The sequence below is a fragment of the Vanessa cardui genome, chromosome W (genome assembly GCF_905220365.1).
Source record: "Vanessa cardui chromosome W, ilVanCard2.1, whole genome shotgun sequence".
Classification (NCBI taxonomy): Eukaryota; Metazoa; Arthropoda; class Insecta; order Lepidoptera; family Nymphalidae; genus Vanessa; species Vanessa cardui.
The window spans coordinates 11945691-12017779 of record NC_061153.1 but is presented as its reverse complement, the minus strand read 5'-3'; the positions used below and the strand labels follow the sequence as shown (position 1 = coordinate 12017779).

Genomic DNA, 72089 nt, shown 5'->3' with positions numbered 1-72089 from the left:
TAACCATTCCAGGCGGTTCTTCAAAAGATGTTCAGTAATCTTTGCCAAAGTTGACGATAAAGCTATGGGTCTATATTTTTTTATTTTATTTTTATTTTTATTTATTTATTAACACCAACAAGATATACATTAACAAAAGCGAGTAGAACATAATAAAACAAATAATATTAAAATCTAAATGTTATCTTAATAATTACGTAGGGCTGCCGTTGAGGATGCAGAATGAAACCGAACGAATTTAACTTATACGTTTATTTAAGTAATTCAATTTAACAATTAATTATTTCCAATTTATAATACGTGACAGTCTGTTCGATGTCAGAACAAAAAGTGAAGTTCTGTAGTCTGAATTACATATTTATAACGAAATAGGTAAATCACTGAATGGTCCCCACGGTATGGTGATTCTTGGTAGCGCTCGATGTTCGGGAGGTCTTGCGAATCAAAGCAGCGACGCTGGCAACAGGTGGTAGCTTCAAGGAATGCATGGTGTGATTATTTCTCACGGTATGGTAATTCTTGGTAGCGCTCGATGTTCGGGAGGTCTTGCGATTATTTCTTAAAACAACTCTCTCCGCAGGATCAGCAGCTACATATTTGGAGACTTTTGTCGAAAATAGTGCTGATAGAGACATAGGATCTCTGGGGCTGTCCTGGACTTCTTGTGTTCTGGTTGCCTCATTTTCCTTCTGGTTGGTATTTTTTGAATGCATACATTTGCGACGAATGAGGATGATGCTAATAGTGAGTACTGATGCACCGATGAGTAGGTAGACAGGTATAGTCGTGTGATAGAGCGTGTCTAAGTTCGACAATTCCAAAATCACTGGTTCTTGAGAGGCAATCCTGGTATTGGTTGAATGTAAGTGAGTCAAATCTATACTGTTCAATTTCAAGATGTTCTTCGCTGTCGCTTTGTATGGATCTTCATTACTATATTCTATATTCAACATTTTCAAAACTTGTCCTTTTACTTGATCATGGTGGTTAGTGATGGTGAAGATGGACGTTTGTAGAGCACACCCTTTAGGTATTTCAGCTAGATAGCTTCCGAGAAGGTTTTTGTATTGATCTTGAGAACAGGTTAAATGAACTTTCGTTAAGTTGGGAAAGCTCAGAACATAGTGACGATCATCCAATTGTTCCATGGCTTGAGAAGATAAGATTACTGGAGTAACCCGACAGGTTTCATGGATATGTTGCTGGAGTATAAGATGTTGAATGCAGCTCGTTTGCTCTCCATAGTGTCGGTTTAAGTTGTCCTCGCAAAGATGACCGTGACTGTACTTCGGACATTCTGTCTCTATATACAGTAGATCTTTCTTGTGAATTGCTACGTATGGATAGGTAGGGATTATAATTTTATCATTACTATTAGGGGCTAAGGACAATTTGTAAAGGATGTAGTTATTGGGATTCATGATTGGAAACTTAATTACCAAGATTATATCATTATCTTTATAATAATATCCTAATCTTAATAGATCTAAATATTCCCTAAAATTAATATCTAGCACTACATTTGAATTGTATAAACCTTTTAGTTTATTTAACATAACTATATAAGTGTCGTAATCGAGAACGGAATAATGGATGCTCTTAGCTCTTATGAATGCCAATAGATTCTGTAGTTTTGACAACTCTTGTGACAAATTGTCTATGTCATCACCTAGTATTGTAAGTAGCTGGGCTAAACGAAAATATTTAATTGCATCTTCTTCTTTCCTAACATCATTATCTAAGATGGTTTTAATAATGTTCTCTATTTTCCTCTGGTTTTCTACTATCCTATCTGTAACATTTGAACTCTGAGATGCCCACTGCTTGCTTAAACTTTTTTGATGATTTATTTCAATGGCTAAGTTATTTTCGTTCTTTTGTAGAATAGCAATGGCATTTTCGTACTTTAGTGCGTCCGTATAATCTAAATTTCCGGAGATACTTTTGATTATGGAACCAAGACCGTTAACGAGGCCCCTTTTTGAACGTTTTCCTTGAAAGGTTAACAGTTGCTCTGACATGTCATTTAATTTCGTTGCAAGATATTTGATATGCGGGGCGTAAAGTAACGACGTTTTATTATTTAAGTCAGGTGCTAGGTTGCTTAACTTCTCTCGAACGGATTGTAACCTATTTCGCACATTATTTAAATTTATAATTTGAACAAAAGAATGGAAATGGGAAATTATTCTAGTGGGTCCTAGGTTGAAGGGGAGAATACCCGGTCCATTTTTTAACCTTTCAAGTGTTATCACGTCTGCTTGTCCCAGCTTCAGGACCTGAGCCAGCATTAACGCGAGTAGTGTTTTCTGTATCCTGTAACAAACGAGCACTATTAGGTACCCGTTTCAGGCGCGACTTGGGTACGGGTCCTCTCTTTCTCTTTGTATAAATATGTATAGGTAAATCTGTTACAACCGTATCGTTCGTATAGCGGGCAGCTAATTTCTGTCTATTAGCTAGGGGATTTCTGACATAGATTCGTTGATCAGGTGCATATGTTTGCTCAGGCTCGCGATTTCTATTAATGTTCTCGGTTATTTCAGTACGACGCTGAAGGGCGGTTTCATTAATGATTTCGTATACCTTTAACATTCGCTTACGGTGATCTAGTATATATTCCTGCAATAGGTGCTCTGTTATATTCATGTCTAAAGGATCTCGCGGATCTAAATGACCAGTAATTATTTCTATTGGGCGACATTTCGTGAAAGAATGGATTGAACTATTATATGCCATTACAGCGTACGTCATAAGGTTGGTAACGGATTCATTGCGGTGTTCTAATTTTAAGATACGCAAGTGTTCGAGTAGGGTATTATGAAAGCGTTCTATCATTCCATTTTCATTGGGTGTATTGGGGCATATTCTATGATGTTCAATTTTGTGTAATTTAGTGAATTCAGAAAATAGTTGATTTGTGAATTCAGGGCCATTATCCGTAATGTATTTAAGAGCCATACCATGATGGGAAGAGAACCTTAATAAAGCCTGAACTACACTAACGGCTGTAGCATCTCTCAAAGAATATGCTTGTGCATATTTCGAGAATGCATCGATAATTGTTAGGTACTTGTTACTATCTACGCTGAATAAATCCAAGTGTACTTCCATAGGCTTGGTAGGTGGTGGTACAATTTCATATCTAGGTCTTACAGGATTTCGGTCATATTTTGCCTGACCGCAAATAAGACACTCATTAATGAATTTTGTCACTTGGTTTTTCATTTTTGGCCAGAAATAACGTTTAGACAGAGCTAAACAACATTCATTAATGCCTCTATGGTTCGTCTTGCCTTCATGATAGTTCTTAATAATTTCTTGTTGCTTTAGGTAATCCTTAACGTTTTTAACTTCTAATTTGGAAAGAACTAGGTTCATTGCGGAATTTTTGAAATACTTTTGTATAACCGGTATAATTTTGTACATTTCAAGCGGGGGATTAATTAAGATTCCTGTTTTTATACGTGGTGTAACGTATTCTTTTATGGCATCTATTACATCTTGTTCTAGGTTTGATTTGGAGATTTGTATGCAAGTTTTTGTATAAGTTTCAAAAGGGTGAGTTATGTGAGGTCTACTTTTAATATCGCCAACAACGTTAAATACGATTTGTCTGCTAAATCTGTTAAGGGGATCATCAGTAATAGGGACTTCTAGTATAGGGCTTTCTGCATCGCTATGAATACTGTCGGTTCTTGAGTCGATACTTCTGGTTCTTTCTGAATCAGATTTGTCTGAGATGTTAACGACAATAGAACTAGACTCTTCATTATGGATTTCTATTCGTGATAGGGCGTCGGCGTTGGAATTAATTTTCCCTGGTTTATAAATGACTGTGTAATCATATTCACTTAGGCGTAGTCTCCAACGTGTTAAGCGCGAATTGGACTCTTTCATGTTCATTACCCATTGCAAAGGCCGATGGTCTGTCATAATTTTAAACTTCCTACCAAAAAGATAGGGTCGAAAGTACTTCGTTGCCCACACAATGGCGAGTAATTCCTTTTCTATCGTACTGTAGTTTATTTCGCTTGAATTAAGCGTTCTCGATGCGTATGCTATTGGTTTATCTGATCCAATGGGGCCTTGAGAAAGAACGGCTCCAATTGATAAATTCGAAGCATCTGTTGTGTAAATTCGTTTGAAAAGTCCGGATATTGAAGGATCGGATCATTGACAAGTAGAGTTTTACACTTTTCAAAGCATTGGATATAATTTTGATCTTGGACAATTTTGGAACCTTTCTTCAAGCATTGGGTCAGAGGCTTGGTTATTTTAGCAAAGTCTGGTATGAATTTTCTATAATAACCAAGTAATCCTAAAAAGCGTTTTATTTCTGTACGGGTATTAGGTAAGGGGTAATTCTTAATTGCCGATATTTTGTCAGGGTTAGGTTTTATACCATCCTTGCTAATAACATGCCCAAGGTACGCCGTTTCTAGTTTTAGGAATTCTGATTTGTCCATCTGTATTTTAAAATTTGACTCACGTAATTTCTTAAATACTTTTTCTAGGTTAATTATGTGCTCCTGAAGGGATGTACTAAATACTATTATATCATCTAGGTATACTAGACAAATAGTATTCTGTAGCTCTCTCAACACATTGTCCATGACTCTCTGAAAAGTGGATTGACTATTTTTAAGGCCCATAGGCATGCGTAAGAATTCAAAATGGCCGTGTTCAACATTAAAAGCTGTTTTAGGTATATCTTGGGGGTTCATTTCTACTTGATAGAAGCCACTAGCAAGGTCTAAGGTTGTGAAATATTGGCAATTACCTAATTTATCTAATACGTCGGCTATATTAGGAATGGGATACTTGTCGTCTACGGTCTTTTCATTGAGTTTTCGGAAATCAACTACTATACGCCATTTAGCTTTCCCTGACGCGTCTGCTTTCTTAGCTACAACCCAAATTGGGGAGCTCCACGCTGAATTCGAAGGCCTAATGATTCCCTGTTCTAGCATCTTACCTATCTGTTCCTGTACTTCCTGTCTGTGGACATAGGGATACCGATAACTTTTTGTGTAAACCGGAACCTCATCAATTGTTTTAATCGAGTGCTTTATTTTGTTGGTGAAAGTTAAAGGCTCTCCTTCTAAGTAGAAAACATCGGCATACTGCGCACAAAGCAGCTCTAAGTTCGTACGTTCTTCGATATTTAAGTGATCAGTGCGTAGACGCGAAATTACTTCTTTTATGCGATCTTGCTGTTTATTGGCAGGTGTACACTGTACGTTATACATTTCTGCAGAGATTGCTCGGTCCATAGAGAATATGACGTCGCTTCGACTTGGATTGGTTACTTCAACTATTCCCCTATTATTCGAAACGGTAGTTAAGCATTCGCCAATAATACAATTTGAAACGGTTTGTTCTTCTATAAATGTATGTCCGTCATGAATATTTATCGGAATCCTAATTAATTTCGAAGTATTCGCTGGTATAATGTCCTCATACAAATTCGCGTTGCGGGAATCATATACCTTAATAGGATTTGAAGCGGTTTTAGTTTTTAGCAATTTGTTCTTATAATCTATTACAGCCTCCCACTTATCTAATAGGTCTGTACCAATAAGCCCATCGAAATAATCATGGAACTTATAAATGTAAAATGTCGTATTATCCGAATCATTAAATTCTTTAAAGCTAGGTAACGTAATTGAATAGTAATTTCTAGAGGTGGCGTGAATATTCTTAACTTCAAAAGGATCGTAATTTACTGGTAAGTTACTATAGTATCTTTCCACTACCTCGGGACACAGAAATGATTGATTTGCTCCTGTATCTATTAATAGTTTCATAGGAGGTGATGCGATTTGAATGTACGGAAGCTGACGTTGGGTTTGAAGATTAATTTCTATTTTAAGGTGTCGGACTTCCGGTCCTTCGAAAAATCCTGCTCGTTTCGTCGCTATCGGCTTCCACTTGGGGTGTTTCTGTATAATTTTCTAAAGGTTCCTGTACGGAATATTCATAGGGTTGCTGGTATTCTACGTACTCGCTAATATCGTTATAAGGATCGTAATAATCGGCATCATCGTATATAGAATTGTCAATGAAACTATTGTAATTTACTTCTTTAGATTTAAAGTAGTTCGTAGGGGGTGGGTTCCCAGATTTTGCCCAGTTATGTCCTGTAATTGCTGGTTGTGTAGGCGGCAATGGTCTTGTAACATAATGGCTTACTCCACTCATAGGACGTGGTTGGTTAACAGCTTGGTGGTTAAGACGTGAACCTATTTGAAAGTTATTTTGTTGAGGGTTATAATTTGGCGGTGACGATCTAAAAATTTGTTGCGTATGTGTTGGACAGATTCTGTCTCCATTGCGGTGTAGATGGTGGAACGAAATGAGGGCGTGAAGGGCCAGGTATATTAAAGTTAAAAGGTTTAGGCGCGGGCATTGAAAACTGTTGGTTAGGCATTTTATAGGCACTTACAAAATGATTTGGTACGGACATAGAATTTATAGATTTTTTGTCAGGTAATCTTTGGTTCCGATTTTGTAGGTACATAGTATTCATCTCCTCGTGTACGAATTCTAATGCCTTTTCGATGGTCTCAGGGCGCATGCAACGTATGCGCGATCCTAAGGGATCGTTCAAACCTCGCAAATACGCTTGAACCGTTAATTTACGATAAAGATCTCGTTTAGCATTAATGGTGGTCTCAAGGGTATCATGCAGGCTTACATAGGTCATTATAGTACTGTATAGATTCTGGCAACGCTCATAATACTCCTGCGCGGTGCTAGAACCTTGCGATAAAATAGCTAAATCGTTATATAGAGCGGTCTCATCTCATTGGTCCGCGAAGTTGTACACTAAAGCAGTTCGAATGCTTTGCCAGTCGGATGGAATCCCATTAGAATTAATTAAGCGAGCAGCAGAGCCTGTTACTTTGTTAAGAATTCCGTTGAGAAGAGCACACCTACTTAATTCGCTACTACTATCACTACAAAACTGTCCTACCAATTGATCACATAATTTTAAAAATCTAGTAAGTACATTTGGGTACCCGTCGAACTCGGGTACCAACCTTAATGCTTTATAAATGGTGTCTAACTCAGACATTTCCGTTTGTTCTTCTATACTACTTAAACTAATATCTCTTCTATTATTTACGAAAGTTTGCCTACTACTAATAACTATCCTAGGTTCCTTCGATTTTCTTAAATGAAAAATCTTGGCAAATTTTATCAACACAGGTTAGTTAGGCTAGGATTGAGCAACCACTAAAAAGAATCTAGTGTACTCACATGAACATGTTTCGGTCTCTCTGCGTTATCGATGTCTGGATACCTCTCGTGCAGCACTACTCGTAGATTCGGATGCTCTGGATGCAGCAGCTAGACAAGCTACGGCGGGGCTTCACGCGATTACGGAAATCTTCTACGCGAAACGTTCCGCGAGCATCCTACCGACTGCGCCAATTACGTAAGGCTGCCGTTGAGGATGCAGAATGAAACCGAACGAATTTAACTTATACGTTTATTTAAGTAATTCAATTTAACAATTAATTATTTCCAATTTATAATACGTGACAGTCTGTTCGATGTCAGAACAAAAAGTGAAGTTCTGTAGTCTGAATTACATATTTATAACGAAATCGGTAAATCACTGAATGGTCCCCACGGTATGGTGATTCTTGGTAGCGCTTGATGTTCGGGAGGTCTTGCGAAACAAAGCAGCGACGCTGGCAACAGGTGGTAGCTTCAAGGAATGCATGGTGTGATTATTTCTCACGGTATGGTAATTCGTGGTAGCGCTCGATGTTCGGGAGGTCTTGCGATTATTTCTTAACATAATTATAGGTGTTACACACATTTCAAAGCAAAATAGACACAACATGCAGGTAAAATTACAAATTGATAGAAACAAAATTAGGAAAGAAAATCATCAACATAAACATTAAAATAATAAATAATAACATATCCTAACAAATTAGATAAAATTGAGCATATTTATAAATTTGTACTTTAATATCATTAATAAATATTAAAATAAAGAATTACAATGTCCAATTAAATAAAATATAAAACAAATCAATTGAAGAATAATTGAGTAACAAGGTTTTCCGATATTAGGCAATAACAAATTAATAAGTTAATGCATCACAACCATCATAATTATTAGATTACTCTAAATTAGAATTATATGATGAATAAAAATTTAATAAATTACATTTAAATTTCACAAGGTTATCACAAAATATGTCAATATCCATCTTTCTATCTAAATTCTTTTTATCTATAGTGGGTGACGTAGTAGAAAGAGTACAATTATTTTTTGTTAATTTATAGATGGCATTGTAACTCAACATTAATCTATTAATTGGAGAGTGGCGTCTTTGACGTGAGCGTGTAGGTTTTTTAACAAATGGAGTATAAGACGACGGTCTTAGTGTCCTCACCGGTGCACGAATATTTAATTGTTTCAATAAACAGGGACTGTCAATGACACCATTCACCAATTTATACAGGAAAGTGAGATCATGGAGCCGTCTTCGATCCGAAAGTGAATGAAGTTTAAAGAACTTAAGTCTTCGTATGTCCTAAGAGTTTTGACTAGGTAAGATCAAAGCACAAATGCCAAAGAAATCGTTTTTGAATACTTTCTATTCTTTGTGAATAAATATTGAAGTGAGGATTCCACACAACACTGCAATATTCTAAAATGCTACGTACCAAGGCTGAATAAATAATTAATTTAGAGCGTGAATTCTTAAATTGCTTGCAGTTACGTAAAAAGAAGCCAAGAGTCTTAAAACCTTTGTTTGCAATATTGTCAATGTGGATATTATACCGAAGTTTATTATCGAGTATAACTCCTAAATCACGTATGTGAGGAACTTCGGACAGAGCTGTACCATCAATTAAATATGTTCTCGCAAAAGAAGTCTTTTTCCTGGAAAATTTTATTACATGACACTTCTCAGCATTCAAAGTCATGCCATTATTTCGACACCATAAGGATAGCTTATTCAAGTCCTCCTGTAGGAGTTCTCTGTCGGTATCTGTAGAGATAGGTCTAAAAATCTTCAGATCATCAGCGAACAAGTAGCATTTACAGTATTTAAAGCAACTACTGATATCGTTGATGAATATGTTAAACAGCAAAGGACCCAGGTGAGAACCTTGTGGTACGCCGGTTTGCGCAAAAAATGGTTCCGAAGCATAACCATCAACGATAACAATTGAAGACCGGTCGACAAGATAAGACCGAAACCATTCCAGTAATGGGCCTGAAATACCTATAATTTCTAGTTTAGTAATTAAAACACCATGATCAACTTTATCGAAGGCCTTACTGAAATCTGTGTAAATTGTATCAACGCACATGCCAGTATCAAGAACTTCAGTAATGTCTTCAACAAAGGACACAAGATTAGTTGCTGTGGATCGGGCTTTCACAAACCCATGTTGTTCAGGTGCAACGAATTGTTGGAAGTGCCAAGAAACAACAGGATATAAAAGTACCTCAAATACCTTCGCAAAAACAGACATAATTGATATAGGTCTATAATTCCTAGCATCCTCTCTATCACCAGTTTTGAACAAAGGCAATACAAGGGCCTTTTTCCACAAGGTAGGATAAGTGCTAGTTGACAGAGAAGTATTGACAATTAGTGTCAGTGGTAAAGCCAATGTTCTAGCGCAAGTATGGACAAAAATTGATGGAATCTCGTCAGCTACCGCTCCCTTATTAGAATCCAGTCTTTTTAAAATATTGTAAACCTGATCTACAGTAAAAGATATTTGACTAAGGTTCGTAATATTACATAAATTTACAGAAATGTCTCCATTATTGGTAGCATGGTAACCATCATTCTTATTATAAACTGACGAAAATTGCTTAACAAAAACCTTGCAGATGTCCGTTCCGCTGGACGCAATTATGTTGTCGCCCTTAATTTTTGATGGATAAGAACTCTTCCCCTTTTTTGTTTTAAAAATGACCAAATTAACTTAGGATTAGACCTTAACGATAACTCAAGACGATCTATATATTTAGAATAAGAATATGACAAAAGTTTTTCGCACCTTTTTTTCAATAAGTCAAAAGTTAGTTTATCGCGAGGATTGTTGTATTTTCGAATCTTTATTCTATATTTATATTTTTCTTTAATGCACTTAATCAGACACGAAGTAAACCAAATAGGATATTTATGACTGCGGGGTTTCTTTTTTGGTACATATTTTAATATCAATTTACGAATTTGGGCATAAAATAATGAGACCATATCATCAACACAGGAGCACTTACTCAAAATTTCCTTTCAATCAATTTCGCTTAGTTCTTTCTTTATATTCACGTAATCTGCCTCGTGAAAACAAAATTTGGTAATGTTGCTATTAGGGATGAGCGACGTAGAATTTGTTAAATCGAAAGAAAGAACTAAAGGCGGATGAAGGGGATCGACACATGTTAGAGGATCAAGGCATGAAGTAATATGAATTTCAATGTTCGATAAAACAAGATCAAGAATTTTATTTTTATTGTTCTTTATATAGTTGAATTGATACAACTCATTGCATGAGAGAAAGTCTGTTAAAAGGTTTTGTAAATAACTGTTGGAGGGTTCTGCACAAAGATGACTATGTGGATCCAATGACCATGTAATGCTACTGAGATTAAAATCGCCAGCGATAAGTATATTATCGGTAACGGACTCTAGTACTCGATTCGAGTTATCGACGAAATGATTAAATATATGCTTTTGTACAGGAGGTGGAATGTACACAGCGCAGATGTAAAGTTTTTCAATCTTTTCTTGGGCGTTTAATACATCTACACAAACCCAAAGATCCTCGCACTCGGACTCGAAACTGAACATTCGCGAAGAATTGTATTGATTAGATACAGCTATGAGTACACCACCTCCATTTTTCGAAGCGTGGAATCCACTACTCTCCCGATCACGTCTATAAACAACATAACGACTATCGAAGATTTCAGAATCAAAAACACTCCCATTCAACCACGTCTCCGTCATAATTACAACATCGTATGAGTTACAGATTACGTTATTAAATAAATCAATTGTCTTTGATCTTAACCCCCTGACATTTTGATAGTATAGAGAAATATTATTTTGTAAAGGGCCCTTAAGTAAAAGTAAATACAATAATCAAACTTAGCGTTATTTTATGACAAATTACTGACAGTGTCATGATTTCGTATATATACATAGTTTGAACCTTCAGATTTACGCACAAAAATTTTTCCATCACGAACCCAGACAAAACGGAAACCCAGCTCCTTTGCTTTACGGCGAGCTGCAGCATGCAGAAGTTTTCCTTCTGGTGTAAGATTTTCTACCACATATATTGGAGTTTTCTTGGTATTAGCGATTCCCAAGTGGCTAGTGTTAAGTTTATCCGTACTATTATTTTTGTTGTATTTAATAGTAGCTGCTAAAAATTCATCACGCAACCTAGGACTGCTGAACTTAACCAATATCGATCTCGGTCGTGGACTTTTAGCATTCATCTTCGCAAGTCTTGCACAAAAATGTATGTTTTCTTCTGCTACCGAACATTTTATGATTTTACCTAACTGTTGAACAGTGTTTATTAAATTTTCTTGTCTATGTTCTGGAACACATTGGATCTCAATATTTGCCGCTCGTGTATGCTGCTCAAGTTGCATAAGGCGATTTGTGACAGTTTGGTTTGTAGCACGCAAATTTTCATTCTCCTTAATTAAATTATTCAACTGTACAGATTGGGTGGACTGTTCCGATTTAAGTTTTTCAATATCGTAATTGATAGATGTCAAAGCAACTTCAAATGAGGCAACAGTGTTTTTTAATTCTTGAATTTTTGGACACAGGTCGTTAGTTAGAATATTGCGCAATTCATCTCTAATTATTTCGCGAACATTAGTAGCCGACAAACAAGAGCAAGTAGTAGTACGGCTCTTAACGCGCTGAGTGACAAATTCCATTTCAACCGGAGTATTGCGTACGGGAGTGTTGGAATGATCACCTTTCCTAGGCTGTTTGCATCTGCATGCATCGCAAGTCCATAGACTTTTCATTTCCAAACTCATCTCTATAAAATCCTGGTTCGATATTCGTGTGCATATGACATGATATCTGTCTTTACATTTGTGACATTGTAATGCCTAAGAGTCATCAAGTTCATCAGGGCACCCAGCACACATAAAATTAGCCATGGTTAATGAGTAAAAAGAAAAATAAGAAAAATAATATTAACGCTGAGCTCGGATTTTTAACCCAGGATATAACTAATAATAAGCGCGGTTTCTATGGCTGCGCCACGAACCCTATGTATATATATCGCAAAAAAGTCCCTCGTATTTGTGTTTGGAGCAAACAGTGTTACGAGAGGTCAGTGAACTTATATTTTTTATATATGAAGTTCATTAACATTGCCACACTCCGATCACTAAAGAACGTTAAAGATGTCCTTTAAATGCACTGATTTTAAAAAGTTTTTGCCTAATATCTTCAAATATACAACACAAAATGTTATCAAATTTGCATGTAAAATATGAATTGCAATCTGAAGGGTTCTAACCCGGTTTAAGAATAGGGACAACAATTTGCGACTTCCAAGATTGCGGGATGATTCCTTTGATAAAAACCGAGTTAATTATATTTAAAAAACAATTTTTCGCTTTATCGTTCAATTTAGAGATAAAAGAGTAAGGAACGCCATCTTCCCCAGGAGTAGAGTCAGATAAACCATTTAAAGCACAATCAAGTTCAGAAAAAGAAAAGGGGGCATCCATTTCATCCAAAGTAGATGCTGGCGTAGAATTTAGAAAACTGTCCTCATAAGGGACAAATGTGGGGGCAAGCTTGTCAGCGAAATTGTTAAGCCACTCAGAAGGAGTATTTGAAGAAAGATTGACAGAATTAAGGCAACGGCGGATTTTTTTAAGTTGGGACCAGACTACAGAGGAAGGGGAACGAGGACTCAGGGATTCACAAAAATGAATCCAACTGACTTTTTTCTTTTTAGAAATTAGCTGTTTGAATTTTGCGTCGATTCTCCTATATATATCTCCTATATGTTCCTTGACCCTGGTACCGATACTTCTCTTTGTTTGGCCTATGTAAGATAAACCACACTCACATTCGAGTTTATATACTCCTGCAGTTTGTAAAGGAATATTACTCTTGATAGGTCTCGATACGCGACCTATTAGTCTACCCGTGACCACGAACGCTATAAAGTGCTCGAAACGTCGGGATGTCCAAAATAATTAATATACGCGATTAAAATCCGTTATAACTAGTTTTAATACAAAATTCCCCTGAACATGCACCACCACCTTCAAACTCCTCGACCGATACTGTACATTCTGATAAAGAAAATCCTAAATTAAATATACTCATTACAGACGACCCTCTTAACAGATTTAGTAGGCACATATGTTTTACAATAGTTAATGACGTTAAACGAAAACCAACAGTGACGAAACCATTCGATAACCACACGCGAACCTCCATACAATTATTAGAATTCAACTTAGAAGAAGATGTAGTTAACGCCATAAAAGAATTCGTTAATTCTAAAAATTAAAACCGGTATACTTATAAATCCGCCTCTCTGAATATGATTCCTATAATTTAAGAAAAGTTTAAAAGTTCATCGACGAACCTCGTTTTGACGAAATTTGAAATTGAAAATATAAAAAAATATTTACGACAACAGGAAATAATTTCTCAGTATCATAATGGAAAGACAAACCATCGTGGAGTAAATGAATGCTACCTTGCCCTATCTCGAAAATACTATTGGCCAAATATGAAGGAATATATTTCAAAATTCATAAATGAATGCACAATATGCGAACAAGCTAAATATGACAGAAATCCAATCAGACATCAATTCAACGTAGTACCCCCAGCGAGTAAACCTTTTGAAATTATGCACATAGGCTTATTCACTGTACATAACGAAAAATATATAACCTTCGTAGACGTTTTTACCAAATATGGTTAAGCGTACCATTTACGTGATGGAACAGCCATAAGCATTTTACAAGCTTTATTAAAGTTTTGTACCGTCATGGTGTACCTATAACTATAGTTACCGATAACGGAACAGAATTTGCTAATCAATTATTTTCAGAATTTACACGATTACACTCGATCATCATAAAATTTTAGCTCACTCTCCTAACGATAATGGTAACATTGAACGGTTTCATTCGATAATATTAGAACACCTTCGTATCCTGAAGTTAAAACATAAAGATGAGCTCATAATCAACCTCATGCCATATGCCATTATTGTTTATAATGGTTCCATTCATAGCTTTACTAAATGTAGACCCTTTGACTTACTAAACGGATATTTTGACCCAAGATACTGCATTGACATAGATTTCACTCAACACTTATTGCAACAATACTCATTAAATCATAAAGAAAGAATAAAATAAGTGTATAACATTATAAAATGTACTTCTCTTCAGAACCGTAGAGCCTTAATTAAAAATATAAATAGGACTCGAGAGCCAGAAGTTAAAATGTTGTTGGGCAACAAGTCTTCATTAGGAATCCTCTTGCTAGCCGTCAGAAAACAGCATCACAATTTACACAAGATATAGTTCTAGCTGACTTGCCTATCCACATCTATACCTCTAAAAAACGTGGTCCTGTAGCAAAATCTAGATTAAAACGAATCCCTAAAGGAGCTAACTTGTTACAGGATAGATCTACTCCTGCTGAATATTCACCGCCCGTCTGGGTAGGTACCACCCACTCATCCGTTATTCTACCGCCAAATAACAGTACTCAGTATTGTTGTGTTCCGGTTTGAAGGGTGAGTGGGCCAGTGTAACGGCAGGCACAAGGGACATAACAACTTAGTTCCCAAGGAATAGTTAATATTTCTTACAGCGTCATTGTCTATGGGTGATGGTGACCACTTACCATCAGGTGGCCCATCTGCTCGTTCACCAACCTATACCATATAAAAAAAAAAGATAAAACTTGAAAACTTGGACGATGGACCTGGATTATTACGTATGAACTTGGACCGATAAGACTTACTATACTATCCACCACCATACATTTCTACAGTATATTAAGTAAGACAATATAGAAATAAAATAGAGCTTTTAACGACTCAATTAAATAATCTTCAAACCTTCTTAGTAATGATACGTACTTACTCTACGAACTCCAAATAAATTATCTTACTGCAAAGCTTCAAAAAGTCTCTGATCAATTAAGGTCTTTGGAACCAAATCGCGTTAAAAGAGGTCTTGTAGACAGCTTAGGTTCCTTAATTAAAAGTATTACAGGCAACCTAGATTATCAAGACGCATTAAATTATATTAATGCTGTTAAATTATTAGAAAGTAATCAAGATAGAATAGTATCCGAGTTTAATAATCATGTTAGTTTAAGTAAGGAATGGATGCTGAAACATAATGATGTACTTAACGAACTAGTTGAAAACCAAATTGAAATTAACAATACTTTACAGCTTATTTTAAATTCAAGGGTCTATAAAGAAAATAGTTTACTTAAGTATGCGAAACTTGCTCATTTTCTGGTAATAATAGGAGAAAATGTAGAAGACCTGATGACTTAATTAATTAGAATAGAAAATATGTTAGCTTTTATTCGTGTTTCTAGCACTCACCATTCTATGTGAGATATACATGTTTTAAAATTAATGATAGATAAGTTAACAAAGTTATATAATAAGAATCAAATTATAGACTTAGAATTAAAAGATTACTATAATATTATAGAACCGGGATATTATTATTATACGGAGAAGCAAATAGTAATAATTTTTAAATTTCCAAGTTTCCTCGGATATCTATGATCTTTATAAACTTTCCATTGAACCTAATAAAGTCCAAACTGCCCTTATACCTCCATATCCCTTCATAGCAATTAACGAGAAATCGTTCATGTACGTACGTCATAGAGACAGAATGTCCGAAGGTCAAAAACTGGTATATTTGTGAAAAGGAAGTAAATCAACGCATCCGTACAGAATCAGACTGCGTGCAACAACTCATTGTTCATCAGGTCCTAAAGGAATACTGTCGTTACAAAACCGTAACTCTAGCAAGAGAAGCAATGGAAAAGCTGGATGATCAACATTATGTACTTTCTTTTTCTCATCTTACGAAAGTACAGTTAGTCGGGAATAGAGAGGAATTCACTTCGCTCCAGGGCAGCTACCTAATTATCATCCCTGTGAATTGCCACATGAAAACAGAAGAATTCACCATCATGAACGACAACGATGAAATAAAAGGCCAGACGCTGAAGTTATTGCAAATAACATCCAGTGCAACCACTCAAGATGTTCAGACTCATTTCAACCTCAACTCAATAAATCTACAGCTCAGAGCTTCTCAGTGCTCAAGATATAATTATTCAAGAGGGAACATTACAACTCGATAAACCACAACTGGATACTCTCTATCATTCTACAATTCCCTTATACATCTTCATGTCAAGTACACGAGCATTTATCATAAAAATGATTTGCTATCGCTACAAGTTTGCAAAAAAGAAGAACCTTAGTGAAATAAAAATCTCCACTTCGAAAGATAACGTTAGTGAGCAATTAAGATGGAACGTCAGAGTCGATCAAGAAGATGCCAGCAACATTTTATCTCAATGTTCTAAAATAGTCGCTGATCTGAGGGTGGAGGAGTTACGTACGTAACTCATAATCAAGAGGACTGATGATGCAGCGATTTCTTCGTCGTGAGAACCAAACTAAGTGTAACATTGTTAATGTGATTTTATAATTTAATTATTCATTCCAATTACTTACATCGAGTAGGTGAGACATGTTAATTAGGAAATAAGTTTTATTGTAATTTATTTTAATTAAATAAGTTTAAATTAGTTTTTGGAATTTTTTTTGGACCTTGCGACTGTAGCTAACGTAACTCACATATGCTAGCCGTTTGGTTACGTCCCTTACCTCTTCATGGAACGGCTTCAGTGTCGAAAAAAATAGCTGTCGCAACAGTCTTAGCCCATGTTTCCAAATTTGACTCCCGCGCTCATCGCCTTGCATTCACTACTGAAGTCACTTCTAGAAATGAGCTACAGAAGGAACTAAATGTTTTCTCTCATCTAAACCGTTTTTTTCATATGACCATGCAGAGTTTGACGCAAAGCGTTTCAAGCAAACTATAGTTTGTCACTACTGCGGAGTGTTAGGGCACAAATCAATTAACTGTCGCAAGAAACTTGCAAAATCTAAACCAGTATCTGCCTACACCGGATCCTCATCGAAGCTGACATTATCGAAGATGACACCATCGAAGACCATCTGCTTCCGCTGCGGGGAGTCCGGTCACATCGGGCCGCGCTGCCCGACTGCAGCGAGCAGACGACCGCCGGGCTCGAGCAGCACCGCCGGGAGCCAGGCGTCGAGCGCCCACATGTCCAGCCCTCATCCAGCTGCTGTCAGGCGTGTTGATGCCTGTGAAGTACGACCTGTCATGGGTGTACTAACGCAATCCGGTGAGAAACTTTCATTCTGTTATGACTCTGGTGCGGAATGTTCTCTCATTCGTGAAAGTTGTTCGAGCAAATTGTCAGGCAAACTATTTTGAAATAGTTATTATAATATAATATAATAGAATATAATATTATCATATAATAATATAATAGAATATAATATTATCGTGAAGGTAAACTCACGAATCATGTAGACTTTCTTTCTAGAAATCCACTACCCGAACCCCCCGTATCTAGTCATTTAGATAACAAGACTGAACAAAAGCGCGTTGATATCACAACTCTGTCCGGTAACTGGCTTTTGGCTGAACAACAGCGTGATCCTGAAATAGAATTGATAATATCAAACTTGAAAAACAATTCTCTTTTTTCCTTCTTCCTTCTCTTGCTTTGGCTGTATTTCACTGGCTTATCTGTTTGCTTATTGTTTTAGATTATTTAGATTATGTGTAAATTATTTTAAGACTAATTGTTGTTTCTTAAAACGGGAGCCCGACCTCCTGAAAATCCGTCTAATACCGCCCTCGGTCCTATATATAAATTGTAAGTAAGTCATGTCAGCCACCTCCTGTTGATTCGGCTGAACACTTACCAGTAGAAGTTTCTCTAAACCAGACAAAAATTTTGCTTGGCGTTTTTTATAGTCCCTGTTTATTAACGAATTTCTTTTCCTCTTGTAGAAACATTGGTCCTTAATTATGGTCACACCATGGTTTACTTGGTGGTAGGGCTTTGTGCGAGCCCGTCTGGGTAGGTACCACCCACTCATCAGTTATTCTACCGCCAAATAACAGTAGTCAGTATTGTTGTGTTCCGGTTTGAAGGGTGAGTGAGCCAGTGTAACTACAGGCACAAGGGACATAACATCTTAGTTCCCAAGGTTGGTGGCGCAGTGACGATGTAAGGGATAGTTAATATTTCTCACAGCGTCATTGTCTATGGGTGATGGTGACCACTTACCATCAGGTGGCCCATATGCTCGTCCGCCAACCTATACCATAAAAAAAAAAAAAAAAAAAACACCATATTAATGGACGACTTCAACAGATGTCTACTGAAGGATGACAGTAGAGCTCATAAGTTTGTATTTACATGCGAAGCGTGTAACATGCATATTCTTCCCCTTACAACGACCCACAGATATCCAAATTCCACTTCTTCTCTTCTTGACCTTTTAATTGTGCCTTCTCCCGATTTCGTTTCCAAGCACGGTTAGTGTTCTGCCGATGCCTTTTCCTATCATGATTTTATTTTTCTTTCATATAAACAGCTCCCTCCTAATGTTAAACCTAAGATACTTCTGCGGCGTAATTTTGCTGGAATGGATGTTGAACAACTATGTGCTGATGCGCGAAATATTGATTGGTCAGCAATGGAATCGGCGTCTTGTATTGAGCAAGGGGTTGATATCTTTAGCTTGTTGCTCAATCAACTGTACGACGTTCATGCGCAAATTCACCAAGTAAAGCTGAAACACCTTCCTGCTCCCTGGTTAACTGAAGACATAAAAACTAGTATTCACAGGAAAAACGTTGTTAAAAGTAATTATAAATTAAATAATTCTGACGAAAATCGTAATAAGTATATTAAAGCTCGGAATCGTTGCAATACATTATGTAGAGATGCACAACGACGCCATATTCATGCTTCAATCGAGAATAGCGATTCGCATAGAGTTTGGAAATTTCTTGAGACGGTTGGAGGTGGCAAATCTTCTCATCATCCACCTGTTCTTAATATTGATACAGAATTCCTAAATCAATATTTTTCTAATCCTTCGAACTCATTTGATAGTTCAGCTAAATCACGTACTATTAACTCACTTTCTATGACTTCAACTCCTTGTTATCCTCCTTTCGTGTTAAGTCAGATCACTGAATGTGATGTTAAGAAAAGCGTGCTGTCTGTCTCATTTAATGCCATTGGTAGCGATAATATTAGCCGTACTATGATCATTTCTCTTCTTGATATTATCCGTTCCGTAATCACATATATTCTAAATGAATGTGTCTCATGCCGTGTATTTCCTGAAGCATGTAAGTGCGCTAATGTTATACCACTGCCGAAGAAAGCTAATCCTGTTTCCTTTCTGATTTTTATCCTATCTCTATATTACCCTTCCTGTCGAATGTTCTTGAAAAACTAATTCACTTTCAATTAAATCTCTTCCTAAACAAGAACAACTTGCTTAGTCCTTGCCAATCTGATTTTCCCCCAGGACATAGTACGGTTACTGCCCTAATAAAAGTTACCGATTTGAAATTCGATTAGGCATGGACAGTAAACAGCTAACCGTTATGACTTTGTTGGATTTCAGCAATGCTTTCAATAGTGTTGACTTTGATGTCCTACTTAGTCAGCTGCGCTCTCTTAACGTATCTCCTGCAGTCATTGACTTGTTTCACAGTTATCTTCGCGGTCGTCGGCAGCGTATTCGTACTGATGATACTTACACATCGTGGTGCGATATGTATGCTGGCGTACCACAGGGCAGCGTTTTGTCACCGTCACTTTTCTCTATTTTCATTAATTCTATTACTCACAACCTTTCTACTCTCTACCACATATATGCAGACGATGTCCAAATTTACACCCAGTCGATTGTGGAGAATCATCCGTTCTTAATCACAAGGATGACTAATGATCTCAATATCATCCTTGAGTGGAGTAAATCTTTTGGTCTTAATGTCAACCCTAGCAAATCAAAAGCTATAATTATTGGCAGCCGGAAACAAATATCAAAAGTCGACTGGTCCTCCTTGCTACTAATATAATGTTTGACAATACTGTCATTCCTTTTTGCGATTCTGTCAAAAACCCGGGAGTTTTACTTGATAACTCTTAGCTGGACTCGCCATGTAAATGAAATCAGCAGGAAGGTGTTCGTCACGCTGAGTTTTTTGCGTCGTCTTCGAAATTTTCTTCCCATTCCTACCAAAATTATGCTTGCACAAACTCTACTCTTTCCTATTTTGGATAATGCTGATACAAGTTTTGTGGATTTAAACGAAAACCAATTAAATGAACTTGAGAAACTTCAAAATACTTTTATTCGGTTTATATTTGGATTACGTAAATTCGCCCACGTATCACAATTTCGTTCTCGTCTCAATTGGCTACCCATTAGACTTCGCCGGAACATGCATGTCCTGTCTATTCTTTACTGTGTGTTGTTTCACCCTGTTACTCCCCTTTACCTGAAGGATACATTTAAATTCATAGGAAAATCTGGAGAACACCTTCGTTCTACGAAGAGATTGACTTTGAGGATACCCGAACATAAGTAAATTTTTTATAAAAAATCATTTACAATTCAGGCTATTAAGCTCTGGAACAACCTTCCTTTAAATATTCGGGTGGCCAAATCCATTGATATTTTTAAAAGACTCGTAAGAAATCACTTTTTGCCTCAAACGCCCTTACGTCAATTTCTTTTACTCGTTTTTTTTTCTGTTTTGAATTTTGTTTATTTATTTTTTATTTCTCATTATGTTTGAAGACATCGTATATATTCTTGCTCATCCTATATGGATTTATATGTATATTTAGATTATATACTTTTATTTCATATGCATTGATAATATAATTTACTAATTGATATATAATTTGTGTATTCTATATTTACATTTATTACATAGTTTTAATAATAAACTTATATTATTTTATTTATTATTACAGCACCACCCACCTCATATTCTATGAGCTATCCTAACCTACACCGTTGCCTTCCAGGAAGAGATCGCTATGTAGCGATAAGGTCGCCAAAATTGTACGCCTGTTCTATTAAGGCCAAATCTATGTATAATTTATGTTTGTTTTTCTGTGTGGTGTACAATAAAGTATACAAACAAACAAACTTATTACCATACAAGGGGCAATTAATCAAGTGAAAACTGAAGTCCAAAATGTGTCTATCGCGAATGACATTTTAACAATAGCTATGATCGCTTACAATTTAATATTCAGCCTAAAAATGTGCAGCAAACGCTTTTAACAACTGAGGTACGAACTAGGAGTAATCTCCGAGCAGCTTCCTAAAGACTTATCGCTACCGATTAAGAAGTCTGACGGTCTATCAGAAATATATAATTTATTGCAAGTCCAGACAAGCGTAACATCCAGATTTATAATTTTTGAAATAATGGTTCCGCTGATTGACGACAATGTGTATAAGATATTAAAAATTATCCCTATACCGCACCGAACAGAAAGCAGCAACCAGGTGATGGTGGTACCGGTGGCCGATTACGTGGCCGTGGCCAAACATGGCTGAAACGACCCTAAAAGAATCAATCGTTTCAGTGAGCAAGAACAGATGGGTAGAGTTAAACAACTACAATGAGTATTTTTTCTTTTGTTGTGAACCTTTTCTTATAAAACTAGTCTGCAATGATCGCATCATACCTCTTCAGTTGACTAACTCTGGGCTTTTTAGCACCGAGGAAGGCTGCATCGGACGTTTTGCGAACGAAGCGTCAGGCGGATGCATTTGCGAAAATGACGAGTAACACATTAAAGTGTAACAATTGTCATCTCGTTGTTGATGAGCTTTTAGCTTATATCCAAAATAAAGTTTCATTAGTGGATGAAGTGAGTTTGGTGAAAATATGTACGTCAGCTTTTTCTAGTAAACAAATTGAGAAAGTCAATAGCTTACTCTTAATTCATAATTTTAATTCATAATTCATTTATTTATTTGCAAGAATATGGTACACAATACAGGTGTTCATTAATATAAATTCTCATATTCTATCGATTTATCGGTGTGCAAAATATTAAACATGCAATAAATAATAATTTATATAACATAAACAAAAGCAAGACTATAAATTCAATCACATTAACATAAAATAAAATATTAAAATAAAATTAAGGAATAAAGAATTTAGATTACAAAAATAAGGATTACGTAATAACACAAATAGTTTCAAGATTTTCATCAATGTTTGTCACATAAATATTCATTAACGTTATAGTACAATTTATTTAAAAGCAAATCAAATACCTTTTTTTTAAACATAGTAAATGGTAAATCCTTTAAGTGGTCGGGAATATTGTTATATATGCGTATCGCCATACAGTATACATTTTTTATATAAAACTAACTTTTGTACAGGAGCATAGAGCTTATGTTTATGTCTAGAATTTGTACCCAATACATCACCATTTGTCTTAAATAAATGTAGATGTTTTTGGACAAATACACTTACTTCGTATATATACAGACAAGGAAAATGAAGAATTCTTAATGATTTAAAGAGCGGTTTACAACTGTCTAAACATCCTACACCACATAGCGATCTTAAACATTTTTTTTTGAACTTTAAAAACTCTATCTGAATCTACGGAATTTCCCCATATTATAACTCCATATCGAAGATTTTAAAAAAAAAAAGTTAAATCCGATCTATCAAATCGACTGTTATCAATCCAAGATGATTTAGGGGGTTGAGGCTGGATCGTTTTATACCAAATACCTTTCTCTTTGGATCTCTCGTCAAAGTATTCCTTCCACAACTTGCGGCAAGATTTTTTAATTATGTATGTGTAATCTGAACAAGAAGGATGTAAATCTACTTTAATGCCATCATTACACGCTTCTCTTGCCAAGCAATCCGCTTTTTCATTACCGGCTACACCTACATGTGACGGAATCCACTGTAATACAACTTAGATGTAAAGTGCAATAGTAACTTCAGTATAGTATAAGCTATCGGGACGCCTCGAAAAGTCGAGGTACACCGAGCCAAGTGTTGAAGAGAAGTTTTCGAGTCTGTAAAGATTACAATTTTATCATGATCTATAGTCTCTATGTACGATAATGCTTCAGCTATAGCGAAAAGTTCCACGTGCATAATAGATAACTCATTTTTAATTTTGAATTTAAAACCATTTCCTAAACTATCGTCATAAAAGACAGCCCCTGATCCATCTTTTTAGTTCATTTAATACTTCATTAGTTTTATTGCACTGAAAGGATTTGATTTTAAGAATATATTTTGCTGCCAAGAATTGTCTTCGAATAAATAAAGGTTGTAAACAGAGTTCTGATTCCATCACATGTATAGAAGTTGACTTTACAAATCCACCTGTAACACGCATAGATTGGTTTTGAATTTTATCAAGCTTATTTAGATGTGACTTACAGCTATTGTCGTAGGAAGCTTGCATAATCTAGTCTGCTTCGAATAACAGATATGTAAAGGCGTCTAAGGTGCTTGGGATGTATGCCCCAACCGGGTCCAGATAATACTTTAAAGATGTTCAGAAACTTCATAACTTTGTTGCTAACATTATTAACATGTTTACCCCATGTTAAGGCACGATCCAGCCACAATCCCAAGTATTGAACATTATCTACTAATTCTAAATTAATACCATCAATTTTTAGGTCAGTGTAATTTCTTAGATTTAGGCTTTCTAGTGAACAAACATACTTTACTCTTGAGTGGTGATACTTCCAAACCTATATCTAATAGTAATTTAGTAATAACATTTAGTGCCCGCTGTATATCTGACACAGCTTTGCTAACGTCTTTACACGTAACAAAAATAACAAAATCATCTGCGTATTGAGATGTACATATATCGTTGTTAAAACTCTTACAAATATCGACAGTAGCGACATTAAATAAAAGTGGAGAGAGTGGATCTCCTTGAGCTAAACCACATCCAGTATATCTGCAATTCATGAGATTATCAGTAAGGGTAATTAATCTTCTTTCTTTTAAAAAATTCCACAGATATGTACATAGTCGAGATCCTATCCCCATTTTATCTAAAAGTAATAATAAACTATTAATATTGACGTTATTGTACGCATTATTTACATCAATAAAGCACCCTAATGTAACTTGACCTTTGGTGAAACCTATTTGAATTTTTGAGACCAAGTAGCTTAAACTGTCCGTGCAAGATCGATACTTTCTAAAACCAACCATGGACGGTGAAAACATATCGTTTTTCTCTAGATACCACTCTAAACGCTTATTAATAATCATGTGAAATATTTTGCATAAACATGAGATTAATGCGATTGGTCTGAGCGAAGATACAGATGTAGAATCTCGACCAGGTTTTGCAATCGGGTGTATACGAATATAACGCCATTGATTTGGAATATCCCGCTTTACCATATATTTAATACATCACTTTCCACGGGTATTTTTCCTACATATTGGAAAATATCCTTAGTAATACCTATTTTTAAATCCGGAGACCCCAATCAAATAAATAATTATAGACCGATATCCTTGTTATCAATTCTTGGTAAAGTACTGGAATCCCTGTTATATCCTTATATTGCATGGCATGTAAAACAACTTATTTCACCGCATCAACATGGTTTTTATAGATCTCGCTCCACAAATACTAACTTGATTTCCTACGTCGAGGATTTATGTGACTCGATCGATGCTAAAGTGCCAGTCCACGTCGTATATACCGACTTCAGCAAGGCGTTCGATCGAGTTGACCATAAGATACTGCTCTCAAAGCTTTCAGGACACGGTATATGTGGACGCATTTTAGAATGGTGTGCTTCATATTTGAGTGAACGAAGGTCAATTGTAGCTGTTAAAGGATACTTTTCTGAATCTTTTAGTGTTTTATCTGGAGTTCCACAGGGTTCCCACCTTGGGCCATTATTTTTTAACATTTTTATTAATGATCTTACATTGTGTTTTAACCATTCTCGTTACTATTTATTTGCCGATGATGTTAAACTTATGAAACCTATTCACAGTCTTAATGACGCTAAATTGCTGAATGAAGACTTGGGCAAACTTAGCGACTGGTGCGACTATAACAACATGTCTATGAACATCGATAAATGTCATTTTATTAGATTTTCACGAAACAAATCAGACTTAGTGTACTTTTATACTTTTAAAAACAAAAAGTTAAAGGAAGTTACCAGTGTTCGGGACTTAGGAGTAATCTTCGACTCAAAGCTCCGCTTTCATCTGCATATTGATCACATAATAAATAAAAGCTTTAAAACACTAGGATTCATATTACGTAATGGTAGGGACTTTAAAAAAGTGTCCAGTAAAATTAATCTTTATAACACTTTAGTACGCAGTACGCTAGAATATTGTAGCAATGTTTGGAATCCACATTATGAAGTATACATAAAAAGAATAGAACGGGTTCAAAAGAGATTTTTGTGGCACCTGTCTTACAGCTGTAACATAACTAAAACACACCCTCATTACATTGACCGATTAAAATACTTTAACCTTGATTCTCTACAAAACAGAAGAGAAATACTTGACCATACATTTCTGTTCAAAATGGTAAATAAAGATATAGACAGTCCGCAATTACTTTCAAAACTATACTTTAATGCACCAGTAAAACTCCCAAGAAGGCTCGTGTATACTCCATTCAATACAAAAAAATGCAAAAGTAATCTCGCTCATTATTCACCTTTGAATAGAATGACATTAAAGTTTAACTCTCTTTTTAAAAATACTAATATTGATATATTCTCGGGAAGGCCTCTTGAATTCAAAAAAACAATTAAAAAATGTATAATTAATTAATTAAGCTTAGATTTTAGTTTATAGTTGTTGGTTCTCCATGCACTTTATTTAAACTAAAATGTATTTAAACCAAAATGTTAACTTAGTGATTACATGCACTCTGTTACTATTTCAGCATGAAGTGGTTGCCTGTAACTGAGGTAGCACATAGCATCTTAATTGTATTAATTTAAATGGCTGTATTTGTGTATACTTTGTTGGCGATCCAATAAATAAATAAATAAATAAATAAATATAACTATACGTCAAAATTTGATTGTATAGGAGGGTCAAAATACGTTTACCATTAAGAGGCAAATTTTTAATCATGGAAAACGATATGTTATCACATCCTGGAGCTATGTCAGAAGCCTTTGTACATTTTTCAATTTCATGTAATAAAATAGGTGATTCCAGTTTTACATTAAAAGTTGTAAATGAAGGTTGTTCAGGCATAACATAATCAGGACTTATACTACATAAAAATTCATACGCTTGTTTCTTATTTACATACCTTTTTGGCTTTTGTACCCTTTCATCCATTTCATCTTCCTCCACATCTCATTTGTAGTAGTAACATGGTCTATTGACGAACAAATTTTATACCATCCTTCACTTTTAGCATGCCGACTGATTCTTTGAGCTGCATTAACTTTTTCTTGAAGAACAGTCAAATTATTTGGCGTGGGATTACGCCTAAAATTTCCTAAGGCTAATCGACGTTCATCTACTGCTCTTGACAGGTTGATATTCCAATAATATTTCGGAACGAATACTACACCGGGGCTCTGACAAATTTTTAATGAGGGTGTATATTTATCTGCAGCTCTGTTAATTTCCTCAACAAAACCGTCATAAGCGTTTTGAAAGCTGTCGGGCAATACGAAATTTGCGAATCTATCTTCAAGGAACTTGGTATATGAATTCCAGTCGGCCTTCTTAAAGTTTCTCTTTTTTACATAAGACGTTTGAAGTACAGAACTGGTTGATATTTTTATAATTATGTGGTCACTCCCTAACATTTCATTCAATGTGGTCCAATCATACTTTATTGCAACATCAGAAGTAACTATCGAGATATCCGGGGAAGATTCACGAAGTCTTCCGTTTACTAATTAGATACGAGTTGGGCTGTTGTCATTCAAGGTAATAAGGTTCAGACTTAACAAGGATGCAAATATTTGATTGCCTCTAGCGTCATTTCTATTTGACCAGGTAGTGTGGTGACCATTCAAGTCTCCAAGTAAAAGGGTTTTTGTAGTAAATAGTGAGAAAAGGAAATCCCAGTCTTGTTGGCATGTTCTAACAGAGGGGGGGCAATATATTGAAACTATATTTTCTATTACCTCGCAGTTAAACACCTTAATATGTAAGACTTCAATGTTACTGTTATTGCTTCTTGTGTCTTGTATTTGAGCTTTAATAGAATTTTTAGTCAATATAGCCACACCACCATAACCATCACCCCTATCCTTACGGAAAATATTATAGCCGCTAACCCTCACATTAGAATCTTCATTAAGCCATGTCTCAGTTAATGCAGCAATATGAACTTTTTCTATTTTTAAGAGGTGCTCAAATGATGTTAACTTATTTGTCAAACTTTGGCAATTCCATTGAAAAATATTTATTGTTAAGTGTTCGTTTCTGCCACTATCCATGGTTTAATATATGCAAAGAAAGGCAATTCTATTAAGTAGTGTTTTGCAAAGTAACATAATGAATTAAGTATTATTTTAATGCATGCTTCTATTTTTTTGTCTAAGGTTAACTGTTTATCCCATAATTTATCTCTGAGTTGCTTAAAAATTAATTGCCACGTTATCTTCTGTTCAAAACTTGTGTTTTTGATTTCTGTGTTCTCTGTATAATTGTTCTCGTATTCACTTTCTGGTCCTGATTCATGAATTGTATCTAAATTTCCGTCTAAATTATTACCCGAATTTGTTTTCTTTTCTTTCCTAGACTTCTTTATGCGTTTCTTCTCTTGGGGTTTTTCTTTACTACAAGTTTTCTTTAATACTTGAGCATACGTCCCTTCGCTCTGTTTAAAACAGGGCTCAACACTATCTTGATTATTATGTATATTATTATCGTTATTTCTAATTGTCATAGAAGGTTGTGAATCATTATATCTTGGCTCTGGAGGGACATATATAGTTAAAGCTCTTTTATAGGTACAGTTGAATTCTGCCATAATATCTCGAATACGTTTCTCTTTAATATAAATCGGGCATATGTTTACACATATGACATTGGCTCGTATGGCAGTTATTGCACTTAAATTCTGTCGTATCACAATTAGCATGAGAACCACCACACTTAGGACAAATACATTTATTTGATGGACACATTTTGATTGTGTGTCCATATCTCCAGCATCTAGAACACTGTGTAACTGGGTAAATGTATGGGTTGACATTAGCAACCGTATCAAAGATATAAACCTTTGCTGGTAATGAAGTTCCCTTAAAACATATTCGCACGGCCTCCGATGGTTCCCATTGACCCGTAGCATTATTTCTATGTTTCAATCTTTTAACTCTTGTTATCTCCATGTCACATTTTAAACTCTCTAATATTTCCTCCTCGGTAATTTCTAAATCAATGTCCTTGATGACTCCAAAAGATTGAGTAATTTCAAATGTTTTTTGGCATTTAAACCCGTTTTCTTTAAAAAAAGTGGATTCTAATAATTTACCCGCACTTATTTCGTTATTAAACTACTGCTTTAAACGCATTTATATATTTGACCCTCGTAATGTCTTTAATATTTTCTGATTTCAACATTTTCGCCAACTTAAACTGTTTAGGTATTTTTCTACTGAGGTAATACTAATTTCAAAGTTGTAGTTCGAGATTCTATTCGAATCATTCGTACGAGCCACTTTTCCCCGTCTTGTAACGGTTAGCCATAGCTCATCCTGATCTGTACGTCTATCTCTTTTGTTGGGTCTTATTATATTATTCAAGTTTTCATTGTCTGATATCGTGTCTACTAATTCTTCCATGTCGCACATTCTCACATTTTCGCTATCCTTCATTATCTCACTGTAATCTTCCATCGTACATTCCACAATTTCGTTTTCACTCAATCGCTCATCTTCATTAACGTTGCTAGCCATTTGTAAACAACATAACTAGGCGAGATAACGCTTCAATACAATCGAGCGGAACAATTTAAAGCCGGTATTTAATAAAACAGTACGCGCGTCTCACTATAACAAGCGCCCGCGCGCGAAAATGACCATATCGAAGATTGCAAGATATATATCCGTGATATGCTAACATTGCGGCTTCTTTAGTGGCTACTTTTTTGAGACGTTTTAAAACGTATACAAATTTCTCAATTTTATCACATATTGCATTCACATGTTCTTTCCAATTACAGTATTTGTCTACATGGACCCCTAAAAATAATGTTGAATTAACGTTTTCAAGTTTCGTGTTGTTCCCTGATACATTTATATCTAAAAAATTACTATTCGGTGTTTGAAATTGTATCATTTTAGTTTTTGATAGATGGATTTGTAGATTATTATTATTTATTTATTTATTGCTTTAGAAATACCATCGGCATATTCACAAATCATATTTAGGAAAAACAACAAAAGAAAACTTGTACAGTGTGATACACCATTACAGGTATTTACATTTTAAATTTTACAACTTACATGTTAACAAAGGTAACTAAACACTACACTCAAACATTTAATAAAATCTGTCAGAATAAATTCTAAACAAAAAAAAATATCAATACAATAACAAACAATCTTTGATAACAAAAAGGATATTATAATTATTTGACTTACCAATAACACTAATATTTTTAAATATTAAATATTAATTACTAACTAAAACAGTATTTAATTTTTTCTTAAAACTATCACTACTTAGTTCGTATATGTCGATGACATGGGAGTCAAGTTCATTGTAGGATCTCATACAACGAATTAATGGCGAAAATTTTCCAACATTTATGCGATATCTAGGAATGGCGAAGGTGCTTTTAATTGGATATCGAGGAATGGTTTTCGGAACATATCAATTTATTTGAGAAAGTAGCCTTGGAGAGTCTATGGAGTTGTGAATGAGCTTGTGTAAAAACATTAAATCGTTCAGAGACCGTCGTTTCTCCAATGTATCTAGCTTAAAGTATTTTAAACGTGTCACATAATCTGCTCGATATGGACAGCGCCTGTCTTTATATGCTAAAAATCTTGTAAAACCCTGTTGAATTTTTTCAAGGCGACTTTTGTAAATTTTGTAACTTGGACTCCAAACTGGTGATGCATATTCTAAAACACTACGAATCATGGAACGATACAACGTTATAATAGCTTGAATATTTTTAAAGTCATGACATGTTCTTTTAATAAAACCAACGAGTTTCAAGGATTTTTCTAAAATTTTGTTTATATGATTACTGAACTGTAATTTTTTGTCAATAACTACGCCCAAATCTCGGACCTCTTCAACTTCCGCTAATTCTTTATTGTTAATAGTATAGTTACATGAAATGATGTTTCTGTTTTTAGTGAATCTGATATACTGACATTTATTTGCATTAAGTATCATTTTATTGTTATAGCACCACTGTTGTACGGAATTTAAATCGCGTTGCAGAAGTTCTGCATCGTGAATAGTTTTAATTGGCCCGTATAACTTTAAATCGTCAGCGAAAATTGAGGATTCACTATGACAAATGTAGTTCTCGATATCGTTTATAAAAAATAAAAATAATATGGGACCGAGATGGGAACCTTGCGGGACACCAGAATGCGCTACAAATGGTTTAGACTTGAAACCGTTTACAACTACTTGTTGTAATCTATTTTTCAAGTAAGACTCTAACCAACGCAGTAAATCCCCATGTAATGTTTTAGTTTCTGCAATAGGATAGTGTGATCAACCTTGTCAAAAGCACTACTAAAATCAGTATAAATCGCGTCAACCTGGATACCATTATTAACGTGATTAGAGATATCTGAAATGTAACTAACTAAATTACTTACAGTTGATTTATTTTTACAGAAACCGTGTTGATTTGCCGAGATAACATTTGAACTATACTTTGTAATTATTTGGCATATAATACGCTCAAATACCTTTGAAAAATAACTTAAGATGGATATAGGTCTATAATTATCTACTAAATCTCTGTCGCCTTTCTTATATATGGCAACAACATTAGCAATTTTCCAAGCTGACGGAAATACTCCGGTTCTGAAAGATTGGAAAATTAGTTTTAATGGCAGCGTAATATTGTTGTAGGTCATTTTAATAAAAATGGATGGAATTCCATCAGGACCGGCTCCTTTAATAGGGTCAATCGATTTCAAAATATTTTTAATCGAGCGTTCATCAAACTGTACAGAGCTTAAAGAAAATTGGTGGTGAGAGTTTTTAGATGAAAGAGGTAAATTGTAAAAGCTGTTACAATTATCTTGTGTAAATATGGACGCAAATTTCATTCTGAAGAGGTTACAAATTTCTTCTCCAGTTCCAGCAACAAACGTACTATCTGCATTTGCGTACTTCATTTCTTTGGGAATACTTGAAGAATTCCCACTTCCCACAAACCCAATCAATGAAACCTAAATTAAAATCACCTAATATAATCGTTTCACATAAATTACTTTCCATTACTCTGCTTATATTGTTAATAATATTTTCTAATGAATCAGGTGATACAGGTCGTGGTAGGTAAACTATATAGAACAAAATGTTTTTAGTTATTCCACTCTCACTTAAACGAACGGAAATCCAGAAGTCTTCGTTTTTACTTTCAAGATGTCTTACGCGTTTAGTAGTTTACTACTCGATACTCCAAATAAAACGCCGCCTCCTTTTTTCCCAGCCAATGATGTGGTGCACCTATCTCTTCTATAAATCGTATAATTTTTGTTTAAAATTTCGTTGTCATCTATGGAATCATCAAGCCAACTCTCTGTTGCAGCAATAATATCATAATCATGTGTTAGTGAAGCTAGTTTTATTTCATGTAGTTTGGTTTTCAAACCACGGACGTTTTGATAGTATATATCGAATTTTTATGGTAATTTAAGGACTAATATATAACGGTGTTTTATGATGTTTCAAATATTTTCTAACGCTTCAATGTGACGTATCTGCTTCGCTGGAGACGTATCATTTTTGCGCACAAAGACACGACACGCCCATTTCGGATCCACACATATGTAACACCTTTTTCATGAGCTGCTTGTCTAGTACGGGCATATAAAATACATACAATAAAATATATACAATTTAATATGGGGTGATAAATGTTCCGAAACGTAGATAGGTGTTTTTTTGGTGCCAAAACCAAGATGGCCAGTGTGCAATTTATTTTCTCGGTTTGATTTATTAAATTTGGAAACTGCGGCTAAAACTTCGTCTCTGGCTCTGGTACTAATAAGCTTAACAATAATGGATCTTGGCTTGCTACTTGTTTCGTCCATTTTCCGTACCCTTACAATTTACTATATCAGCATCTTGTAGTGGGGCTGAAACAGTCAGTATCTAGCCAGTTTATTACTTTTATCAAAACGGTGTTGGCTTCCCGTTTCTCGGAATCGTTACCATTAGATTTACGAAAAACTGTTCGCAAAGGAAGAGGCAAGCAAAAAAAAAAATTACTTTCTCCGCCTTTTTCAACTATGGCAGTTGTCTAAAAATCACATAATATTTAGTTTGTTTCTTTTATATTAGTTATTTTAATAACTCCTGTCAAAATTGCAATAGCAATATCACTGTACGCCGAGATTTTAAGTGCTCATATTCTTCATCATCATCATATTATTCATCATTAATATTTCTAGATTTATTTTATGCCTACCGACACAGTTTTTTGTTACTCTCTCTCTTCATATTACGCCCTTATAGTGATTATATTGATCTTAAACTTAATTTCGTTTTTTATTAAATACACCTGATATTAAGATAAGATAAAAGTTAAGGAACATTGATTTCCCACATGAGCTTCGTGATTGCGGTGACTATATTTATAATAATTTAGAACAAAGAAACACAATAATAAAGTTGTACAGTGACATTGTTCAAGCTTTAATAGATGCTTCCATCAAAGTTTGAATAGATATATAGCTTATATGGGTCGAAATAGTAGGTATCGAATAAAGAAAATAAGATAGCCGAGACGCACAGGGAGGCAAGACTAAAATTTCAATTTTGGCTGTGGTATGATAAGGCAACCGCAGCCACGGTGCTTTTGCCCTAACAATCAAAAGAAAGAAGCGATACGAGCCCCTTGATTGATTCAGTATATTATTGTATAAAAGGTAATTTGTAAAAAACATATTGTTTAAGGTATTCTCGTATAGTTTTATTTGATAGATATACTGTAGGGTTTTCTTGGCTGACACCGACTCCAAATATAGCAATAATTATAACTACATTCTATAATCGTAAATCGACTTTTAAGTAGTCTAATATTTTTCATTTCATTTTACTTAGGAGGACTCTAAAAAATATGTTGAATACGCAATTACTTTTATTACTTTTTAGTGCATATTCATTTATTTTAAAATAGTGTTTTATTTGAAGTCGGTTTTTCTTTTTGTTAAAATTTTTTTTTTTTTTTTTTTTTAAGTGAAGCTGATGTTGACTAATTAATTTTTCTTAATATGGATAGATTAAGCGTTCCGTTTATATGAGTCAGAAATTACTTCGAGGACAATTTCAAACGAAACTTGCGAATAAAGCAAAAATAGTCTTTCGAAAATGCGGCTTTAATGCGTCATGCGGCATAAACTACAAGGATCCCTCGAAGGAGCTGTAATCGACCTCAGCAAAAAACTTTGAAAAAGAGCTAATATATGTCGTACATCATATGACATCACATCACATACACAAAATTTGATTAATGATAGTAATAAATTCTGCCCCATATCGCACCCTAACTGTGAGCCGCATAGGAGTTAGGTTTATAGACATTTATTCTCAAAGAAGACAAAAGTCGCTTGCATGAGAATACACATAAAGAGTAAAGTAACATTTGTGCTCGTCTTAAAATACCCATTCAACGCATTGGTTTGTTATTGTTTAAATAATCATTTTAAATAACAATAACAATACAATATCAAATTATACTATTATTATTATTTAAAATGATTGTGCTTTAATGTTTATAATAGCCAGTTTGGTCTTAAATGCGTTGAATGATTTTACATTTTTTATGTGAGTAGGTATTTTATTATTAAGTTGTGCTCCTTCATATGTAAGGGTTTTTTTACTTCGTGCTGTTCTAGTTTTAGATAATACAAGAAAGCTAGCTCGTCGGGTGCTACGTTTTATATGTTCCTTTACTTTCTTAATTTTATGTTAGTGTGGATTGTTTTGTCAAGATTTTTCTGATCAAGATACATGTACTATATGTATAAAGCTGTCGGATATTCATTATTTTGGTTTCATTATTTTTTGTAATAGATATTTGAAAAGGATATCGGAAGAGAATTTTTATTATTTTATTTTGTGCTATTTGTAAGTTGTCTAATTTTGTTTTAGTGGCACTTCCCCAAACTTCAATGAGATATAGTAAGTGGGGTTTGACTAGAGTGTTGTAGATGGTATAACGCAGCTCACGCGGAATACATCGGGCTAGGTTTCGAATTGAGCCAGTAATTGATGTTAGTTTTTTTCTTATATGTTCAATTTGAGTATTCCAGGTTAAATTACCCTCTATCCGTAATCCCAGATCTTTTTCACTGTGTTTTTGTTGTAATTGTTCGTTATTAAAGTAAAAAAAACTTTGCAAATAGCTAATATATGTCGTACATTATATGGCATCACATAATATACACAAAATTTGATTAAAGACAGTAAGAAATTCTGCTCCAACAGAACAGCTCGCACGCTAACTGTAAGCCGTTTAAGAGTTCCATCATTACATAGTATAAAACAAAATCGCTTTCTGTTTAAATGTCTTTAACATAGGGACAGAGAAAGTAAATCTACGCAACGGATTTTGATGCGGTTATTTTTAATAGATAGTGTTATTCAAGGGAAAGGTTTGTGTATATGTTACAGTCATAGTGATTAAATAGCTATTATACATAATGACTGGTCATTATATATAATGGCCAAATTCACTAGACAAAGTAATAAATTAATCACTTTGTCTGAACATTATTCATAATAACGTGTCAAAGTTAGTCAAAGTAATAAATACGGTCTAGCCGACTTGTTATCCCTCCCTCTCTTCATCTTCAACTTTACGCAAAGAATCAGTTCACTGTCTGCTAAGAAACGTTTTTTTTATAGTAGATACCGTTCCTCAACATAAAGTTGCCGTCAGGGAATGTGCAAAAAAAGAGTCACATCTTAGCGGCCAAAGATTTCAGCATTGCAACTGTACTAGAGAATGCGTTTCAAATAGGTGTAAATGTAAAAAGTCAAACCTCATGTGTAACTCAAAATGTCACAAGAGCCTTACTTGTAAGAATAAATAATTATTATGACCTGGTTCATTAATGTCAGTTCGTTTTAAAAACTTTATTATTTTTGTCTTTATTGGGTGTTGATCCCTGTGTTTTTATTTTTTTTGTTTTATAGCCAGTGAGCTTTAAATTTTCTTTATAAATTAAAGTTAAATAGCTTTATAACAATGTTAATTGACGTGAAATTACTATCTTATTTTAATTTTTTAAATAATCTTTATGATTAGTTACGGCAAATTGAAATATAATTTTATAATTTTAAACGCATACCTACGTGGTTTATTACATTATCCAAGTCATCGAAGATGATATATATAATAGGTAGTTAATGTGATTAATTTTGTGTCCATTATCACTTTAACCAATTTGAGTAGATATTATGCATAATGGCTAGCCATTATACATAATATCCAGATTTATTACTTTGGCTGTAACATATATATTATATAATACATGAACAATATAGTAAAGAAACACTGATAATATTAGAAGTTTGCGATGTGATGTCGTAAATAAGGATTCTGTAGTATATTTAGTATCAGTATTGCACCCGTGCGAAGCCGGGGTGGGTAGCTAGTCGATTATAATATTCGACTATGATAATTACATAAACATAATCACATTACGGAAGGTGACTCAAATATCCAAATAACCTATAAATAAAAGATTCGACCGAGTATCGCTAACGTGCTCCTCAGAATTGTTCCGTTCCCTTCCGTTCCGTTACTTTGTCATGGATCCTATGCTCAGAACCTTACCAAACTTTCACCAAAGTACCCTTGAAGTATATATTTTATAATAAAAAAAGATTTATCAAAATTGGTTAACGTGATTTTCAGTTATTCACCTATTTATCGCGCATATATATATATATATATATATATATATATATATATATATATATATATATATATATATATATATTTGATTAGACATACCAACCAGAATAGTGTCTGAACTGCAAATACACATTTAAAACAAATCTAACAGATACTCGATTAAATGGGTGATAAAGTACCAACAGACAAGATTAGGTTTGAGTGTTGTAACAGTTCACAAACATCGAGTGAATTGTTAACTTGCAAATCATTTAACAAGAAATATCACTTCGCTTATGTCATTTCGAGCAAAACGGAATACTCAAAACCTTTCCAAAGAATTTAAATCATCGTGGTTCTGCCCTGCATGCAACCGTCCTCAAGCGGGAAAAGATAGCTCAAACACACCGGTACGAGTTCTTTCCAATATAAACAAACAGGAAGCAAATATGAAACGGAATTCGGAATAAACAGAAGTCATCTACTCCAGAGAATGATTCAAACGATCTGACATTGTCCGAGGTTCGCAAGGTCGTCAGAGAGGAGCTCATGAATCTACTCGACATTTTTAAATCAAGTATTATTTCTCAGTTCAAATTTAAATTAAAGGAAATATCCGACGAACTAACCGAAGTAACCACCTCAATTTCCTTTATGGAACAGCAACATGAAAAAATGTAAAATAAGATTAAATCTATTAATCACCTAGAAGTGGATAACAAAATCTTTCGCACTGATCTAAATGTTCTTAATGCTAGACTTTCTCAAATAGAGCAACAATCCCGAGCAAGCAACTTAGAAATTCAGTATCTTCCTGATCATAGGAATGAAAACTCATCTACCTTTCCGTCAGTATGGAAAAATACTCGTATTATTCCTTTACCTAAAATATCCCACCCTACTTCCCCATCACATTATCGCCCTATTTCAATCCTTCCTTTCCTATCTAAAGTTCTGGAACATATCATTCATGAGCAGTTAGCACAATATCTAGTCTCTAATCGTCGTCTGAATCCTTGGCAGTCTGGGTTTCGACCTGGACACAGCACTGTAATAGCCCTTCTAAAAGTAACAGAAGACATTAGACACGCTATGGACAATCGCCAGCTTACTGTGGTCGTATTACTTGACTTCAGTAAGGCATTTAACTCGGTAGACTTCGACGTTCTGTTAAGCGTGCTCAGGTCATTAAATGTTTCTTCCTCTTCGTGTAGCTGGTTCTTTGTCTTATCTTCGAGGACGCTAGCAGTGCATACAATTGGGTGAGCTTCACTCAAATTGGTGTAATCTGAAATCGGGTGTTCCTCAAGGCGGTGTTCTATCTCGTGTTCTATCTTCATTAACACTATATCTGCGGTAATTTCTTCTAAGTTTCATCTTTACGCTGATGATCTACAATTGTATCACCACTTTAGTGTTGTGGATGCTACAACAGCTATTGCCGGGGTTAATGAAGATCTTAGACGTATACACAGCTGGGCTGAGCGGTTCGGAATTGTGCTAAATCCTACGAAATCACAGGCTTTAGTTATTGGTAGTCGTTATATGCTCAAAACTTTAAATCATATTTCTCCTTTGGTGTATAACGGCATATCAATCAATTATACCGATTCCACTAAACATCTAGGTCTTCATTTTAGTAATGACCTGTACTGGTCTAAGCATATCAACGAGGTAAGTAAAAAGCTTCACTTTTCTATTTACTCACTAAAAAACCTGCAGTACTTCCTTGCCATCAAAACTAAAATTCTTCTTGTCCAGTCTCTTCTGCTACCTATCTTAGACTATGCTGATTCCTGCTTCCTTGACACGACTGAAGAACTACTTAATAAGCTTGAGAGGCTACAAAACCTTTGTATTCGCTACATCTTCGGACTCCGCAAATTTGACCATGTCTCAAAATATCGAGCTGAACTCAAGTGGCTTCCTGTAAGACTTCGCAGTACTATTATACTAACGTTTTATGACTTCTTCACAACATACTTTTTAATCCACTGTAACCCAGTTACCTTCGTGATCGTTTTGTTTTCTGGTTCCCCATGTCGTCCCAATGTCCAGCTTCTACTCCGTATCCCATCCCATACTTCCAATTTTTACTCTAACGCTTTCACTGTTAATGCAGCGAGATTGTGGAATTCGCTGCCGTTTACAATTTGCACTAGTAAGTCCATTTAAATTTTCAAAAAGAAATTCAAAAATCAAAATATACTTTATTCAAGTGGGCTTTTATAAGCACTTTTGAATCGTCATTTAACAATTATGTGAAGCTACCACTGGTTCATAAAGTAGTAGAGGTTCGTAAAGTACCGATCCTTTTTTTTTTGCGCGGTAGGTGCATAATTAAGAAGACGTCCTTCTTTTGCTCTCTGCAAATATTTAATTTAAAAATAATTAACACTTGATAAAATGTGCTAAGCATTCATCATACCTGTCAGCTGTGACTCCTTTATCTAATCCAAGTATAAAAACACATACTAAACAACAGACAACTAAAATTCAATTAACTCCCGCAATCACTATTGTCTTTACTGAAGATCAGATTAATAATGGACTCTATTAAACACTCAATTGCACAACTAACAGAACATTTCAACTCTAAAATGGCTGAATTCCAACAAAATTTGAATTCTAATATGCCAGCCGCCAGTCCGACTTCCAACATAGTTTAATGCTTTCCGGAGTTTTGTCCTAACTGCTCTGGAATGACTTCAGCTGCAAGTCGAGCTCCTTTCCAAAAAGTGTGATCAAATTGAAATGAGAAGTAGACGGAAAATGCTCCTGGTGCATGGAGTTCCGGAAGCCAACAAAGAAAATTTATCGGCTAATTTCAGTCAGCTGCTGTCTAAACATCTCAAGTTGCCAGAGTTATCAATGGATTCTATCAGTCGCTACCATCGTTTGGGTTCTTCGGCTCCTGAGAAACCAAGGGTCATCCTTATTAAGTTCCAAGATCCAATCATGCGTAACAAAGTATGATATGCAAAAACAAGTCTTAAGAACACTGGGGTTACACTATCTGAGTTCCTAACAAAGGAACGTCATGACTTCGTGGCTGTCAGACAGCGTCTTGGTATCAACAAATGTTGGACTAGAGATGGCAACATAGTTATTATTGGCCCAGATGGTAAGCGTCACCAAATTACGTCTATGGCGGAGCTGAATACGTATTCCACTGTTACGGTGGCTCAACAAGTTTCAGCTAGGACTGCAACCTCATCCTACACCAATACCCAAGAAAACAAGAATTCGCAGGGAGTCCGACTGAAAAAGAACTTAAAGAAGTAACTATTTCTTATATTTTTCTATTTATTATAATTGGTGTTTCATTAAAAACTGTATCTTGTTTGTTGTCTCTCATACGGGTCCTTCAGGTAATCAATGTTTTTCGGTACATTAATAACTGTTTGTGTTTTTCTTTTTTTGTTTTTTTTTCTCTTTGTAGTTAGTTATTTCTAACTCTTTAATTAGTTATACTGTTATTAACTTGTAATGTTATAGTTTGCCTACTATTTACTAATATTATTTAAATAATATGTAAACGTCAAATGCAGTGTGTACAAGACACCGTCAATGTGAGTGATAGCTGTCAATTAAATTGATGTTACTTTCCGCTGCTGATAATCTAGTTTTTTTAGAGACATATATATAATTTTTGTTTTTTTTTGTTTCGTTAACTTTTTGTTTTCCTAATTTCATCTTGTGTTTTTAAAATAGTATTCTGAATACTGTTTATATTTAAGCGATAACTTACAGCAGTAACAGCTGATAGATTGATTGAATGCTATAAATTTAATAATTATTTTATTGTTACCAGATACTATTAGATATTATTTATATTATTATTATTATTATTTATTTTATAAATATTCTATATATTTATTTGTATATTTTTTATTTATTAGGTATTTATGCAACCAGTACCACAAAGAATATTCACGGTAAAAACCTAAAAATTGCATTGTTGCATTCTAGCGTTGGGTGGTCGTTGTACTGGGAAACATACATATTACATAACAATGTAATTGAATTCCTGGAATGTAAGATTTTAGTTAAGACAGTGGGAAACATGTATTTCAATAATTAATTAAACTGAGTATCGAAATCTGTTCAGACGTGTTTAATTCAATCCTCAATTATTTTAAATATATATTTTTTTATTAAAAAAAAAAAATCAATTTGCCTCTTCGTAAACTATCCTGGCGCTGCGGACAGGATCGTCGTAATTATAGCGCATTCGTAAATATTCGGGTATCTAGATTTACCGATTATCGCGATTTTCCGGCGCGGACGGCGATCCATCGAACAAATAAATTCGTCAAGTGGTTGGAGCGATGCTGATGGCGGTGGCTGGTTGGTGAGTAAGCCTTTTCACCTTCCTTACCTATTTCATGTCTATTCAAATTGTAGAGTTTTGTTATCTAGAGATTGGAACTCTCTCTTTTTAACTGTTATCTGGTTTTCATATAAAATTTGTGAAATCGGAATTTAGTTGTATGTTATCTCTCACATGATTTTTTGTGAATAATATTAGGTAAAATTCAAAAATAATATTAAGTAAATAAATAATTATTAATAATTATTAATAATATTAATAATTATACATTTAGATATAATATAACATTGTATTAGTGTAAAAGGTAATTAAAGTGATTTTTATTTTATTAAATAGACCGCGATATTCATTACTAAAATGTCTACTAACGAACATCTGGAGCAAATAGTTCTCATCCCAACTGAAATTCTTAAATTAATCCCACTTTTTGGCGGAGATAAACGTCAATTAAATCTTTTTATTACACAGTGCGAATACGTTATTAATAAATATGTAGGGGGGATGTAAGGGGGCGCAAACTACATCTTAGCGCCCCAAGCCAACCTCACCTGCCCGTGGTGCATCCTGCCGACTAGCAAACGAGGCTCTGGCGACCGAAATGATGGCGGTATAACCATAAAAATAAACGTAGCTAAATACCACAGGCCGATGACGGGCAGCAGCGTCACCGGTGCGAGAAGCTACGTTCTGCGATCGCCAACACGCCTGCCCAGCGTGGCGATTACGGGCATTCCCTTCTATGCACAGAACACGCAAGCCACGGCCCCCAGTTCCCGGCAGCCCCGCTATTCCTCGTCATGGTGGCTACGATGGTGACGGCGGGACGGGGGGTGCTAAGAATCACCGGGCTACGTGAGGCCACCACAAACGACTGACCCTTACGACGTACAACGGACGCACGCTACGACTTGACTCGCATCTAGCGCAACTTGAGGAGGACCTTGGGAAAATTAGGTGGCACATATTAGGGCTATGTGAAGTCCGTAGAGAGGGAGAGGACACCATAACCCTCGAATCGGGCCACCTAATGTACTTCCGAGAGGGAGACCTACAATCCCAAGGTGGCGTTGGATTTCTGGTTAATAAGTCCCTAGCTGACAATGTTGTGGAAATCTCCAGTGTGTCGATCAGGGTAGCGTACCTTATTATAAAGCTCACCGAGAGGTATAGCCTCAAGGTGGTGCAAGCGTACGCACCGACCTCGACACACTCGGACCATGAAGCGGAGGAAATGTTCGATGACATATCGAGGGCCCTCCACTTTACCACAAAAACTTACTACAACGTTGTCATGGGGGACTTTAACGACAAAGTGGGAGTACAGAATTGCAGCGAATCGGTAGTAGGACCCTATGGATTTGGAAGCAGGAATCATAGGGGGAAAATGCTTGTCAACTTCCTCGAACGGGAGGGACTCTTCTTGATGAACTCGTTCTTCAAGAAGCAGCCCCAAAGGAAGTGGACGTGGCAAAGCCCCGACACTATGACCATAAAAGAGATAGACTTCATCTTGAGAGACAAGAGGCATATATTCAGAGACGTCTCAGTGATCAACAGGTTCAATGCCGGTAGTGATCACCGACTTGTCCGAGGCTCTCTGAATATCGATTTTAGGGCCGAGAGCGTTCGTCTGATGAAGTCCACGCTCCGACCAAAGCTGCTCCAACCCATTGCGGGATCTGAAACGTTCCAGTTAATCCCGGAGAACCGATTCGCTGCCGTGAAAACCACAACAGTCGTAAACCAGACCCTAGAAAATGTAGTTCGAATTCTCAGGGAAGAAGGTACAAGATTTTGTGGCATGCAGCGTAAGGGCAGGAAGTCCACACTTTCAGAAGAGACTCTAGGGCTAATGAAGAAACGACGTGAAAATCCACCTGTCACTTCGTCAGAGATACGGTAACTAAACCAAGAGATCAGCGAGCGCGTACGCTACGACCTCCGGTGCTCCAATACTCTTATGATTTAAAGAGCAATCGAGCGGAATCGGGGGTCTAAGGTGTTCGTACAATCTCTTGGAAGGAGCCACCTGACGAAGGTGACCACTTAAATAAAACTAATTATAACGTAATATATTGGAGAACCCATGGCTACCCCGTCAACTTGTACATAGAATTCATCATCCTACTACTATTATAAAGGCAAAAGTTTGTAAGTATGGATGTATGGATGTTTGTTACTCTTTCACGTAAAAACTACTGAATGGATTTGAATGAAACTTTACCACAATATAGCTTATACATCAGAATAACATATAGACTAAAATTTTTGAGGTTTCTAATGTGAGGTCGTAAAAAACTCATTTTTTGCGCTTACATTGCAAACCCTGACTGAATCCTACAAGATAGATCAAAACAATGTACTACAGTATTGTCAGTTTTACAACTTAAAAAGGTCTACAAAAAAGTCCGTGATGGTATATGTTTATCTCTTAGGAATAACCCACAATAACCATTTTTTATCGTTTACTTTGTACGAGAAATAATGGCTTATTTACGAAGCGATTCTAAGCGATTACTAGACTAGACGGGACGAACCTGAAGTCCACGCGAACGAAGTCGCGGGCAAAAGCTAGTTCCACGATAAATAACCAGATGTTATGACTATTTATATATTATTGTATAGTTATGACTGCCTCACATCTGGTTATTTATTGTGGAATGATGAATTCTATGTACAAGTTGACGGGGTAGCCATGGGTTCTCCAGTATCCCCCGTGGTCGCCGATTTGTTCATGGAAGACCTGGAGGAGAGGGCTCTTCGCTCCGGACCTATAACACCTAGGTTTTATAAACGGTACGTAGATGACACTTTCACAATATTACCTAGTGATCTGACATCTGCATTTTTAGTACATATTAATTCTATAAATAAAAACATTCAATTTACTATGGAATTAGAGGCAAATACTTCTTTAGCTTTCCTTGACATCCTTATTATCAAGAATCCTGACAATACATTAAGTCACACAGTTTATAGGAAACCCACACACACCAACAAATACCTCAATGGTGACTCGCACCACCACCCTAGCCAGTTAGCTACCGTTGGCAAATCTTTGTTTCAGAGAGCCCACCATCTCTGCGATGCTGAACACCTAGAGGACGAGCTACGTCAGGTCAAGCTTGCACTCCACCAGAACAAGCTGCCCGTGCCTCGCCAGCATCGCAGAAGCCGTATCAAGCCACCCACAGTTGAGCGACAACCTGCATTTCTACCATATGTGAAGGGAGTTACAGACAGGATTGGCAACATCTTGAAGCGAGCTTCAATTAAAACCGTTTACAAGCCTCATAAGAAAGTGAGCCAGTTCTTGAGACCTATCAAGAGTAATATTCCTTTACAAACTGCAGGAGTATATAGACTCAAATGTGAGTGTGGTTTATCTTACATAGGCCAAACAAAGAGAAGTATCGGTACCAGGGTCAAGGAACATATAGGAGATGTCAAAAATAGGCGTTCTTCTAAGTCTGCAGTCTGTAAACATGCTCTGGATAAACCTAACCATTTTATCCGATTTGATAAACCACAGATCCTCGCTAGAGAACACAGATTCATTCCTAGAATGATACGCGAGGCTATTGAAATTCAAAAACATCCGAACTTCAATAGAGAAGATGGTTGGAGACTTTCTAACACCTGGGATCCACTTATTAAAAATTTAAAATCCCAAATCCAACAGACTGCAAGACCTAAAGATACAGTTAGTGCCTTCTGCGTGCAACCGGAACGTTACTCAAGATATCAATTGAGAAATCGTTGGCGGTAGTTGTTAATAATATTTCCTTTGTTCTTCAAATAGACAAATGTCATCTTAGTCTACCCGTGACCACGAACACTGCAAAGTGCTCGAAACGTCGGGATGTTTAAAAATAATTAATATACGCGATTCATCCGTTATAATTAGTTTTATTTAAATGTGTAATAATCGCGAAAATTTAAGACAACATTATTTGTGAAGGTGACCACAGCGAGTGGAGAAGTCGTTTCTTCCAAGCCGGCAGTACTTTCGGAAGTAGAGGGTTTCTACGTCCGGTTATACACATCGCATGCATCTCGACCTGATCCCGAAAATGAGGATTCTAGAGCTACATTAACACGCCATTTCTCAGAAGACCTGCCTGAAGTCAGTGTTGGCGAAATCGAGATTGCTCTTGGACAGCTTAAATATGGAAAAGCCCCTGGAGAGGACGGTATTACTATAGAGTTATTAAAAGCAGGAGGTAATCCGGTACTCAAGGAACTCCAAAAGCTTTTTAACTCTGTCCTCTTCGAAGGGAGAACTCCGGAGGCGTGGAGTAAGAGTGTGGTCATCCTGTTCTTCAAAAAGGGAGACAAAATCCTTTTGAAGAACTATCGTCCCATATCCCTACTGAGTCACGTCTATAAGCTGTTCTCAAGAGTGATCACGAACCGTCTTGCGCGAAGATTCGACGAATTCCAACCCCCGGAACAGGCCGGGTTTCGGACCGGATACGCCACCATAGACCACATCCACACAGTGCGGCAGATTATACAGAAGTCCCAAGAGTATAATCGGCCCCTGTGTCTTGCATTCGTGGACTATGAGAAGGCCGTTGACTCGGTTGAAATCTGGGCTGTTCTGGAGTCCCTGCAGCGTTGCCAAGTTGATTGGCGATACATCCAAGTGATGAGATGTCTCTATGAAGCTGCCACCATGTCCGTCCGAGTACAGAATCAGCAAACAAATCCCATACCATTGCATCGAGGAGTGAGACAAGTGGACGTTATTTCCCCCAAATTGTTCACTAATGCAATGGAGGATATGTTCAAGACGCTGAACTGAAAAGGACAAGGCATCAACATCAATGGAGCTACATCTCTCACTTGAGATTCGCAGACGACATCGTCATCGTGGCATAAACGCTGCAGGACCTACAACAAATGCTGAACGAGCTGGCTGATTCTTCTATGCGTATCGACGGATGAACTTGGATAAAACTCAATGAACATGTTCTACCGGAACCGATTGCGATACACGATACCGTCCTCGAAGTTGTTCAAAAATATGTCTACCTTGGGCAGACTTTGCGATTTGGTAGAAACAACCTTGAGGACGAGGTGAATAGAAGAATTCAGCTGTGTTGGGCAGCGTTTGGAAAATTACGTCGAATCATTACATCGTCGATCCCACAGTGCCTTAAGAAGAAAGTCTTCAACCAGTGCGTCCTACCAGTCATGACATACGGAGCCGAAACGTGGACACTGACGGCAAGGCTGGTCCACCAGTTTAAAGTCGCTCAGCGTGCTATGGAAAGGGCTATGCTCGGCGTTTCTCTGCGGGATCGCATCAGAAATGAGGCGATCCGCCAGAGAACCAAAGTCATCGACATAGCCCACCGGATTAGTAAGCTGAAGTGGCAGTGGGCTGGCCATATTTGTCGCAAAACCGATAACCGTTGGGGGAAACGTGTTCTAGAGTGGAGACCGCGTTTTGGCAAACGTAGTGTAGGACGTCCTCGGGCACGGTGGTGTGACGACTTACGCAAGACGGCTGGCAGGAGCTGGATGCGAGTAGCCCAAGAACGATCTCAGTGGCGTGCAATGGAAGAGGCCTTTGTCCAGCAGTGGACGGAAATGGGCTGATGGATGGATGAAAGGGGGTCCGACACAAAATATGTATGTTATGCATTCCATAATGAGCCGACTTAAAGACAATGCGGCGGCCCTTATCAGTAAACGCGAGGATATAACGACATGGGACGAATTCAAGGAATTATTAACGTTACACTTTGGGGATCCGCGTAGTGAGGAATGCATTGCTATCGAACTTGAATCCATGAAAATTAGGAAAGGTGAATCGTATTTAGAATTTTGCAATAGAGTACAGTCTGTTCGTTTAGTTTTAATTTCGAAATAAACAAGAAGATACATGGACAGTTATAAAGGTATTAGATTTAAGCAGAATATATTTAACACTAGATTTCAACTTGAAAAAAAATATGTAGAGTTTAGTAATCTAATTGATAAGAGCAATCAGTCTTCGATTGAATTTTTAGGCTTAAGGATGTGAAAAATATTAAGGTTCAACGAATCAAGGACAATGATTGGATAGTTTACATAAGGAATACAATTATTCTAAAGGAAATCTGCGGTGATAATGTAACCCACAAATCTCTACATGGCTCTCTTATATTGCACATTGACGAAAATTGTATAGTATTCCTAGAAAATATCCGACTCTATTATCGTCGATTCTACGGGAACATCGTTACGACGTTAATACCGATTGCTGATCTTCCCATACTGAAATCTTCAACTGTAACTTGGAATAAAACGTTAGATATGAAAGAGATTATCTTCGATGACTTTAAACAGTTATCTTACATGTTAAAAGTTCAGAATCTGGAAAGTGAAAGTGTGAAAAGTGAAAATAGTGTAGTGAAAATTAATAGCCTAAGTTTGGCCACGGTGTTACTGTATGCATTCTACCCTGTGTTTTAGGATATATTATTTTTAAGTATAAATTAAAATTGTTCACTTTCTCGCGAAATAATCCAAATCCTGTAAATCCTAATTCGGATAATTTCGCGCTTGGGGAGGGAGAAGTTATGCAACCAGTACAACGAAGAATATTCACGGTAAAAACCTAAAAATTGCATTTGCATTGCTAGCGTTGGGTGGTCGTTGCACTGGGAAACATAACAATGAAATTGAATTCCTGGAATGTAAGATTTTAGTTAAGACAGTGGGACACATGTATTTCAATAATTAATTAAACTGAGCATCCAAATCTGTTCAGACGTGTTTAATTCAATCCTCAATTATTTTAAATATATATTTTTTTATTTTTTAAAAAAAATCAATTTGCCTCTTCGTAAACTTGACTAGGTATTATTTTTCATTTTATTATTATCGATATTTATTATTTACTTGCAATATGAGTGACTCTGATGATTATATTTTTTCTGACGATGACTTTATATCTGCCTCATCAAGTGATAGCTTTCATAGTATATCTTTGTCATTACATACTCATTTGGATTCACGGACTTTTCATACGGTTCCTAAAAATTTTAACGTTGTCCATCTCAACGCACAAAGCATTCCCGCGCATTATACGGATTTGTTAACATCACTTGATCTTAAAAATTTGCATGCTTTTTTTTTTGCACCATTATTATGGGTGATTTTAACACGTGTTTTAATAAAAATGACTCACGTGCTCAACGCCTTCGTAATATTGTGAATAGCTATATATAATTATATAATTTAAATATACTTCCTTCTAATTCTACTCACTTTTTCCCAAACTGCTTTCCTTTTTTTTAGATTTAATAATTGTTTCCTCATCTGATCATGCTATGCTGTATGGCCAATACCCCGCTGAACCGTTTTCATACCATGACCTTTTGTATCTGTCATATAAATTCCGTCCGCCTAAATCAAAACCTCCCATTGTCATGAGACGAAGTTTCAAGAACTTTGACAATAATATTTTTTTGTGTGACCTTGATCGCATTGATTGGGATGCTGTATTCAATGCTCCATCTATGGATAATAAAATTGAATTATTTAACTCTCTCCTTCCAGATCTTTTTGATATTCATGCTCCATTAAGACCGATTAAGTTAAAGCGCCTTCCAGCACCATGGTTAACACCAGATATCAAAGCTATCATGGCAAGACGTAATCCTGCTAAGTCGAGATATAAACGGAGACCGACCGACAACAATCTCCTGAAATATAAACGGCTGCGTAATCATTGCAGCAAAGTCTGTAGGGACGCTCAACGAAATTATATACACAATTCTGTTAGTATCAAGAACACCGGCAAGGTGTGGCGTTTTTTGTATGCGATGGGTATTAGCCGTCAGTCACTAGATGTAAGAAATGTTGACGCTGAAGCGCTGAATAAGCACTTCACGGCGGCTACCATGGACAATGCGAATAAATGTCACACCTTGAATTCCATAACCACACGTCCTAAGCCTAATTTTTCTCCTTTCTCTTTTACTCCAGTGACTTCTGAGGATATCAAGAAGAGTATTTTTGGTATTCAATCAGACGCCGCTGGATGTGACGGTATCAGTCGCAAAATGATACTCCTGTCTTTAGATACCATTCTTCCTGTTCTATACCACCTATATAATTTCTCTTTAAATTTAGGTATTTTTCCCAATAGTTGGCAAATAGCTCATGTCCTACCCATTCCCAAAATCGCTAATCCTACTTTGTTAGCTCACTACCATCCTACATCTATCCTTCCTTTCCTTTCTAAGGTTCTCGAACGCATTGTCCATGGACAGCTTTCCAACTTTCTCTCATTAAACAATATTTTAAGCCCATTTCAATCGGGATTTCGCCCGGGGCATAGCACCACAACAGCTTTGATCAAAGTCTGTGATGACATTCGCTTTGGGATTGATAACAAAGAAATTACTATTTAATATTCCAAACTTTAAACTGTCAAGTGCGTTCGTAAGAGGGAGTGCTATTGGTGGTGGCTCATTAATATTAGTACGGAATGATATCGTTTGTAAATCTCGAAAAGATATTGTGGCCCTCTCTATCGAACGTACTATCGAACTATCCTGCGTGGAATTTCCACAGTACATTATAGTCTGCGTGTACCGGCCCCCATCGGGAGATTATTATTTGTTTGAAACCACTATGGAGGACATTCTTAAAAAGCTATGTAAAACTAATAAATATATAATTGTATGTGTGGACTTTAACTTCGACTTACTTAAAGAAACTACGTTAAGTGTTCGGTTGGTCGCCTTGTTTATGTCATTTAATTTAACCCATAGAGTTAATGAACCGACGATACTTCTACGTGTATTGATAATGTGTTTTGTGACTGTGAAATATATGAAGTATCAATTATAAATAATTTAACTTCTGACCATTGTGGTCAGAAGTTTTCATTAAAACACCAAGAAATAAATCATTTAAAAAAAATAACATACAGGCCAATAACGGCTAACAAATGACATTGTTTTAAAGATATTGTGGCGTATAAATTGTCTAATCTAGATCTTACGACACAGGATCCAAATGAGCTTTATAATTCATTTTTTGAAGTAATACTAAAAGAATTTAACAATATATTTAAAATGAAATCATGTTATAGTAACACAAAATTAAAGTTTAGTGACTGGGCTACTGTTGGTATTTATAAAAGTAGAAATAAATTATACGACTTATATGATATGAGGCGGTGGAATCGAAGCGTAGCCTTTTTAGAATACGTCATTAAATATTCCAATGTTTTTAAAACAGTACCCCTAGTACGAGTTTCAATACTTCTTGCGTTAATAACGTGTCGTCTATTCGAAAACTTTTACGAAGTATTTGAATTCGATAGTATAAGTTTGACATTACTCGTTTGCGTTAAAACCATGATAGCCATCGAGCTACTCGAAAAAGACTACCACACAATTCATATTTCCATCTCACTTACACGCGCTGAAAAGAGTGAGAGAAAATATTTTGTCATTTTTTATTGTATTTGACATTTCTCGCAAAGTATTGTCTAATGTCTTTAAAAATTTGAAGGTTATGTTATCGTATTTTACAAAGTTTTATATTACTATAAGAAATAGAACGGTGAATGCTTTAATTTTTAAGTGTTATAATAGCAGTGAAAAAAGAAGAAATTACACTGAAACATTGTTTGAAAGATTAATTATATTATAAAATTCATCAAGAGGGACGTAAACATAAATCTATTATTATATTAAGTAAATAAAACGATACGTAATAATTGTAAGGACCGTAAGTTTATAATAAAGATTACAAACGTTTAAAAAATATATAAACAGTGAATATTGTTATTAATATAAAGGAATTTGTGTTAAACTATAACTAACCTACAAATATTGTTAATTGAATTCTCCTTACAATTTTACGTTGATATACTTATACATATTTAGAGCATCTATTAATAAGTAAAATTAGTTTGCGAACACTTTTATTCTATATTTAAATTATTGTTTTTATTTCCTGTTTATAAAGTTTAATTTAAAATGAAGTGATTTTCATCTCAATTCAAAGTTATGCTTAAATTATTTTGTTATTTCGATATTATCCTAATTAAATATAAACTATTTCAATATACTACAATAATATGCATGTCTAATTGCCATTATGTATTATGGACCTTATTAATTATATTTCAATTAGGGTTCACTTAGATTTAAATATTTCCATGATCATGACTATCTTATATGTTTGTGAATGTATTAATAAAAAATATTGTTTGTGATTACAGTTCCAAAGAAGAAATACAAGCCTAGATAATACAAATACTTCTGTGCTGCATTTTCCAGTGTGATGCTACATCTATCACTATTAACTCCAAGAATCATTGTTAAAATAAAGTTTAATATATAGAAAACAAATACCTAATAATTACTACCATAATTTGTTTTTTATTTTTCCTAAAATATAATTATATATACTATATATATAAAGCTTTTTATTTACATTTAACAATAAAGAGTTCATAGTTTTAATTAACTGTTTTAATATACCCCATAATTGAGAAAGTACAAATAACAACATTCTATTTTATTAAGCTATGAGTGTTTTTGAAGTTGATTATTTGAGAGAAATCAAAATAATAGTTATTGATTTTCCAGTGTGACATTATGTCTATCACTCTTAACTCCAAGAATCAATGTGAAAATAAAGTTTAATATATTGAAAACAAATACCTAACAATTACTTTCTCTTAATTTGTTTTATTTTTCCTAAAATATAATTATATGCACTACATACATAAAGTTTCTGATTTACATTAAACAATAAAGAGTTAATAGTTTTAATTATCTGTTTTATACTACTATTGTTATTTATATTTTTACTTTTTGAAAAAGGATAAATAACATTCTATGTTTTTAAGCAATGAGTGTTTTTTACGTTGATTATTTATGAGAATTCAAAACAATAGTTATAAGCATTTATTGAGTATAATAATAATGTATATATAATTTAATATTAACATATAATATACATACATAATAGTATAATAATGTACCTATAGATGTTTCTAATATAATAATGCATAATTTTTAAATCATTCTCAATTCAATTTCATTTTACAATATTGTAGAAAATAATAAATATTCAATAAAGAGACAAATCCACTTATCAGTATATTTATTGTTTGAATTAAATGAAAAGGAAATTATATAGAAATGTAGATAACTGTTCAATGCATGGTCACTTGTTTTATGGATATTGTCTGCACCAAATCATCATTAATAATAGTATAGCTGCTCCAAATAAAGGATTGATTCACTCATAGCCTGAAAAAAAAAAATATTTTTATTAATAATGATTACACTAAAGAATGGCAGTTAATTATACTTTGCATGATCCCTATCATACCTTCAAAGCATTCTCAACTGCTATCAATATTGTTAGGAATAATAACAAAAATAAGTTAAATATTTTTGATGTTTTTGAAAATACTCATTTAAACAATATACATATTTCAATTATAACTTGTTTTACTATTTTGTTTAAGCGATTTTATGATATTATGATAATTTAATTATATTCTTTTACATTATTATCATTTATTTTCGATGTAATTAAATAATAAATTAGCATGCCATTTAAAAATATATATTATATTTAGACTCACCTTGCGTTTGTATCATATTTGTAAATATATTGAAAATAAGTTGATATTTATTACTCATTTCTTCTTCACATGTTAACGCAAAAAAATATTAACATTTTCTAAGGCAATTCTCAAGAAAATATGTTAGTTTAAAATACGGCTAATTAAAGATAAATTTCACCGCAGAATTCAGTTTCGTTGCTTTTTAATGTTCTAAAAGACTACCGTAACAGTTGTAGCTAGTTTTCAAGCATTATATTGCCTCACATGTTTAGTAATTAATTTTCAAAAATAGGTTTCACTGACGCTCACCGAAATAAATTCAGTGAGTTCAAACTCGATAAGAAAGTAACGAAAACGTCAATTTACATGCGTAAATCTGTCAAAAGTGTTACTCGTACTACCAAAATGTCGAAAACCCCGCGTTATTTCGACTTCGAAGTCGATAACGTTAGTAATAAAAACTCGTACTGCCGATTTTAGTTCCTCTGCGTTTACGCTTGGGGCGCTGATAGGATTTGTATGAAAACAAAACCGAAAGTAAATTACATGAAGTCAACTGTCAAACTCGTAATAAGGTTACAGTATGCATTTCTGCTAAGTCCTTATATTTAAAGAAAAAAATCCTGAATTCTGATAATAGAATTAAAGCCACATGGGATGTTATTAGTAGTGTTAGTGGAAAACCCAAAAATGAAATGAAATGAAATTTATTTGCAAGAATATGGTTACATAAGATCTTATAGTAAATATGTCCTTATCATATTCAACCGTTTTGGTATGCAAATATTATACTATATTACACTGAATCATGCAATCAAACTACACAATTGGAATAAATAAGGCAACCATCATGTCTTGAATAAAATATTTATACAATAAAAAAATGTCAATATCTAATAAAAACTGAATATCAATCTAAACAATATTAGAATAAATAAACTTATGATTACACTACTTATCATTGAATTGAAGAAATTTGTATTTGTCATGCGGTAAAAGGGACTAAAAATTAATATTAACATTATATTTATCCATATATCTAATTCATATTATATCTATATTGCAGTCTTAAAGAATTAGTATTTTTAATTATTTAAATATTGTTTTATGTCATAATAGCATTTTTCTAAAAGCCACAATTTTATCCTACCTATTTTGAATTTATTTATTGGTAAATTTTGTATTTCATCTGATAACTTGTTGAAAATTTTAATTGCCATATAAAATGCATTATTTTTATAAATATTGAGGTAAGTAAGGTACCTAGGTACATAAATTTTATTGGGATGTCTCTTAGATTTGTTAACTTCTGAATTGAGCTGAAAATAATTGGATATCTTTTGACAAATATACAGATTTCCTTTATATACAAACATGGCAATGGCAAAATCTTCAGTTCTTTAAATACTGGCTTGCAACTTTCGAGAGGTCCTATGCCGTAAATAGCTCTAATGCACTTCTTTTGAACTCTAAATGCTCTTAAGATGTGTACAGAATTTCCCCAAATTATTAACCCATACGATAAAACTAATGCGACATATCCATGGTATGCAGTTATAGCTGCTTCACGTGAAACTGTCAAACGTACACGTCTTAAAGCATATACAAATATTTCTAACTTAGTACAAACATACTCAATATGGTGATTCCAACTACAGTTTGTATCGAACATGACACCTAAAAATTTTGATACATTTGTTTCTTCTATTTTATTTGATTCGTATTGAACGTTTATGTGTATTTTTTTACTATGAAAGGAAATAAATTGTATGACTTTTGTTTTATTTAGATTTACTTTTAATAAGTTCACATCGAGCCACTTCAACACTTCATTGAGGGCTTCGTTAATCAATAGTTCATAATTGTAATTCTTTATACATTTTACGAGAATAGTTGTATCGTCAGCAAATAAGATACATGGGTGATTAATATTTTTAGGAAGATCGTTTATATACGTAAGAAACAGGAAAGGACCCAAAATACTGCCTTGTGGAACACCACACATAATTGTTCTAAATTTTGATTTGCGCGTAAGTTTTGCACAATTAACAATTTTTGACACTTCAGTACATTGTAATCTGTTGCTTAGGTAGCTTTTAATCCATTGGTAGGCATTTCCTCTTATACCGTATGTGTCTAGTTTTTTTAGTATTCGTTTATGGTCAACATAATCAAACGCTTTTGTCATATCTAAAAGAATAGCAGTAATTGGTACTTTGTCGTTTAAGCTGTCAGTTATGGTTTTAATGAAGTTAAAACAAGCTAATGTCGTAGAATTATCATTTCGGAATCCAAATTGTTCTTTAACTAGAATATCGTGTTTATCATAGAAATTTTTAAATCTTTTTAGTATCGCTTTCTCAAAGACTTTTGATAAAACGTTTATTAAAGCGATTGGTCTATAATTATTAATATCTAAGAAATCACCTTTCTTGAACAAGGGTTTTACAATTGTTAACTTTAAGGTCGTAGGAAATATTCCCTGTTCAAATGATAGATTTATAATGTGTGAAAGGGGCTTGTATAAAAGTGCTGCACTTTTTTTTATAATATCTGTACGGATTCCATCGCAACCCACGGATTTTGTGTTATTCAGTGATTTTATAATACTATTTCGTTTGGATCTGTTGGGCTAAGAAATATGGTTTCTGTTATATTTGGCTCTATTATTTTTAATTGTTTACACCTATTAATGTCAATGTCACGTTTATTATTAATATCATTATTATAATTATTACTAAAATATATATTATTATTATTATTGGTATAATTATTATTAATAAAGAAATTATTGAATAATTCACATATTATATTAGGGTCAGTGTATATTATATTGTTAATTTTTATTTTGTCAATGTACCTATTTTGTGAATGTACATCTTGATATTCTCGAATTGTATCCCATACCGCTTTGCATTTGTTTTTGTGTTTATTTATGTAATGAATATGTTGAATTTGTTTAGAACGATATATACATTTTTTTAATAAGGAGCTATATTTTTTAAATCTTTTTTACTTACTATTTTATTTTCGCTATTTAGTCGGTAACGTACGTACAATCGTCTTTTTATTAAGCTGGATCTTTTTATACCTTTTGTTAACCACAATGACTTTCGCGTTTTAACACCCATTTTTATATTTTTAAAAGGAAAACATAAGTCATAGAACATTTTTAATGTTGAGTGAAATGAATCGAATACCTCATTTACATTCATAATATCCCATATTTCAGAAAAAGAAAGTTTCGACATACATTCTAAAAACTTGTTGGTATTGTGTCTGTTATAGTATCTTTTGTATTCAAACCAAGATGTTACACATTCATGATTACCCTTAATATCAAATGTTAGACTTTGTCCAGTTTCGTGGTCAGATAGGCCCAGATGGTGTACCATTGGTTCAACATTTCTTATATTGCTAGCTATTAAATCTAGACATGAAGACAAACGCGTAGGTGTTTTGATGTGTATTTTTATATGGTAATTATTTAATAAATTTACTAATTCCTTGGATTCGTTATTTTGTTTTAATATGTCAATATTCCAATCACCACAGAGAATAATTTTCTTTTGTTTGGTTTTTAAATGTAATTTGTGAAGTAAAATATGTAATTTACTTTTTGGTGTACGGTAAATGCAGATTATTAATAAATTTTCATCTAAATTTTCAATTCCACTACATTCAAAGGAATATTCAGTAGAAAATTGTCTTATTAATTCTAATTCCTTACATTTAACGTTATTTTTGCTTAAAATACAGGATCCTCCACGACTAATGTTTCTACAGTAAGAAGACATAACTTTATACCCTGGAATAATTAACAATGATTCAGTTCCCCTTTTGATAAAAGTTTCTGTAAGGCAGATATTTATTTTGTTTTTTAACATATTGCTGAGGTCAAGTAACGAAATGTATAGTTCTTCACATTTATTAATGGCGCCTGCAATGTTTTGATGAAATATAGTTACTTTATTCCCGAAAAAAATTATATTCTTATCATGATTTACAGCGATTTTTTTAAAATAAAATGGGATAGTTCCTTTCATAGGTTCTAAATTTTCAGTGCATGCTTTTTGGATTATAGTCTTATTATTATTGATATTTGGGATCTTTTTAAAATAATATGTTATTTTATTTTTGTTCTTTGATTCTCTGTCATGATATATATTATTTTTTATATGTTTTTTGTTTTTAAACGTTAGAAACTTATTATTATAAACGTTTAAATCTATGTTAAAATTTATTTTTTAATCATATCGTTTAAGTATTCTTTTGAGCGTGAGTATTCTCTACTTTGTTTAAAAAAAGTACAATTTTTATATAGTTTGACTAGGCAAGCAATATGGTTATTTAATTTTAAGGTATTAAGAAACCTATTAAAATAGACAGGCAATACATATACTTTATAATTTTTCAGTTTATTTAGTGTTATACTCAACTCATTTAGCAACACAAATGGATTCTTATCATTGGCTCCCACTGAGAGTATAATGATGTCTTTATCATTCAGTTCGGATTTAAGAGTATCACTGAGCCTAAGAGTTTCTGAAGATAATGCATTAGGCTTTACAAAAGATGTTATTCGATATTTGTTCCATTTACCTATTCTGCTTTTAATTAAATTTTGTGACATTCCAACGGTATATTGTTCACCTAATATGTATATTGTATTTCAGTTATTTTTTACAGTAATATTATGACGTGTTAAATTAACGTTAATCTGGCTATCTTCGCAATTTGTATTATATATTACATTTAATTTCGACTGCACTTCTACGTTTGGACTCTTTTTTATCTTAGTTTTAGACGTGTCTGTGTGAGTAGCACATTCTTTTATGTCATCTGAGTTTGTATTACTGTTTTTATTTTCTTCTTCATACGTGAGAATTTTGGAGCATGCCTTATACTTTTGATCTTTTCTATCACATTTATTGCTACTTAGCAAAACATTGTCTCGTTTTTTTACTGTTGAAGATGTAATTGGTGTGCGAGATGTCATGGTATGAATTTTTTCCAATAATTCAAGCTTCTTATCTGATTTGTATAATTGTTTTCTTAAGTTAGCGTTTTCTAAACTAAGAATCTCAATTTCCGAGTGAGCAGAATCAAGTTGTTCTTGCAAAGACTCGATATCTGATCTCAGTTTTAATACTGTTTCGGATTCCATACTTAAATTTGGTAAAGATTTTAAGCTATTATTTATATTTATGCAAGTACAACTTAAATCATAGGATTCTTCATCAATTTCGGTGTCAGAAAGATTTGTTAATGATTTTGCCTTCTTTTTGCGGTGAGTAATATTATCACTTAAATTCATTTTTAATTTCGTTTTACTAAAAATAAAAGAAAAAAAAAAAAAATAAAAAAAAAAACGAAAATTTATGCAAGCTGTTGAGTTTGGATCCTTCGTCCGCAGTGTCGCTGATATTTCAAGGAGGTCTTGTAACCACTGCGCTACCGCGGGTCTAAATCATGGGGGCAAAATTGAGTTCTATTTAAAGTTGGTATAATTGATTATTAGAACATAAATAGTAATTATTATTGTACTTGTTCTTTGTGTAATGATACCGCACTTCACTTTTTGTTATTATTTTACATCCACCAACATAACAAACAGTTTTATAGTTTATGTAAAAGATTATGAATAAATTAAGTTTACTTATTATTGCACTTTGTAAATTTATTTAATCGTGTTACGGACATGTGCTCCCGAGTTGGCACCGGTCTTAACGCGTCTTTTTCGGCAATCCTACACATTAGGCGTCGTCCCGAACTCCTGGAAGACAGCTTTGGTGCACCCGATCCCTAAAAAAGGCAACCGCTCAGATCCGTCCAATTATAGGCCTATAGCCATCACCTCCTTGCTCTCCAAGGTAATGGAGTCCCTTATTAACTGCCAGCTCCTGCGGTATCTAGAGGAGAACCAGCTGATTAGCGACCGCCAGTACGGTTTCCGTCGGGGTCGGTCGGCCGGTGATCTTCTAGTTTACCTTACTCATAGATGGGCTGAAGCAGTTGAGAGCAAGGGGGAGGCATTAGCAGCCAGCTTGGACATAGCGAAGGCCTTCGATCGCGTCTGGCACAAAGCGCTTCTTTCGAAGCTTCCTTCCTATGGGCTTCCCGGGAAATTATGCAATTGGATTACCAGCTTTTTGGCAGATCGGAGCATCAAGGTCGTTGTCGACGGTGCATGCTCCGACTTAAAATTCGTCAATGCTGGTGTTCCACAAGGCTGCGTTCTATCACCCACTCTGTTTCTTCTGCATATCAATGATTTGTTGCAAATCGGGAACATTCATTGCTATGCAGACGACAGTACCGTTGACACCTTATACACCGGCCGCGCTAATATTTCTCGGGAAAACATCGAAGAGAACCGGAACAAACTTGTGTCTGAAATCGAATCTTCGTTAAACGAAGTCTCGAATTGGGGCCGACTAAATCTAGTCCATTTCAACCCCAAAAAGACGCAAGTTTGCGCGTTAACCGCTAAAAAAACACCATTTGTCGTATCTCCACAATTTGAGAACATTCCGATAGCCGCTACAGGTAGTATCGGAATACTTGGCGTTGATATTTCGAGCCTCGTTCAGTTCCGCGGTCAATTGGAAGGCAAAGCCAAATTGGCTTCAAAAAAGCTCGATGTGCTCAGCAAGGCGAGACAGTATTTCACCTCGGCCCATCGCCTAAAACTTTACAAGGCGCAAATTCGGCCTCACATGGAGTACTGCTCTTACCTCTGGGCGGGTGCTCCCCAGTACCAGCTCCTTCCATTTGACCGCATTCAACGTAGAGCGGCCCGAGTTATCGACGATCAAGCCCTTTCCGATCTCTTTGATCCTTTGGCTTTGCGTAGAGATGTTGGATCACTCTGCATCTTCTACCGAATTTTTCACGGGGAATGTTCCGAGGAATTGTTCGGATTAATCCCGGCTGCTGAATTTCACCTTCGGACATCTCGCCAAAATTCTAAGTTTCACCCGCACCACCTTGATGTCCGAAAATCCACAACAGCGCGATTTCTCAGACATTTTCTGCCTCGCACAACTACTTTGTGGAACCAGCTTTCGCCGGCGGTTTTTCCGAACCGATACGACATGGGAACCTTCAAGAAAAGAGCGTACTCCTTTCTTAAAGGCCGGCAACGCACCTGCAAGCCCCCTGGTGTTGCAGATGTCCATGGGCGGTGGTAGTCATTTTCCATCAGGTGAGCTTCCTGCTCGTTTGCCACCTATGCCATAAAAAAAAAAAAAATTGTTGAAGTTGTGAACATCACTTTATTGTTTTTATTTAACTTTGCACATAAATTTTCGTATTTAAAACTTCTAAGCACAGTATTAGTCACACACTATTTTAATATAATCAAATTTAGTTGTCCTTTAATATTATAACTTGCGAACACTTTATCACCTCTATTAAATTGTACTGATTATGTTTATGTATTTTTTTTGTATGTATAATTAGTTTGTTTACTTTTAAAAACTTTATAAGCCCGGAGCACTCAGACTGCGACCAAGGCGGGCGAAAAAAGTTCTGAATTAGAGGTTGCTAATTTAGTTGAAACATTTTTTGATAAAGTACCCCATAAAATAACATTTCATTTAAAATCATCTATATCAAATGCAGCTAGGTTATTAAATAATAATGTTTCTAAATGCGTTATTGATTTTTCATTTGAATCGGTTTCTGCAATAGATGTCATAAAAGTATTTAAAACTGTAAATATTAAAAAAACTAACGACATAGGGGCATTCGGTAAAATTTTTTAATAACATCATATACGATATTGCTCCGTATATAGCAGTAATTTTTAACAAGAGTTTGGACACGGGTTCATTTCCTAACTTGCAAGTAAAATTTTCGAAAAAAATATTTTAAATCAACTACTCGTCCATTTCGGTACAAATGCTATTTTTCATGGTGAGCAATTCGGTTTTAGAAGAGGTCGCTCGACAACTGATGCGGGGATTGCGCTTCTCAAACATATTTACGATGCTTGGGAGAAATCACAGAACGCTATTGGAGTATTCTGTGATTTATCTAAAGCATTCGATTGTGTAGAACACGAAACGCTTCTTTATAAGCTCAAATATTACGGCGTTAAAGGTAAAGCTCTTGATCTCATCGCTTCATATTTAAGTCAAAGAATCCAGAAAGTTTTCATTAATGGAATAAAGTCTTCTGGATCTACGTTAAAAATGGGAGTCCCACAAAGTTCAATTTTGAGTCCCTTTCTATACCTAGTATATATAAATGATCTTCCTTTCTATGTTAAGGGTATTTGTGATATAGTGTTGTTTGCTGACGATACTTCGCTGATTTTTAAGGTTGACAGGAAAAAAAATTACTATGACAATGTGAACGTTGCATTATCACAGATACACAATTGGTTTACAGTAAATAATTTAGTTTTGAATGCTCAAAAAACAAAATGTGTAGTTTTCACCCTACCTAATGTTAGCAAGCAAAATTATAATATATCTTTAAATGGTGACCGTCTTGAAGTAGCTGATACTACGGTGTTTTTAGGAATAGAATTAGATTCCAGACTTCAGTGGACTTCTCATTTGTCATCCCTAACAGGAAGACTCAGCTCCGCAACATACACGGTTAGAAAAGTTAGACAACTAACTGATATTGATACCGCTCGTTTAGTTTATTTTTGTTATTTTCACAGTATTATGTCATATGGCATATTACTTTGGGGTAACGCTGCAGATATTGAATCTGTCTTTATTATACAAAAGAGAGCCATCTGGTTTATTTATAATCTTGGAGCTAGAGACTCTCTTCGGGATGTTTTTAGCAAAGCGGGAATACTCACTGTTGCGTCGCAATATATTTACAACAATATTATGTATATTCACAGTAACATTGATCACTTTGATAAAATCAGTGATAATCATTGTATGTGCACTAGGAGTAAGGATAAGCTTATAACGCCAAGTATCCGACTCCGCAAAGTCAATAGATCCTTCTTGGGGCAAGGTATCCGTTTCTATAATAAAATTCCGCAGAAATTTTTAACTTTGCCGTCTAGTAAATTCAAATCGTTTGTAAAAAATACATTGGTAGAAAAAGCATATTATTCGATACAAGATTTTATAGATGATAAAAAAGCGTGGAGTTAATACCTGTTGACTTCCAAGCAGGATACATTAATTGACATGACGTTGTATTTTTTAAATGTTAAAAAAGAGTAACTACTGAGCTTCTTGCCGGTTCTTCTCGGTAGAATCTACTTTCCGAACCGGTGGTAGCTTCACTTAATTATAAAATGACGATTCAAAAGTGCTTATAAAAGCCTACTTGAATAAAGTTTATTTTAATTTTGATTTTGATTTTGAAAGAGAAGTATCGGTACCAGGGTCAAGGAACATATAGGAGATGTCAGAAATAGGCGTTCTTCAAAGTCTGCAGTCTGTGAACATGCTCTGGATAAACCTAACCATTTTATTCGATTTGATAAACCACAGATCCTCGCTAGAGAACACTGATTCATTCCTAGAATGATACGCGAGGCTATTAAAATTCAAAAACATCCGAACTTCAATAAAGAAGATGGTTGGAGACTTTTGAACACCTGGGATCCACTTATTAAAAATTAAAAATCCCAAATCCAACAGACTGCAAGACCTAAAGATACAGTTAGTGCCTTCTGCGTGCAACCGGAACGTTACTCAAAATATCAATTGAGAAATCGTTGGCGGTAGTTGTTAATAATATTTCATTTGTTCTTCAAATAGACGAATGTCATCTTAGTCTACCCGTGACCATGAACACTGTAAAGTGCTCGAAAAGTCAAGATGTTTAAAAAATAATTAATATACGCGATTCAAATCCGTTATAATTAGTTTTATTTAAAAGATTCAATATCTGCAGCGTTACCCCAAAGTAATATGCCATATGATATAATACTGTGAAAATAACCAAAATAAACTAAACGAGTGGTATCAATATCAGTTAGTTGTCTAACTTTTCTAACCGCGTATGCTGCGGAGCTGAGCCTTCCTGTTAGGGACGACAAATGGGGACTCCACTGAAGTCTGGAATTCACCCAATTCTATTCCCAAGAACACCGTAGTATCGGCTACATCAAGCGGGCCACCGCTTAAAGATATATTATAATTTTGGTTTCTAACATTGTGTAGGGTAAAAACTACACATTTTGTTTTTTGAGTATTCATAACCAAATTATTTACTTAAAACCAATCTTGTATCTGTGATAAGGCACCGTTCACATCGACATAGTCAGTTTTTTTCCTGTCAACCTTAAAAATCAGTGAAGTATCGTCAGCAAACAATACTGTATCACAAATACCTTTAACAAAGAAAGGAAGGTCATTTATATATACTAGAAATAGAAAGGGACCCAAAATTGAACCTTGTGGAACACCCATCTTTAACGTAGATCCAGTACACTTCATTCCATTAATGAAAACTTGCTGGATTCTTTGACTTAAGTATAAAGCAATGAGATCAAGAGCCCTACCTTTAACGCCGTAATATTTGAGCTTATAAGGAAGCGTCTCATGCTCTACACAATCAAATGCTTTAGATAAATCACGGAATACTCCAATAGCATTCTGTGGTTTCTCCCAAGCATCGTAAATATGCTTAAGAAGCGCAATTCCCGCATCAGTTGTTGATCGACCTCTTGTAAAACCAAAATGGCTCACTATAAAAAAATGGTATTTGTACCAAAATGGATAATAAGTTGATTTAAAATATTTTTTTCGAAAATTTTACTTAAAGATGGGAGTATTGAAATAGGCCTGTAATTACTGGGATCGCTCCTATTTCCATTCTTAAAAAGTGGCAAGACTTTACTACAGTTTAACAAGTTAGGAAATGAACCCGTGTCCAAACTCTTGTTAAAAATTACTGCTATATATGGAGCAATATCGTGTATGATGTTATTTATGAATTTTACCGAAATGCCCCATACGTCGTTAGTTTTTTTAATATTGAGTGTTTTAAATACTTTTATAACATCTATTGCAGAAACTGTTTCAAAAGACATTTTTATTCAATAATCTAGCTGTGTCTAATGTAGATGATTTTAAATGAGATGTTATTTTATTAGGTATGTTATCAAAGAACATTTCAAATAAATTTGCAACTTCTAATTCAGAATTTGTGTATTTACTGCCTGTGTCTATTATTTGATTGGTATACTTTCCTTTTTAGGTTTTCTACTAACACTTCCAATAATGTCCCAAGTGGCCTTTATTCTATTATCGGAAGTCAAAATTTTGTTCTTTATGTATAAAGACTTAGCATAAATACATACTGTTTTAAATATTTTGGAATATTTATTGACATATCCTAGAAAGGCTTCGTTTTGATTCCACTGCTTCATATCATATAGGTCGTATAATTTATTTCTACTTTTATAAATACCAACAGTAGCCCAGTCACTAAACTTTAATTTTGTGTTACTATAACATGATTTCATTTTGAATATTTTATTAAATTCTATTAATATTCATTCAAAAAATGAATTATAAAGTTCATTTGGATCTTGTGTCGTTAGATCTAAATAAGATAATTTACACGCCACAATATCTTTAAAACAGTTTACTTTATGAGCCGTTATTGGCCTGTACATTTTTTTTGAATGAATAATTTCTTTGTGTTCTAAAGAAAACTTCTGACCACAGTGATCAGAAGTTAAATTATTTATAATTGAAAATTCATATATTTCACAGTCACAAAACACATTGTCAATACACGTAGAAGTATCGTTGGTTATTCGTGTTTATTCATTAACTCGGTGCGTTAAATTAAATGACCTAAACAATGTGACTAACCGAACACTCAGCGAAGTTACTTTTAATAAGTCGACGTTAAAGTCGCCATATACAATTATATATTTATTACTTTCGCTGATCATTTTAAGAACATCCTCCATAGTGGTCTCAAATAAGCAAAAATCTCCCGATGGGGGCCGGTACACGCATACCATAATGTATTGCTGAAATTCCACGCAAGATAATTCGATAGTACGTTCGAAAGAGAGAGCCACAATATCTTTTCGAGATTTACAAACGATATCATTCCGTACTAATATTAATGAGCCACCGCGAATAGCATTCCCTCTTACAAATGTACTTGACAATTTAAAGTTTGGGATATTAAATATGTCAAAACTTTTAATCCAATGCTCTGTGAAACAAAATACATGAGTTTTATAACATTCCGAAAATAATTCTATTTCACGATCTTTGCCACCTATCACCTGTATATTTTGATGTATAATATTTAAGTAAGTGGACCTAGGTTTTGTTATTTTATTTAATTTAAACTATGAGTTTTAATATCCTTACTTTTGTCACTGTTAATGTAAATTACGTTATTATTTTTATTATATATATGATCCTTGGTAACATTACATATTGAATAATTATTAATATTGTAAGCAATTAGGTTATCAAGTTGTCTTCTGGATTTAATTGGCAGATACATAGTACCCTCTGTCAACTTAAACCTATAAATGAATTTATTAATGTCAAATAACACGACATTATTACTACAATGTCGAGTCACATTGTATAAACATACATTTAAATCATAAATATGTAAGTTCTGTACATCTGTCAAGGTGTGCGAATTTGAAAATGCACTAATTATAAATTTACATTTCTTTTGATTTTGAATTTCAAGTAATAACTTTGTATCTTTAATTAAATTCTTTTTATTCAGAAACAAACTGTCACCATGCATTAAAACAACTATATTAGTGAAAGTGAAAGAGATGGGTTTTTTTTTTCGCTAGCGTTAGCTTTGGTTGACACACGTGTTAGTGAGATATTTGTGTTTTTATATCAATTCTTTGTATCTATTTTATGAATTTGTCAGTGCAAATAGTTTCATTTTATGGTTTCTGGGTTTTACTAACATAATTCGGTTTCGGTAAGTGTTATTTTTCTTTTGATTATAGATATAGTATAGTAGTTAAGTTACAGTAGTTAGTGTATAATGGATGTCGATCCACCTCCCGAACCGCCTGATCCCGGGGGTCCGGAATTACAATCTGATCCTTCAACATCCTCTTCTCGTAAACGCTCCGGCGATAAGTCTTCTTGCTCACCTGACTCTTCAAAGAAAACAGTAATCCACCTTTCTACCGCTAGTCCCTCTATCCAGAACGTTAACGTTAATCCTTCGTATATTGATGGCCCAAAAAGTTACACGGATAACGACAAAGGTCCCTTCATTGTCCACGTCTCTCGGGAAGTAGCTGTTCCAGCTGCAGGTAATTCAATTAGAGCCATTAAATTCGGACAATTTCTTCATAAACACAAGATTAGCTCTATTTTGAATGATGGTGTCAAAAATGTTGGTAGAAACAAAATAGAAATACAGTTTGCTTCAGCACAAGCTGCAAATAGTTTTTTAAAGAACCCAGTTTTAGCTCTGTGTAAGTATACGGCTAGCCTTCCTACATTTAACATTACCAGAATGGGTCTAATAAAAGGCATCCCAGTGGACTGGTCTATGGAGGATCTTATGGAGTCAATTGAGCTCCCTCACGGATGTGGGGAAGTAATAAAATTGAGGCGTCTTAACCGGAAGACTATTAACGAAGGAGTTGTGTCTTGGATTCCAACTCAATCGGTAGTCATAACTTTTAAAGGTCAAATCCTTCCCGGCAAAATATACTCATTCCATACATCCCTCCCCGTTGAAACATACAATCTCCCGACAATAATATGCTTAAACTGTTGTCGTTATGGCCACGTTCGGACTCAGTGTAGATCTACTCCCAGGTGCTTTAAATATTCTCAATCTTATACAGGTGATTCGTGTGAGGTTACTAAAGACAAGGCTACATGCTTACATTGCTCTGGCAAACACTTTGCCACAGACAAGGATTGCCCTGAGTATTCTCGTCAGCTATCAATTAAAATTGTAATGTCGCAAGATAATGTTTCATACATGGAAGCTGCCTCTCGCTTTCCTAATGTCCGTAAATCTTATGCTAAGGTAGCAAAAGAGTTGTTCTCTGTTCCTACATACATCCCACCCATCCCTGGTCCTTCAAAGTCCACCCCCAATCCTACTAAATCATATAGACAAACCATTGTCCGCTCTCCCTCCCCTAGACTTCCGCAAGGAAAGGGGTATGATAAACATGCCCATCAGGTCATAGTTGGCAATTGCCCCTCCTCCTCTCCTAATGGTTGCGCTCTAAATGTTCCTCATCCCTCCCTACCTAATAATAATCCAAATTTATTGGAATTACTCACCAAAATCCTCCTAAATATCCTCAGTACATGCAATGATGTCCCATTACCGTCCAACGTTGCCAATGATTTATCCCAATTATTCACCATCCTTCAAAATGGCCCCAATCAGATTCCTTCAATGGAATTTTCAAAGCATCCGTCCTAAGAAACCTGAACTCCTCTCACTTATTATCATCATATAAACCTGTAATTATTGCTATCTCTGAGACATGGTTGATTCCTGGCTCTCGTTTTCGGGTACCGGGTTTCTCCTGTTTGAGGGATGACAGAAATGATGGGTATGCTGGTTGTGCCATTCTGATCAGGCACTCCATTCCCTTCTCCCAAATTCCCTTACCTCCTTTTAGCCAGCATATCAATGCTGTAGCTATTAAAGCCTTCAACATCTCCTTTTTATCTATCTTCATTCCTCATCCTAGCCCTTCACTTGGTCCCGAATTACACTCCATTTTTTCTTCCCTCCCAAGCCCTGTTCTTGTAATGGGGGATTTTAAAACCCACCATACATTATGGGGTTCCTATTTCTGTGATGGATTTGCCCCCCTGTTGTTGGACATCGTTGATGATGTAAATTTTTGCATTCTCAATGATGGTTCGCCGACTCGTAGGGTTTATCCTAATCAGAATCCTAGTTCTGCTATTGATTTATCCATAGCCTCCCCGTCCCTTTCCTCTAAAATATCTTGGAATATCCTCCCATCTACGTTTGGTAGTGACCATTTCCCTATCCTTCTTTCATTAAACAACAGATCCATTGCTCCATCCAAATCATCCCCTCTTCTAAAATATAGGCTTAAAAATGCTAACTGGTTAGGATACTCTAACTCTGTTGATGTCATGTTAAGCTCTCTCCCTGATTTTGTGAATGGTGAAAATGCTCTTGCTTACTACGAGCTTTTTCTTAATATTGTCAAATCCTGATTCCCAATTCCCACAAAAAATCTTAATGGAAAAATTTGCATCTCTCCGCCTTGGTGGGATGAAGAGTGTAATTCCTTGGTCCAACAGAGATATGAAACCGAAGAGTCATATAATGTATCTATGACTTAACAAAATTTTATCAAATATCAGCATATAGATGCCAAAATTAAAAAACTATTTTCCAGAAAGAAAAAACAGGGATGGACCAATTTCTGTGAATCCCTTAGTCCTCGGTCTCCCCCTCAAACAGTTTGGAGAAATCTTAAGAGATTTCGTCGCTCCCTCGATTCTGATAACCCAAACGCCTATAATCCGTCCGTTTGGCTTAATGATTTTACTACCAAACTTGCACCCCCCTTTGTTCCATGCCAGGATAGTTTTATAAAATTTGCTCCATCATCTACCTCAGATGATATGGATAGTCCGTTTACCATCTCAGAGCTACACACAGCTCTGAACGGACTGAAGGACTCGTCACCAGGGGAGGATGGCGTGCCCTACTCTTTTATAATAAACCTCAGCGATAAAGCTAAATGCGTCTATCTGAATATAATTAATGCTTTTTTCTCAGCAGGAATCGTCCCGGAATCTTGGAAGTCCCAAATTATTATTCCCATACTCAAACCAGGAAAAAGTCCTTTGGACCCCAATTCTTATAGACCCATTGCTTTATCGTCTACACTAGTGAAAGTTACTGAACATCTCATAAAAAATCGTTTGGAATGGATAATGGAAAGCAGGAATATTCTCTCGCCCTCTCAATTCGGCTTTCGAAAGGGTTTGAGCACTCTTGATAGTCTCAGCATTCTCACGACAGACATTCGAATAGCCTTCTCTAGCGGAGACTACCTCGTGGGTGTTTTTCTAGATATTTCTTCGGCATATGATAATGTTCTTCTTCCGGTACTCAGGCAGAAGCTGCAACAGCTGAGTATCCCTCCGAGGATAACTCATTTCATATGCAGTCTGCTATTTTGCAGATCAATTTCCGTTAAACATCAAAATTTTATTCTTCCCCCCAGGTTTGTCTGGAGAGGTCTCCCGCAAGGTTCAGTTCTAAGCCCTCTGTTTTATAGCATTTATACCCATGATCTCGAATTGTGAATAACTTTTGTAACATACTTCAATATGCTGATGACATTGTTTTGTATTTTAAATCTTCATCTGTTCAAAATTTAACTTTATATTTAAACTCTGCTTTGCATTATCTTGACCTATGGCTCTCTGACCATGGCTTGTCTTTATCTTTTGAAAAGACTCAGGCAGTTGGTTTCACTAGAAAATGACAAATTCCTGTCTTCGACTTGTTTTGTGGGGATCAACGTATCAACTTTGCCAACAAGATGAAATTTCTAGGCATTATTTTCGATAACAAACTGAATGGAATTTGTCACTCTGAGTATGTTATTAAAAATGTGAAAAGGGTATTAACGTCCTTAGAGCAGTCTCAGGAGTCTGGTGGGGAGCTCACCCCTATTCTCTTAAACTACTGTACAATGCAATAGTTCGTAGTCATTTAGACTACGGACTGTTTGTCTTAGAACCCCTAAGTAAATCCGTGTCTGAAAAACTCAACGAAATTCAATACAAATGCCTCAGAACAATCCTAGGAGCTATGAAAACTACTCCCACTAACGCTCTGCAGGTTGAATGTGTTGATCCTCCGCTTCAACTAAGAAGATAATTTTTATGCGACCGTTTTGTAATAAAATCTTTACAGTTATTCTCTCATCCTCTTTGGTCCCGTCTAAGCGAACTGTCCCAACTCTGCGTTCGCTCTAGAAGCCCTTCCTTATTATTTGATAGTTTTTTAAAATTTACAACACTCCCACACCCTATCTTAAGGTTCCAGTCAAATCCTCTTTTTTCCACTCCATTTAGATCTCTTGTCTATAATCCATCTATTATTACAGATCTTGGTCTTATTAAAGGGGCCCCTGATTCAAACTCTAAATTTCAAAGATTTCTTCATCAAAATTGGTCAAATCATTTACTTATATTTACTGATGCCTCTAAACTATCCCCTGACAGCTGCGTCGGCTCAGCCTGTTGGATACCCAAATTCAAAATTGTTCTTCAATTTAAATCCCCTCCTGAAACATCCATCTTTTCTGGTGAAGCAATTGCAATTTTAGAAGCCATCCTTTTCGCCTACTCCCATGACCTCAAACATACGATAATTTTGACAGACTCTTTGAGTTGTCTGTTGGCTATTAAGGAAAATCCATTTCGTAGTAGACGAAAGTTTTTCATCATCCTTAAGATTAGGGAAGCATTGTTTCCCTGTCATCAAAAGGGATTGGAATTATCGCTTGTCTGGATACCAAGCCATTCTGGTATTCCCGACAACGATGCAGCAGATTCGTTTGCTAAATCTGCTATAACAACTGGCTCTCTTGATCACTTTAAAAATTCAACTCAGGACTTGTGTGCCCTAGCGAAAACTCATCTTGTTAAATCCTGGAACTCTGTTTGGGAAGTATCATCAAAATGTAAAGGTAGATTTTACGCAACTCTACAACCAGTTATTCCAAGGCGTCCTTGGTTTTCTCATCACAGGCAAGCTAATCGTTGGGTCACCACAACTATCTGCCGTTTACGCCTTGGACATGCATGTATATGCCCGTTCATCTATGTAAAATTAGAGTTAGAGATCACTCTTTGTGTGAATGTGGCCTTGACGAAGGTTCCTTATACCATGTACTGTTTTCTTGCCCCAAACTCCTCCATCCTGTATACGACGTTCTCCCTCCCAAAGCTCCTCGCCTTATTAATGTTGAATGTTTGTTAATGTGTGTGTTTAGTCCACTTTGTAAATTTTTATGTAAATATATTGAGCGTAATAAAATTAAGTTGTAAATATTTTTGTGATCGTTCTTATTTGTTGTATTTATAATCATTTTATATGTTTATCTAATTATATATATATTATTGTATTGTTTTAGGTTATGGGTTAACAGAGAGTCCACTGCTATTGTGCCCTTAAAATTAATTTAAGCCTGCAATCTCGACTGCACCGTCCATTCTCCATCGCACGTGACATTGGCGAAATAATCTGTGCCCTCTTGGCACAAAGAAAAGCCATAAAAAAAAAAAATCCAGATGCATAGAAGTTATTTATTTGGTTTGGTTGATAGCTTGCCCCGGGTGTACATGTGTTGAATACATTTTCTACCTCACATTTTAGTATTGAGCCAAAGCCCTGACCTAACTTATCAGATCCTACTATAACATTTTTATTAATTTCTAACCCCAGTTTATTGTGGTTGTGGATTTTTGGTGAACATTGACTCAACTTGATAGGTTGAGGAACTGTGGTATTATTAGTACTAGTAGAAGCCAACTCATTTTCTTGAGTATGCAAGCAGTTACATATTGCATTTATTTGATAGGGATTTAAATTTTTCTAAGTTGGATGTACATAGCTCAAGAAGATTATTGGCTGCATATATATGTTCCTCTATCTGTTTTTGAGCAAACTAAAATTTTTATTAACAAAATCTGAAGTTTTCTGTAGGCTAAAAATTTCTAGTTGCATTTGTTCAATATTAGTGTCATACATTAATTTTTAATTTTGCAATTATTACATGATTTCATTTTATTGATCAAATGTGACCGGTCCTTTCTCATTTTGTATATATATTGATATTTATGAGTATTTTTAATCATTTTTTTTGTTTTATTAATAAATTTATTTAATTCTATGTATTTTTTTAATTTGTTTTGTGTATTCATATATTTATGATTAATTTTAGACTCCTGCAAGGAGGTGATAGAGTCAGAGTCATGTGTAACTAATTCATTATATAAACTTTCAGTCGCATAACATTTCTGGCTCTTTTTAATTTGTTCTAATTCTTTCTCTGATTTTTGAGCATTAAAAAGACTAACTTCCAGTTCTGAAATGCGACTCAAAGCTCTTTCATGTTCATCGCTACACTCTTTAAATGAGGTCACAATTTTAAGAAGATTGTCCCGCTCGCTAACAACATCTAAGCAATGTTCATTCAACTTGGCTAGCTCACTTTTGAGTTCTGTGTTTTTATTAACAATTTTTTTGATCTCTTCTTCACTGTCCTCACGCTCTTGAAGAAGTTGTCTGCTTAACTCTTTAGAGGATTTTAATTCCTTAAGGGTGAGTTGGAATTTGGCCTCCATATCTTTTATTGAAGTTTTCCGGGTCATAATAGTATACTCCATGTTGTTTAACTGTTAAATAATTTAAATATGTATTTTTAAATGCTATTGGAGAGAGATTTAATATAATCAGGATTTTACAAATCTATGTTTGATTGATTATTTTAATAATAGGTGATATAACAAAATGTGATTACTTATATACTATCAATTAAGGTGATGCAATGAATTTTTCCAAAGTTAAGTAATATAATATAATATAATATTTTATACTATGATATTCCAGTTACAACAGGTACACTAGGTTAATCACATATAATATTTTTACTTATTTTACTTTTATAAATGTGTAGGTATTTAGTTAGTCACTTGTCAACTAATTCAAACAATATTATAAGCTTAGTATATACTAAACACAAGGATTACAGCTTACAAAATAAGCTGGGTCCTATGCACAGCACAGATATTGTGAAGAACTATCTGAGAACTATGTTAAGATCTTCAACCTTGTAACTTGTATCTTCAACCTTCCAACTAATTGTAAAGCAAAG

At 34.9% G+C, this 72089-nt stretch overlaps 1 protein-coding gene across 1 annotated transcript; it reads left to right on the top strand.

Annotated features, from left to right (window-relative positions):
• Positions 1–37868: 37868 nt before the first annotated feature.
• Positions 37869–44398, top strand: LOC124542660. Its single transcript, XM_047120587.1, has 2 exons — positions 37869–37917; positions 43260–44398. The coding sequence occupies exon 2, from the start codon at positions 43325–43327 to the stop codon at positions 44396–44398; it is 1074 nt and encodes a 357-aa protein (XP_046976543.1). The 5' UTR covers positions 37869–37917; positions 43260–43324.
• Positions 44399–72089: the final 27691 nt, after the last annotated feature.

Bases quoted from the DNA above. Each gene is read 5' to 3' on its own strand.
- LOC124542660 (XM_047120587.1), top strand. From the start codon at position 43,325: ATGGGTTCTCCAGTATCCCCCGTGGTCGCCGATTTGTTCATGGAAGAC.